Genomic DNA, 72,089 nt, shown 5'->3' on the forward strand with positions numbered 1-72,089 from the left:
AGTACTGATTCTTTCCTTTAGACTTATAAAAGTTGCATCAGAGGGGCGCCTGGGTGGCTCAGTGGGTTAAAGCCTCTGCCTTTAGCTCAGGTCATGATCCCAGGGTCCTGAGATCGAGTCCCACATCCGGCTCTCTGCTCGGCAGGGAGCCTGCTTCCTCCTTTCTCTTTCTGCCAGCCTCTCTGCCTACTTGTGATCTCTGTCAAATAAATAAATAAAATCTTAAAAAAAAAAAAGTTGCATCAGAGCTCAAATTACATACACGTACCTACAGGCCAACTAGGTTTCCTGGCCATTTGTTTGTAATTTCTGGATCCGATTTCTAATGTTAACCTCCTCTACCTAGCATGAATTGTGCCCTCGTGAATGCTGGACTTCCCAACTAGACAGGCAGGAAGTCCCTAGAGGAGACTGACTTCATCCTTGTCTAGCCCTCCCACGGTCCAATAAACCTGAAACAAAAGAGCGCGAAGGGCTGAATGGCATTAAATTAATAATGCCTTATAAATGGCAGACTTTCATGGAAGTGAGAGATTGGATTTAAGCAATTTAAAAGTAATCTTCTCCATATCAAGGAACCTGGGACACTAGGTTGTTCATCCCAAGACAAGGCTAAGAATTACCCGGACTGCAGTTTCAATTAACCTGCACCCCATCCCTTTCCCCATTCCGATGTCAGAGGGCAGATGAGTCTCCTGCCTTATAGTGAACACAAATTCAAAGGGACATTGGAGAGCTGGTGCAACGTTCTCAACTAGAAAAGCAGTTTTTCCTGAGGCATGTAAGAGAATCCTCAAGGAGGGCGTAAGACTCTGGAAGGTTTATAAGTGTGCCTTTTAAAACGTACATTACCTAAAATTACTTTCAGACACAATCATTATTTTAAAATATAAGGTAACATTAAAGAAGGATGTTGAATTTGAATGCAGGTGTTCTAATAATAATAGCGAAGAATACATGTTTCCATTTATTGCATCCTGCCATGCGCCAAGCACAATTCAAAGTGCTTGACCTGCATTATTTCACTTAACCCATAGTGCCTTCTGAGGTTGGCTATGATACTTTATCCATTTTAAGATGAGAAAACTGAGGCTCAGATAGGTTAAATAAATCTTGGTAAATCACTCAGCCGAAGTATTAGCTCAACCCACTTCTAAAGGCCATGATTTTTTTTTTTTTTTGACAGAGATCACAAGTAGATGGAGAGGCAGAGAGAGAGAGCGAGAGAAAAGCAGGCTCCCTGCTGAGCAGAGAGCCCCATGCGGGACTCGATCCCAAGACCCCGAGATCATGACCCGAGCCGAAGGCAGCGGCCTAACCCACTGAGCCACCCAGGGCCATGATTTAATCAAAACAGTATTTCCTTCTGCTAAACAGGGACCTATATCCTCACCTCTCACCTCCACAACAATCTTTCAGTAGGAGTCGAATGAGAGAAACTGATGAAAATCATTCTCTTTGCAATGAGACTTTACAGACAACTCTAAGTGATACATCCTCAGGTTGAAATAACATTTTCCCTCCTAAAGTTCTTGAATCCCTTGTAGCATTAATAATATTATAATTTTATATAATTACTCCATTTTTAGCTGCCAGATTCAAGTACAGGACAGTTAAGTATCTTATCTATGATCTAATTCATTTAAGTGTCAAAAAATTAAAATCTAGGACCATATTCCATGGAATATTCTATGGATGATTTTGGGCGTGTTACTCTATCTGTGACTGTTTCCTTAGAGTAAGCCCTCTGTGATAAGATTACTTAAATGATTAAATGAGATAAGAAAAACAAAAACAGATTGATAGATGCTATTGGCAATTGGTACACATTAGATAGCCAACAAATGCTCGTTTTTTTTTTTAATTATCGATATCATTATTTTCTAAGTATTTTTGTCTCTATTACCAAATGTTAGCAATTCTAAAATATTGATAGGTATCTAAGAAACATCAGAGATGATGATCAGTTATGGAGTTAGTTATGAAGAAGAAAAGGATATCACTGGCTCTTTAGAGTGTAGTGTTCTGCAACAAGAATACCATATTTTGAGTTTAAGAAAATAATGTGCAATATTTTGTAAGATTCTCATGCATCAGGGTAATCTCTGCCTTTTATTATCTTTGAGTGCTTTTATAACACTGCAAGTTGCAGTAAGACAAATAATCGTTATTTTCAGAAATGCAAAGCATATCCATGAAATGCAACAGATTATCACTCTATGGACATTGAACAGTTTTGCAGATCTGAAATTTCAGCATTCCTTATGTGACTACAATATATGAAACTTTTGAGTTTTCCTCTGAACCAGTTGTAACATCTTATTTTTTCCTTATTAATTAATTAGTTAAACAAAATTAATGTGTTCATGTTACATTTGTATGAGAGGCATAATTTTACCTTTCTGAAAAATAATCTTCTAACAAGAGTTATAAACTCTAAGTTCAAGGATAGGCTTCATCATTCATTCTAGTACAACCTTAAGCAATCACTTTACTGATCACCCTGTGGGGTTCTTCTTTAAAAAAACTACATCTATATCACATATAGGTTCATATCAATGCTCTCCTCATAGGTTGATTCTGAGATTCCAACAAAAAAGTGGATATGAAAATGATTTGAAGTTGTAGATTTCTATACAATTGCCAAGGATGGAAGTTACTAGAATTATTATATTTGGTGGGTGGTAAAGTAGAAGCAAAGACAGGTTAAGTGGCTCATAGTCAGGAATTCGTTGGCGGAGACAGAAATACAGGCAGGCTAGTTGCTATTTAGTCCAGTATCCCTACTTGATCGCTGTGTTTTCCCGTAAAGATCAGAGCATGTTGGCTTGAAACAAGAGGAAACTGGTAGCAAAGTGATTGTGTGTGTTATCAACAAGATAATAAGCTCAATAAAGAGTCCATTACGAAAGAGCCTGCAAGGCAAGTGGATTTCCTTTGTAAATAATTCCTCACAGTCTCCAATGCAACCGTTTCCTTCTACAGAGCTCTGGCCCACCGTGAGTCCTGATGGGAAGAGCCAATTCTGACAAAAGAATGATGATGCTGAATTCAGAGCTCATGTGTGCAATTTTCAAGTTTTCAAAAAGCTCACCTTATCTTCCATTTCTCGTCCACTTACCAACTTGGAGCTGCTAAATTGAGTGAGACAACTATCCCTTAGTTCAGCCCTAATCTATCTGCATGAGATGATGTTTATATCTGGTGTTTCTTACTTCTTTTCCTTTTTTTTTTTTTTTTTTTTAAGCCAGATACATCATATGGTAGATTCACATTGAGGCAATGTTGGTTAAGGATCTAGGTTCCTAAACTTGAGGAGGTGTTAGACTCCAGCATCTCAATCACTGAGAAAGCAAACTCATCTAACTGTATGCTTCCTATTCAACCCTGACTTAATTTGATTTTATGGTTTTATTTATCTAACATCAGTAATATTTCACCAACAATAAAGTCGTGAAGGAGAAACAGAAAAAAGAGCGGGAAAAGAGGGATGGGAGAAGGAAGGAGGAAAAGAAAGAATCACTTAACCTCAGGAACCCCCCCCCCCATAACTAGCTGGTAAGCATCTGGGGAAGTCATGATGCCTCCCAGGGCTATAGTTTCCCCCACGGAATGGAAAAGGGCTTCCGAAGTATACCTCTGAAGCTCTAATCTAGAACATGAAATGACTGTTGATCACAGGAATGCACTTCACAGAGTATCAAAATGCAGAGGCACTCTCTGCAAGTACCAACCGGAGAGGGATATTTACTACCTCTGGGTGTAGGAAGAGACCAAAGCTCTACAGAACTCGCCAAATGCTAAATGGCTTACTGAAGCTCCTTGTAGACCTTTTTCCTGGCTGCTAATTTATCAACTCCGAATTACCCTTTACATTACATGACTATGTGCATAAAGCAAAATGCTATGTGGTGTGAAAAATAGAGCTGCATTTAGGGAGCCTTTTTACAGTAGAGTTAAAGGGCTGCTCTGTGTCTATTTCAGGGGAAAAAAAAAATATTCAAACTCCCAAGGGACCTCTAACTCTATTCCACTGTATTCAGTCTTGTAAATTTTTTGGAGACATGAGATTGACAAATTAGAATAAGGCTCAAGGGTCAACACCCATAGGGTAAGACTAGAAGCGTTATCATTATCATCATCATCATCATCATCATCATCATCATCTTGTGTTCCTCTCCCTCTGCTTTTCAATGTTTGCTAATGGTATTAGCACTCCCTGGCAAGCACCTGGATAACAATGAACTCAGCTCCACCTCTCCATAGCTTCAGTTACAACAATGCTGTGGATCACTGTCTTCTGATGCTCTGCCTTCCCACACCCACTTTCTCATTCTCAATGCTCACCTAACTTCCACATACCCTAGGAGACAGGCACTAATGCTATAACTTTTTTATGAATAAATCATTTAAATAACTTGCTCAAATGCCTCTGGCTTAATCCAGTTCTGTCTGATCCAAGTGTCTTGATCAACACATCATTCTGCTGCCCTCAGCGGCAGGGTTTCCCTTAATCATACTGGTCAAAACCCATTCCTCCTTCCTCTACTCCTCTTTACTCTGTTTCAGATTTTTCAATGTTAATGTGAGTACAAACTTACTGAAAATCTTATTAAAGTAGAGATTGTGATTCAGAAGGTCTGGGGTGCCAATCTGCGTATCTGCATTTCTACTAACCTCTCCCGTCCTGCTGAGGCAGCTGCTCCAGGGGAACACACTTTGTAGACTTTGTATGACTTCCACTGTTGTAGGGAAACAATCAGGTTTCATTTCATCGGAATGTGAAACTATTAATTATCATATATACAGGACAATCACCACATAGTGATTTTTTATTATAGGTATTTGAATATTAATTATCACTCACCAAAAATATTTATTGAGCCCAGAAAGTAGTGTTCTATAATCTTGCATCCCCAAAAATATCTTGTATAGAATTTTCTACATTTAGTCACCCAGGAAACTTTGCTGAATGAATAAAATAGAAAGGTAGGTTAGACAGGGGTTGCTAGTGACAGGAAGGTGATGAGGTTTTAGAGATGGTCTCAGCACATATCCTGGTCTTCGTGATCTATCCTCTCAAGGAAATGGGCAGATTACTTCTAATACATAAGCAATTATTGGGGGGAAAAAAGTCCCAAGTCTTAGGGAAGCAGAAAGACATGGTGTTAAAATGGAAATGACATATGATTAAGATCTTAGTGACTTGACATGTGGTCTTAACAATGTTTTTAATTCCCTGTATGATTAGCAGAGCATCTCTTAACCTCCTGAGACCTCCTTTTCCTTATCTCGTAAAGGATGAGTTTGGGCTGCATTAGGTCTCATCCAGCTCAAACCATCATTGAGCCACCAATGTCCCTTGTTGTGGGAGCAAGAAGGATAGGAACATAGTCAGGGGCAGAGCGCGTTATGGTGGTTCATTCTGTCTCTTTCATTCTCAAAAAAGGTAAAAAGGGCATCCTGTGCTCTGGGCATGAAGGCAGCTGCAATTGCTGTGCTCTTTTTGGACTTAATCTGTCACAGCTGCCTGTAAACTGCAGCTGAGTGGTGGGTGATGGGGGCTGCTTGAATGAGCTCCATCAGTGATCAATTTACTACCCTACAGCTATTCAAGATTGCACCTCATTTACTCAAAGAATGAACTGTTGCAAGACAAAAATCCTTGCTGACGTGACTGAAGTAGGTCATGTTTCTTGTGTTACTCAAGCAGTGGGTATTGTTGGGTTCCCAGGAGCTACAAGGGCTGTGCTGGAGGAGTGGGTATTGATGTTTCATGGTACTGGGTGCCTACGGAAATTATTCCAGACTCCCAGAAGGGCCTGATTTGGATAAAGAGACTCTTTCTTGATCATGGCTAAATGAGGGTCAATGCTATACAGCCAAAGGATTCCTAAATGTTATAACTAAATGCTATTATCATCTTCAAATTGGGGAAACAATGTCCTTTCTTTTTCTCAAGACACATAGCAATGCTGTGATGTTTAGCAGTGCTAAGTACACAATGAAGGTACTCATGGGTATTCAACTCATGTTGAATGAGTGAATGTATTTACTTGGCAAATATTTATTGAGCCCTGAACTAGGAACTTTGTATACAAGTATTTTGGTTGTTTACTGCTACTTAACAAAACTACCCCAAAACCAGGTGGCTTAAAATAAATATTTTATTATTTCTTACAACTATGTGTTGAATGGATTCAGCTGGATGGTTCCTCTGTCAGTGTAGTCTGGTCATCGGGAGACTTAGCAGAGCTGTAATGTCTAACTTGGCTCACTCACATACATGGTGCTGGCTGTTGGCTGGCTGAGAGTTCACCAGTGGTGGTGAGCCAGTGTCTAAGTGCTATGTGGGCTGGGCTTCTAAAAGCATAGCACATGAATCCTTAGTTTCAGGGATTGGAAGCTGTCAGTCATCTTAAGTCTTGTTCTCATAAGTCTCAGAATATCATTTCTGCTACATTTCTTTGGCCAGTCATTTCTTTTGCCATCCTGGATTAAAGAGGAGGAGAAATAAAATGTATCTCTTGACAGAAAGAAAAAAACAGCATGTACAAGTAGGGAGAAGAAGGATGGTTGAAGACATCTCCAGAAACTTGATTATTATTATTTTTTTAATCACCTAAGCTAGTCTCTTAAATTTACATAAAGTGCTAGGATTAAAGGCACAAAGAAATATTCCAGCTAAAATGTAAAAAGACTGACACTAGAAAGTGTTAACTAATTTGTGGAGCAACTAGAACTCTTGTGCATGGTGGTAGGAATGTAAAATGATACAATCTCCTCAGAACATCATTTGGCAGATCCTTAGAAATATAAACAAAGAAGTCACATCACAGTTATAGAAACACAGAGCAGATCAGTGTTTGCTCGGAAATAGAGAGGAGGAAGGTGGGATAACAGACAAAGAAAGGGCACAGAAAACCTTTGGAATTAAGGAAAATATTTCACACTTTTGACTGGGTGGTGGTTACATGGATGTACCTATTTATTAAGAATCATCAACTTTACACTTAAACTGGGTGTATTTAATTGAATGTAAATTATTGTAATGTAATGTAAGTTTACCTCAGTAAACTTGATTTTCAAAAACAAGGTTCTAGATGTCGCCTGGTGTCTTTTCAATGTGACTGGTAGGATTGGGGAAAAGAGGCCTCCCAAATTAATCTGCGTATCACCTGGTTTTATCAAATTTACCTGACTCTGCTTTCTTTTACCTGCCAAAGCTCCTTCTGGTTTTCTGCTCTGGGCTGCTCTTGCTGTATGTGACATAATTTACTTTTCTTCAAGACAGTGATGCTACAGGGGTGCTGTGTTGGGAAGACATTTCTCTGAAAGACTTGTGTGGCAGAACACTGATATAGCAGTGGACACATCACAGCATAAGATATGACTAAAATCTAAATTTTGAAGACTGCTTTCTTGAAGTTTCTTTCCCAGTTACCACAGGAAATAGAGCACTGAATAATTCTCACCCAGGCCACCTCTGCTAGCATATTTCCATGGAACCTTCTATAATTTCTTTAATAAATGATATCCATAGTACTCCCTACAATCATTCATATACTTTTTGAAGTATGACATATTTAAACATACTTACTGCAGTGTCAACTTTTTTCCTCTTCAAAGCAGTAATGTCTATAAAGAGGGATCATGACTTCTACTTTTTAAAAAAGATTATTTATTTTAGAGATATAGGGGAGGCAAGAGCAAAGAGAGAGAGAGAATCCCAAGTAGACCCTCTGCCAAGCATGGAGCCCCCAGTGGGGCTTGATCCCATGACCCTGAGATCATGACCCAAGCTGGAAATCAATAGTTGGTGCTCGATTGACTTGAGCCATCCAGGTACTTATTGTTAAGTTCAAATTTAAGGCAGTTTGAGTTCCTCCTTCCCCCAATACATACATGAATATGCAGTATTCCCAGCACACAAGGGCCTCACAGTGTAAAGGGATAGACAGTAACAAAGCAGTATGGCTCTGTGCAATAGCATATATTTTTTATTATAATACAGGTTGCTAGAGAGCAAGGAAGAGATGCACATAACTAGTACAGGTGATGAGGAAGGTGACGAAGTGATGAAAGAAAGGTTTCTAGAAGAGAGGGAAGGAATGTCTCAAAGTCTGAAGGGATTATTCAGCACAAGATATATTAAAAAAAAAAGTAAAGAGGAATGGAAAGGGTATAAAACATTCTATGCAGAAAAAAATGCTGCACTAAGGAAATGGAATTACTGACCATGCATAAAAAACCAATATATTGACTTATGGGGGAAAACCCAGTGATTTATATAGAAGAATAGGTAGATGGAATTGACTTTACATGTAGATTACTCCAGTGAATCACCATTTTCTTCTTTACCCATTGGCTTCTTCTTCAAGCTGATCCTCCCATGGTAGCCACAGTGACTGCTGCAGTTCTACACCCATCTCCTCATTCTGAATGACCTAAAGCAGTACTTTACAATGCCAGCTATGCCAAAAGTGAATCACCTACAAATCTTTTACCTAAAAAGCTCGTATGTCAGAAGACATGCATGTGCATGTGTTCTCATACACCCACACACAAACACACACAGCAATTCTAACGCACATTCAGTTCAGAACCACTGAAATAGAGAAAAAATATGGAAAATTCTGTGTGAAGATATTCACTTTCCTCCATAATTAGAGGTGTGCAAACTGGAACCATTTCTTACCTATCAGATTGATATAATGTGTGAGAACACATTCTATTTATTGGCCAGGCTACAGACAAGCTGATACTCTCATGCATGAGGATCTGGATGCAGATTGGTTTGATGATTTTGGATCAGGATTTGGCAATATCTAATAAATATGCATTTACCTTTTGACCCAGGAACCCCACATCAGAAGTTTATCCTGATTTTCATCCTTCAGATATGCAAAAATGTATATACACAAGTTTATTTATTGAAGCCTTGTTTGTAATTTTTAAAATACTGTAAACAATAATGTTAAAGACCATATAATAAAGTGGTTAGGTGGTTTGGAATGGTATAAAACGAGCAGTGCTATACTGTACTGTTGAAAAAGAATGAAGAAATCTTCTGTGGACTGATAAGAAGAGATTGCTAGGAAATCTTGTTATTTAAAAAAAGAAAAATGCAAAAAAAAAAAGTATCTCTGGAAGCTACCTTTTGTGTAAGAAAGAAGAGGAAATAAGAAAATACACATTTCTACTTCATTTGTGTGCCAAGAATAGGAGGAAGGAGAACACAGAGACTAACAAGATTGGTCATTAATGGACTTGCGTGGGAGTTTGGTGAACAAAATGTGGAGCACTTCCTTAGGGATAGCTTGTATATAGTTCTACCCTTGGTACCAGATTGACATATGACATAATCAAAACATATTAACAAAGATGAGAAAGAAAGTTGAAATAGAATACAAACAGAAACAAATGTCCCTTGTTGAATCTCAAATGACTAGCATAGCCACATTGAGGGTGAAAAGGCAACTAACCCAATTAGTTGTGAATATGATGGTTTAAGATAATCAAAGAATTTCAATAGACAGATAGGATTTTGAGCCACTGACTTAGGAAAAAATAATGTATCTTCCAATAATTTCCACACACACACACACACAAAATATATATATATTCATATTTATATGTTTATTTATATATTTATAAATATATTTATTATTTATATATATATTTTTATATATTTACATATATATAAAGATTTTATTTATTTATTTGACATATAGAGAGATCACAAGTAGGCAGAGAGGCAGGCAGAGAGAGAGAGAGGGGAAGCAGGTACCCCGCTGAGCAGAGAGCCCGATGCAGGGCTCATCCCAAGACCCTGAGATCATGACCCAAACCAAAGGCAAAGGCTTAACCCACTGAGCCACCCAGGTGCCCCAAAAATTTATATATATATTTTTTCACATCACCTTATTTTTGTTATTGCAAACTTTCTACAACTTTGTTTTTCAGTGTTCCAAGATTCATTGTTTATGCACCACACCAAGTACTCCATGCAACACGAGCCCTCCTTAATACCCACCGCCGGACTCACTCATCCCCACAACACTTTTCCTTCCAAAACCCTCATTTTGTTTCTGAGTCCACAGATTCCCATGCTTTGTTTCCCCCTCCAATTTCCCCATTTCACTTTTCCTTTCCATCTCCTAATGTCCTTCACGCTATACCTTATGTTCCACAAATGAAGCCATATGGTAATTTACTTCCTCTGCTTGACTTATTTCACTCAGCATAATCTCCTCCAGTCCCATCCATATTGATTACAAAAGTTGGGTATTCATTCTTTCTGATGGAGGCGTAATATTCCTCCATGTATATGGAGGAATATATACATATACATATATGGACCACATCTTCTTTATCCATTTGTCTGTTGAAGGGCACCTTAGCTCTCTCCAAGACGGCAATTGTGGACATTGCTGCTCTGAGCACTGGGGTGCATATGGCCCTTCTTTCCAATACAATTGTATCTTTGGGGTAAATACCCAGTAGTGCAATTGCAGAGTCATAGGGAAGCTCTATTTTCAATTTCTTAAGTAATCTCCACACTGTTTTCCAAAGTGGCTGCACCAACTTGCATTTCCACCAACAGTGTAAGAGGGTTCCCCTTTCTCCACATCCTCTACAACACATGTTGTTTATTGTCTTGTTAATTTTGGTCATTCTAACTGGTGTAAGGTGGTATCTCAATGTGGTTTTGATTTGAATCTCCCTGAAGGCTAATGATGTTGAACATTTTTTCATGTGTCTGATAACCATTTGTATGTCTTCTTTGGATAAGTGTCTGTTCATGTCTTCTGCCCATTTTTTGATGTGATTATCTGTTTTTTGAGTGTTGAATTTGAGGAATTCTTTATAGATCTTGGATATCAGCCTTTTGTCTGTAGTGTCATTTGGAAATAACTTCTCCAATTCTATAGGCTGCCTCTTTGCTTTGTTGACTGTTTCCTTTGCTGTTCAGAAGATGTTGATCTTGATGAAGTCCCAAAAGTTCATTTTCACTTTTATTACTTTTGCCTTTAGAGACATGTCTTTTTTTTTTTTTAATTTCTTTGCGGCGTAACAGTATTCATTGTTTTTGCACCACACACAGCTCCATGCAATCCGTGCCCTCTCTAATATCCACCACCTGGTTCCCCCAACCTCCCACCCCCCACCCCTTCAAAACCCTCAGATTGTTTTTCAGAGTCCATAGTCTCTCATGGTTCACCTCCCCTTCCAATTTCCCTCAACTCCCTTCTCCTCTCCATCTCCCCTTGTCCTCCATGCTATTTGTTATGCTCCACAAATAAGTCAAACCATATGATAATTGACTCTCTCTGCTTGACTCATTTCACTCAGCATAATCTCTTCCAGTCCCGTCCATGTTGCTACAAAAGTTGGGTATTCATCTTTTCTGATGGAGGCATAATACTCCATAGTGTATATGGACCACATCTTCCTTATCCATTTGTCCGTTAAAAGGCATCTTGGTTCTTTCCACACTTTGGCGACCGTGGCCATTGCTGCTATAAACAGGATTCTCAGCTCATCATAAACATTGAAGACCGTGGCCCTTCTTTTCACTACATCTGTATCTTTGGGGTAAATACCCAGTAGTGCAATTGCAGGGTCATAGGGAAGCTCTATTTTTAATTTCTTGAGGAATCTCCACACTGTTTTCCAAAGTGGCTGCACCAACTTGCATTCCCACCAACAGTGTAAGAGGGTTCCCCTTTGTCCACATCCTCTACAACACATGTTGTTATTTTTTAAATTCAGCCTCTTTCCCACTCCCAGCATCTCCTTATTTCTCACTGACTGGATCAGATCAGTGGCCATCTGAGCCACTGGCTATGGCCAGGGAGATGGCACATATTCATCCATTTAAGCTATTCAGGTTTATGTCAGAGCCAGAGGTGCGGTCAAACCCAAAGAAAGGAGCGTTCGTAGAGTAAAGAGATTAACCCCAATATTATGGGGAAAAGACAAAGGAGAAATATATTCACAGATGAAAAGGGGAGCAGACTGACAAATCCAGCCAGAAGTTGTTCACTGAAAGGCAGGGATAGAATGGAGTCTGGTCTGGGGACAACACATGACATTTTACTAATTCATTCAATTCATTCATTCATTTTTAAGAGGGGGTGGGCGAGGGGCAGAAGTCAGCATGGAGTCCAACTCAGGGTTTGATCTCAGACCCCTGCAACCATGACCTGAGCCAAAATCAAGACTTGGACATGTAACCAACTGAGCCACCTGGGGAACCCCAACACATGGCATCAAAACAACAACAAAGGACAGAATTTAGGAGAATTGTAGCTCTAAAGGTTCCTACTTTGAGTAAGGGAGATGTTTGATAACTAGATTGAACACAAAATGAAAGCAAAGGAGATTTTTCAGAGATCCAGACAAATGAAAACAGTCCCACTAACCTCAGGGAAAGGATGTCCTATAAGTTCACGACAGACAGTAGTTCTGGAATAGGACAGGATTCTCAGATCACCATGTAGCCCTGGATAAACTGTGAGCTTGTGGCATTGAAGGTTTTGAGCTCTACTGCACAAATTCAGTAGGATAGGGGTGAGTCCCAGAGATCTAATTTTTAAAAAAAAATTTTTAAAGATTTTATCTATTTAGTTGACAAAGAGAGAGAGCACAAGTAGGCAGAGTAGCAGGCAGAGGGAGAGGAAGAAGCAGGATCCCCGCTGAGCAAAGAGCCTGACGTGGGGCTCGATCCCAGGATCCTGAAATCATGACCCAAGCCGAAGGCAGCGACTTAACCAACTAAGCCACCCAGGCACCCCAGAGATCTGATTTTAAACAGTCTCCTAAGGAGATTTAGGTATACATGGTCTGACCACCACACTTTGAGAAATCACTATACTGGAGAAGAATGATGACAGTTAACTAGTCAGTTTCAAGTGCTGAAAAGAAAATGAGAATCCAATGGACAGAATTCAGGTTCAGATATAAACTTGACCACTGGTCTAGCCAATATTACCTATCCTAATGTTAGTCAGATGTAGCATAAAAAAATGTACCCATTGCTGTACACTTTTCACTTTTTTATGCATTACAACATTTAAATTTCACATCAAGTGTAGAAGGCAGAGGCAGTGTAACTTGCTTAACATTATCTCAGTAAGCAGAACTGACAGAAGTTCTGCCTGCCTAAGAAAACTGAGTTTCACCACAGCACTACATGCTACCTCCTTGAGGAAGAAGGTCTAGGGTAGCAGAAATGAAAGTAACTCAAGTCTAAAAAATTGGGGACTCAGGAACTCTACAGAAATCTTAACTGGCATTAGTTTTAGACCTACAGGACAGTGGAAGTATGGATGCTGGCAAGGACTGATCTTACATGTAAAAATATAATAATAATAATAATAATAAAATAAATAATTACAAAAATAGAGGGAGTGTTGGGTAAGATATTAAAGCACCAGTAACAGAAACTAAAATAAACAAGTAGGACTACATCAAACTAAAGAGCTTTTGCACAGCAAAGAAAACAACAAATTAAAAAGGCGATGTACAGAATAAGAGAAAATACTTATAAAATATATATCTGACAAGGTATTAATACCCTAAATACAGAAAGAACTTATATAATTCAATAGCAAAAAAAGCAAATAAGCCAATTAAAAATGGGTAGAAGACCTGAATAGACATATTTCTGAACACAACATACAAATGGCCAGTAGACATAGGAAAAGATGTTCAACATCACAAATCATCATAGAAATGCAAATCAAAGCCAGAATGAATCAATACCTTTATAAGATGGGTACTATCAAAAAGACAAGAGGTAACAATGTTAGCAAGGATGTAAAGAAAAGGGAACTGATACACTTTTGGTGGGAATATAAAATAGTATAGCCATTATGAAAACCAGTGTAGAGGTTCCTCAAAAATTTAGAAGTTGAACTACCATGTGATCCAGCAAGCCTACTCCTGGATATATATCTGAAGGAACTGAAATCTGTTTCTTGAAGAGATATCTGCACACATGTGTTCATGCAGCATCATTCACAATAGCCAAGATACGGAAACAACCTAAAGGCCCTTAGACAGATGAACAGACAAAGAAAATATGGGATCTATGACATATAGACATGAATATGATATATACATATGACGTATCATATATATTATATAGCACATACAGTGAAATGTTAGCCACAAAAAAGAAGGAAATTTTGCCATGTGCAACAACATGGATGAATTATGGGCCTTATGCTAAGTGAAATAAGCCAGGCAAAGACAAATTCCTTACACCATCACTTATATGTGGATTCCAAAAAAACAAAGCAAAATAAAACAAAAAACCTGATTTTATAGTTACAATAGAGAATAGAACGGTGCCTGCCAGGACCAAAATGTACACACTTTCAGTTATAGGAATAATTAAAGAGGATCTATATATGACATGGTGGCTGTAGTTAATAACAGCATTATATACTTGCAAGTTGCTCAGAGTAGATCTTAAGCATTCTCACCACACACACACGCGCGCGCGTTAACAAATGTTAACTGTGTGAGGTAATGGATGTGTTAATTGTCATGATCTTGGTAATCATTCTACAAGGTATATGAATATCAAATCATTATGTCATATACTTTAAATATATATGAATATATGTCAATTATTCCTCAATAAAATTAAAACAAGAGAAAAGAGTAGCATAACTTGAAGGGATTTTTTGAGGGGTCGGGTGCCGGTAAGTCATTCTCAAGCAAAGAATGGCACTTGGATTCTGGTTTCATCACAGATATTTGATGACATTGAGTATGCTGATTGATATTTCTGTTTTTCAGTCTCTATCACTTGTGAAATAAGACTGCCAGCCTTTATACTTCATAGAGGGATATGGAGAAATAGAAGATGGGAAACCAACTCTACATTTTTCAAAGAAAATAGAATAAAAGCCACCCAAAACAGAATCCCATCAATATATCTCTGAACTGGTAATTTCAAGTAAATTATAAAATAGTCTTGTAATTTATAAATAAAAGTTATCTTTCAAAACAGGAAAAATGGTTAATGTGCAATATAAGCAAAGGGAGGGCATCTTTTTAGTATAAGACACCATACCAAAAACTTACCAATCACCTTTATAAAAATGTTTACATTCTGTCATTTCACTTCAAAATAAAACTGTGATCCAAAATCTGTTAATGAGAGATATTTTGAAAACATGTCAGCAATGCTGCCATTAACCCATACCTAGTCAACGGCTTCTAATTGTCTTTTTGGAAGCATCACCCAGAATAAGAAAGGACCTCTATAGTCTTTTCTTAGCACCAATAACCCTAAATCCTCTCTTGTGTGTCATAATACAGTCAAGTCCTTAAAGGAGAGGAGTAGAGCTGCAACCCAGATTCTTAAGTAAGCAAATGCACACCATCAGGGTACCCACTCCACCCTAAATCACTACCTCCTCCCACAGAAGCTTCTGAGGGTCTAGCTAAACTTCGAATTTGCACAATAACAGAAATCAGTATGTACAAATCTGCCCATGGATTTGACAGAGAAAACTTGCCAGCTCTACTGATACCACCACCTGGTAGCAGTCACTTTATATACACTACTCTCTCTAATCCAAAATGGACTCTGTCTCTTGCTCTTTTTTCTGGTTTCTTTGGCTACCTACTAGTAACTTCTATCCTTAGCTATGCTGCTGCTGATACATAGGCAATTTCTGGTCCCCTCATCCTATTGTTAGCCACATACAATTTAACCTATACCCTCAAAGAATTCAAAAGGGAAGAAAAAATATGTATGTTAATCAAATAATGAGAAGCACTCTGAAAAGGCATACAGAAGAAGATTCAGTGTATCATAGCAACATAGGGGAAGTTGCAACTCACTCTGCAAATCAGAAGGGGCTTCAGAGAAGAAAGGTTAGAAGGAATGACTTCTGTCCAAAAATGCTTTCTCCACTTATGCCTGAAATCCCAGCATCATTCACTAAGGTGTGCACAGCAGCATGGCAGAGGTTTTAAGCAGGAGATGTTTGGTGGAGACCTCCTATTACCCTCCCTCCTTTTCCACTTCCCCATCTCAACCACGTCTCAGACTTAACAGAAACCAGTACACACTCAACCACATTTTCAGCACCAGTAACAGTTCCATTTTACCTATAAGTATAACATAGTTTTCTGAGGATGATAAGACAATCACATATCATGCTGGTTGAGACAGGGACCCCCCACTTAAGCTACCTGTGAGAAAATTTCGGGCCATTCCATTATAGGCTCATTGCTTTGGAATTCAATTTCTCCTCTGGACATCTATTTTCACTAAGGAGAGGGAAGTTGTTTGAGAAATACAGAAGGGCTTTGGCCATTCTTTTCTCCTCTATCTCCTCTTCACCCCCCCCCTTTTTTTGGCTGTTGTGGTCCCCTCTCTCCAGGCAGAGGGTAATTTGTATAGTAGCTGAAATAAAAGCAGCTTAACAGATGAAACCCATGGTCAAAGCCTGTGGACATCATTGAGGAGTTAATGAAATTTCTGTGCCTGGAACAGATTATTAGGCAACAGCTGAGATTGGAAAAAGATTAAGCTACTGAATTGCTGGCAGAACCAAAGGAAAGAGTCTAAAGTCAGCATTCATCATGCCTCATAGAAGATGAACAATTCGGGAAATAGAATCGGGTGATTTGTTCTGAGCTCTGAAGGCAATGTGCTTTGTCCTTCCTCGACCTAAACGAGTGGACGTTTCTCTTGGCTGGTGCATTCCATCACTCCCTCTGCCCCAAAACTCTCAATAGCACCCTGGTGTTCATGCACTCATAACCTAGAATTCTAGAACCTTCCAGGCCCTCCCTGGTATCCTCTTCCAAAATATATCTCATGGCTTCCCTACCTAAATCATCATTTTGAGAGCATGAGGCCATTTTCACTCAGAATATTTTGCTTAGACTTTTGTTATGTTTCACTTCTACATGTCTGTTTATACAATTGCCCCATCTGGAAGAAATACCTCCACCCTTTATACTGAGCTGTAAGACAGATAGTAAAATTGGGATTTTGCCTTCATTATCATAGGTAGAATTCTATGAGTAGGTGCCTATGCACTGCATTGTCCCTGCTTGTGCTCAAACAGAGAAGAAATAATAATGTTTTCTGCTCACAAGGAAACTGAAGTCCTAGCAATGATATAATCCGTAAAAGACATTTGCCAATAAATTCCTATGATGTCTATTTATTGAGCATTTACTAGATACCAAGCATTATACTAAATGCTTTTCATGCACTCTCTTTTAGCTATCGCAAATATTGTGTGAGTGAGGGACTGTAATTATCCCTACTTTACAGATGAGTAGATGTTAAGAAAGGTGGAGTAACTTGCCCAAAGTCCGTAAATTGCTAAGCCGAGCTGTGAAATGGAGTCTCCCTGACACTTAAGAACATGGTGGTATTCTTTCCACCATACTGAAGACTGATTTAGCTTTTCTGTGTAGAATGAACTAGAGAAGAGTCAGGAATGTATAGTTAAACAATCCCCAGGAGTATTCTGAGTAAGAGTTAATGAGAATATGGATAGAGAAGTGGCAATCGGAATGGGGAAAAGTGACTAATCTGAAAAGATAGATCCTTTAAGGATTATTGCCTGCTTGGGTTCAGGGTGCCAAAAGAGAGAGCTGTCAGAGATAAGACTTAAAATCTAACCCCAGTTAATGAGGGTATATGCAAGGAGAAGAAAATCTCTTGGGAAACAATGGTTTCCCCGTAATATAAACCCACTGGCCCAAACTTGCTTCTGGATAAAATTTCCTCCAAGATACCAAAAGAGCCATAATATCCACAAGAGTGTTTAATTCTTCAGGTAATGGCCATCATTGCAATTCCTGTTTGTCACATGTCAGGACCTGCAGTCTCGTATTCCCAGAAGACTATCCCTCCTTCTCTAAGGCAGAAGTAGGAAAGGATTAGAAGACATTGAGGGAGAATGGTTTCTCTTCCTTCAATTCCAGTCACAGTGGAATAAAGTCAATTGGCCTGCACTTGATTTTTTATTTAACTTGTTTGTGCAGTAAAACGCTTTGGATGCAGATTAACTTTCCCGCCGTTCAATACTGCCTAATTGATTCACCTACCTTGAAGCAGATGCTTGCAAGGCCTTTGATAAATAGATTGAAAGCCTTTCTTTGCTTCATAACTGCCTCCGTAAGCAATAACTCAACTGGGAGAGAGAATCGTGAGTATCCTCCGGTGACAAAAAGCTCCAGGGTCTGGGTCAGGAGGAATAAGTGTCTTCCTCTTCCACTAGAGGCACACTCATTTTATTGAGTGGTCATAAAGGTTATGGGAAAGCTATTTCAGAGACATTGCAGGGGATCGCTGTGTGTTGAGCACCGTGTGGGCTGGAAAGTGTGTTTGCAAAAGCACACTTCGTTCTGTGTATCCATCAGGAAAAATCTTATGAGATAGGTATCGAAATTCAGACTCTGGGGATATGGAAGCTGATGCGCCAAGAGGTTAAATAACTGGCTCGAGAGAGCACAGCTAGGAAACAGCGGAGCTAAAGTCTAACCCAGATTATTTTAATACCTCATACCATGCTCTTACCACATTACCTCCCTCCTTGTCGATGCAGAGTCCCAGTACATTCCCTCTCTAAAAAATGAAACCCAACAGTTGTTAAATCAGGGATTTAAAATTGAGAATAATGTCACAACAAATTGACAGGATGGGTGTTCAACAAGCACACTCAAGTGCTCCTTCCAAGCCAAAAAATAGTATCCGCTTACTGTGGGGGCCTCTCTCCAGGGGCGTGGGACAAAAGTGACAGCAAAGTGGGAATGTGGGATGGAAGGGGCCTTTGATCACTGAACAAAGCAGTTGCTCTTACAAGGATGGACACAGAAACAATCAGCCCCTGCCCCGGCTCCAGGATCAGGCAGCAGCCTCAGGGCCTGTCTCTAGTACAAAGGCAGACACCAGGTTTCCTCCCCAAACCTGACCATGTAGTTCCTATTTGATCACCAAATGGACGCGCCTCCTGCAAAGAGAAAAGTCATCTTGTAGACTTTGCTCACAGTTGCTCTTACAGCTGCCAGTTCTCTGGACTATCTGCCATCTTTTCCTGCCGTGTTTCTTCCATAGTTGTGTGTGCACTCAAATGCATCTGTTATACTCCCCTGGCCCACGGGTCATTACATATGTAAGAGATAGTGCATATCAAACACATGCATTGACAATCTTCCCTTCGTTCCTTCTACTGTTTATCAATATTCCTTTCTCAGTACTACTAGATACTTCATGCACTATTATAGGCAATATAAAACATGACCTTCATTTTCACAGAGCTCAAAAACTAGTGAGAGACAAAGAGGTGATAACACCAGCTACGGTGCATTGTGGCATCATAGTATGTAATCTGGTATTTTGGGTGGTCTAAAGAAGGACAATCCATAACGAAAGACAGAATTAGAAGAAAAAAGTTTTAATAACAATATTTATAGTGCACATGATTCCTTCTAGGCTTACTGTTGAGCTTTTCAGGCACTGACAATAGAGTACTCAACACATCAGACTGGACTGCAGCTCTAACGGGGTGGGGAAGACACATGATAAATAAGTACTCAGATATATTAGATAATGTCAGATCGTAATTCAGGCCAGGAGGAAAATAAAACAGGGTAATGTGATATTGAGTTGCTCAGGAGCGAGAGCAACATTGAATGATGTGGTCAGAGAAGATTACCTGAAGAATTGATATTCGAGTTAAGATTTAAAAGAGAAAAAGGAGCCAGCATTAGACTGAATATCACATAGGAAACATCATGAGAAAAGACCTTAGGCCAAAAATATCTCCTGTAACTGCCTTAAATTCCACTATTGTTCATTAGCCTGGTGTGGCAGACAGAGAAATGAAATTTTTAGATCTCTTACTGTACGGGGCATATCTGACTGATGCCCCCAGCTACTGCCCCCATGGATACACCATGCCTGCTTCCCACAGGCTGATCCCAGCCAATGGCTGAGTGCGATGAGGTCCACTGTAGTGAGACAAACGGATTACTTGGATGGGTTACTTTAGCTCAAGATCTTCCGTTGGCCCAGCTGAATCTTTCTCGGAACTGTGCCCATAGTCTGAAGCTCCACCCTTCCATCTTTTTCTTTTTCCCCCTTCACAGATGTTAGACCCGCATCGCATTGTAAAGCCTGTCTTCTCCTGTCCCTTCCCTAATAAGTCTGCTGTAAATCTTATCCCTTCTAGATTTCTACTTCTGAGTGGACCCCAAAAAACATAGCTACAAGCAGGAGTTACTCCCTAGGGATTTTGCCTTAGGAGAAACAAATGGAAGAAAGAGAAGTTAAGTGTTAAAGACTGAGGGGTAATGTATAAAAATGAACAGTGATATGTATTTAGACAAAAATAATAAAAGTGCTATGGGAGAAGAGTGAATATGGGACCAAAGACCAAATATTAAAATCCAGAATCAGACAGCCCATAGTTAGGAACTATATAAAGGTCAGTGGCTCATAAGTTTCAAGTGCAGAAGACTCAGGTGCTGGAAATTGACTTTATCAAGGTCAACTTCTCTGAAGAATTGAAAGTGTTCCTCTGAATATGCTGCTTAAGCACATGAGAATTGGAATAAAATTCTGTCTAATATTTCTTGTACTCTCATTTCTAGTATTGAAGTTCTCCTAAGAACTCATTTAACCTATATTTTCTTATTTCACAAGTGAACTCAGTTAAGATATAAAAATCTCCTTTAGTCTCCCTCAACTGAGGTGTGGAATTTAGGCAACTCTAATAGTTGGCTCATAGATTGATGCTCAATATAGAAGGCATAAAGGATACCTTAGGTACTGACAGGTTGACCAATGCCAAAATCTAGAAAACTATTAGAATTTAAAGGTAGACACGTCAAAATCTAAAGTCTCCAAGGGAAACAGAAAGCCAAGTGTTGTGGCTGAATAGCCTTCTTCTATAATACCTTCTAATTAACTTCCTTAAGTTTTCTTCACATGTTGGTTGTTTGGGTAATGGTGGTAAAAGGTCAGCAAGAAGGTAAGGTAAAAGGTCAGCAAGAAGGAGCTGTATGGGAGTAGTGCTTTATGATATACATAAGGCTCAGTCAAAAGCTATTTTTGATTTATATTTCCCTGATGTTGAATGATGTCGAGCAGTTTTCCACGTGTCTGTTGGTTATTTGTATGTCTTCTTTGCATAAATATTTGTTCATATCTTCTGCCTATTTCTTGACTAGATTATGTTTTTTGGATATTGAGTTTGATAAGTTCTATATAGATCTTGGATACTAGCCCTTTATCTGATGTGTCATTTGCAAATATCTTCTCTCATTCCACAAGTGTGATACTAGGTATTTACCCCAGAGATACAAATGTAATGATCTGAAGAGGCGCACGCATCTCAATGTTTATAGCAATGTCCACAATAGCCAAACTATGGAAGGAGCCGAGAGGTCCACTGACGGATGAATGGATAAAGAAGATGTGGTTCATATATACGATGGAATATTACTCAGCCACTGGAAAGGATAAATACTTACCATTTTGCATCAATGTGGATGGAACTGGAGGGTATCATGCTGAGTGCAGTAAGTCAGAGAAAGATAGTTATTGTATGGTTTCACTCATGTAGAATATAAGAAATATCCTGATAGGGAAAGGGAGGGAAAGCTGAATGGAAAAGAATTAGAGAGGAAGGCAAACCATAAGAGACTCTTAATTCTAGGAAACAAACTGAGGGCTGCTGGAGGGGAGGTGGATGGGGGAATGGGATAACTGATGATGGGCCTTAAGGAGAGCAGGTGATATGATGAACACTGGGTGTTATACGTAACTGATGAATTATTGAACTCTACGTCTGAAACTAATGCTATGTTGGCCAATTGAATTTAAATTAAACAACAACAACAACAACAAAATGTATTTTTGGATCAAGCTGCAAGTTGTTCAGTCTTTTTCATGATGCGACCTCATACTGACATGAATAAAATAACCCAATATTCTGACAACCAGAATAGTTCTGTTTCTTCTGAATGATCTTCAAGGGACTATAAGCACAAGAGGGGTGGGGTGAGATTCTGGTATCAGCAATTTACATGTCAATGGGAAAGAGGAAAACAAAGAATACAACTGAGGAAACAGTGAAAACTCACCAGGCCAGCAGGTAAAAAATATTCTATGAAGAGTATGTTGAGAAGACACAGGCAGATAATAGAATTTAGGACCCAGTTAAGAAACAATATAACAGGGATCTGAATAGCCAGTCCACACCAGGCATGAGATATCTTTAGAAATTTATGTAATCACTAAGTGCAGAATCAAGAATGAGATTCTTAACTTCTGACATAAGTCCTTTGGATGTATTAGTATATGCTATGCTTCTTAGGTGTGATTATAAAGACAATCTTAAACCTATTAGAGGTTACATGATAATAGTTAAAGAAAAAAATTAAAACACATATAAATTAGTAAATAAAAACAAAAGATATAAGAGAGCAAGAAAGAAGTAAAGGGATTGAAATGTCATACACGCATGAAAATTACCAAATAGCAAGTAAATGAGAAACTACAGCTAAAGCACTTCTCAAAATTCCAAGTTAAGACAACAGAGCTTTAATAAGAAGAAATCACTTATGCAATATCTCTAAAGTGTATACAAGCTTCATAACAATGAAGGATGTCCAGTGACACAGAGTCTGGATGAATACAGGTGGAATAAATAAAGGTAGTGTAGTCTTTGCTAACTCTTGGGACATGAAAACAAGATGGAAGTTTGTGTCATACTAAGAGAGAAGTTGTTCTCCTATAAAAGAGGCAGTGTTTGGAATGTATGGAGTTAGTGAGAGAAAAGGGTCAATAGTAAGCAGAGGGCAAAATGAGAAGAGACTTCAACCCATGCTATCTTTTCCAGAGTGTTACTTAATTTTTACTTGCATGGTGCTCTTTCCCACTGAAAACCAGTACTTGGGAATATCCTTCTTGATGGGTATAATTATGAAACTCTATTCTGGAAGGTTTCCTTATTTCTTTTTTAGAATACAGAGAAGAGTGAGGATCTCCCCTCTGTGGCTACAGTATGGATGATTTTCTTGAGGATTTGTTCTTGTCTGTCAAGTCCCAAAGACTCTCCCTGAAGGACTGGCCTCTCTTAACCAGTCCAATCTCCCTTCGTGATTTATAGTGGCAGCTTTGTTTTTCTATAAAAATGGTCCCCAATAGCACACTGGTGTACTGCAAGCCCATCGCAAGTGAATCACCAGATGTTGATTTCTATTTCCCTTTAGCTATAACTTCAAAGACGTATCACGACGGTGATGCCTGACGGAGCACCGAGATGAGAAGTTTGTGTAATGCTGACCTCTTGCTACCAGTAAGAGGTGCAGTAAAACATCAGGCCAGCAAAAAGAATGATTGGGCATTTACTAAAATCTTTGAGTCCTGAGTCTCATGAAATGGTAAAAAAAAGTTCAATAAGGCCATAAACAGTTCTCCTCAAATGGCAAAACAGTGCCAAAGGATGACCAAGTGCATGGTTTAATAACCGTGGATGAGTTTATAGAATCTGTGAGGCATTGTTATACCATGGTAGTGATGATGTTCTAATTGTTACTGAGTTTTTAGTACTGTTTTGAGTATTTCTGTGCCTTCAAGTGGGACAACAGAAATTCTAGTACTTGAATGTGTGCTGCCTATAACTGTTTCTCCCCACTGCTGTATGGATTGGACCAGAGTTGTCTGTTTACCATGACTTTCGTTCATAGATCCTGGAAGGTACATGCATGGGTGAGTATCTGTGAATGACATTTTCTGATTGGGAAAACCTGTAAATTACAAAGCTCAGTTTGTTATTAGCACTTATTATGAACTAGAGGCTTTGTAGGCTAGAGGCTGTAATAAATCATTTACATAAACTAAGAACCGAACAGAATTCTGAGAATATGCTCTGAATCACTGGGAAAGAGCCCAAGGACCAAATGGCAGAGTCTACACTGGGGACAAGGTGGGGAGCTATCACATTTATGCTGTATGCTTACTAGGGATTAAATATTGCTAAGAGAACTTCCATTTATTCCAATACTTCTATGACCTTCCCACATATCTAATCAGGTGGCCGTTAAGTTAGATCATTAGAGCCACAGTACCACCAGGAGAAACTGCAAATTTTACTCTACTGCATTCTGTAGTTTATCTTCTCCTCTGTCTTGTTTCCAGACAACAGCCCAGCATGGGTTTTTGGTTCTAGCCAGACTGACCTCCTTCAGATCCGTAAGACCAGCTTCCATATACTCGAGACATCATGCTGAGATAATACATAAATACATTTCTGATCCTCAAAACAGCTACATAGTATGATGCTATTTTGTTATCACAACTTTATAAGTGAAGAAACTGACACAGAGAGAGGTTATATAATGTGTCAAAGTTTACATGGTTGGTAAGTAGTGAAACTCAGATTTGAATTCAAAACTGCCCAGTCTAAAAATCCCTTGCCTCTTCTTTTTTTCCTAGCTCTTAAATCTCTCCTCCCTAAGGTCTTATTTTCGATAATATGCTAGTTTTGCTTGTATATTTTGATTTAATTTTGGATTCCTAGTCATTTTCCTCAGGAATTAATGATAAATCATCATCTTCCAGGTCTGGGGGATATAGAGGGCTAGGGTGATTAGGCGGTTTATTTGGTTTACCTCTATAACGTAGAGACCTACTTACTGAAATTAGTGTGAGGTCGAGGGTTAGTCAGTTATATGAAAGAGTTATAGGTAGAATAATTGATGCACATATTTGGGGAAATAACGTCACAGCTGACACAGGGAGGGGCAACTAATTTTACCACTGCAGGGGTGCCCACTAATCCAAACATGTAATGTGTGAACAACCGTAGGGTGAACCAGTGTCTGGGTTTGATCCATCAGTCCTTTAAAAATATGCCAGACAAACATATTTGGCATTTTGTCAAAAAACTTTCTGCAAACCTCCAGACAGAGGAAGTAGTGATAAAGAGAACCATGCTGAGGGATGTTTCCTTGGAAGAAGAAAAAGATAGGAGATGATAATGTTGAGAAAGAGGGATTCAAATAGAAGCATCATGACAATTGAGTCACTGCAAACATAGGAAGGCCAGAATAGCCCTCTAGGGGAAGATTTTGGAGCTTTTCCAACTCCATTCTTTTCTCTAGCCATCAAGTGATAGAGATTTGTTGAACATGACACCTGGCTGCTCTGCATTATGGATTTGAATGGAGAGACAAAAGACAGAGCTAATTGTTTTCCCTGCATTCAAGTTTAATTTGGTGCACTTTTAATTAGGGCTCTGATGGGACTAGGAATCAGTTCCTTCTGCACAGGCAGCTTCTGACAGCAGGTGACTATGTAGAGGAAAGGGATTCTTACGGAAGCCACTCGGGTCACATTGGCATCAACATAGCCGTTACAGAGGATGTCCTGGGAACTGTCAGCCCTAATGTCAAGGGTGAGCCATTCAGGATCAAAAACATGCAGCAACATTTGATACATCAGGGCTTAGCCAACATGCAAAAGGCACCTAGGCTCAGAATCGGTAGAAGAGGGTCACATAAAATCATCCCTAAGAAAGTAAAACAAAACAAAACAAATTAACATGTAGGGACCAAATTTTGTGTGGTGTAGGAGCATGGACCCATAGAATAAAAGCTCTTTCTTTCAAGACTCATAATTATCCTTCCTGTTCTATACCCTTTACAACTGTAGAAATTAAGGTTGAGTAGTTATAAGTGACTTTCACCCAGTGTACACAGCTAGGAATTAGTAAGCCAGACATCAAACTCAATTCTCTCTTGCACCATGTTCTTGTTTCCTTCTGTCCTCCCAGTCCCTCTCCCAACCCCTAACATGGTCTATTCTTTCTGATTTCTGTGAAATTATAAAGATATATTCCCCTCATATGGAAATGTAAGTATGAGTTTGATATAGAAATTATCAATATCATTTATTTTTGTAGATATTAATTATTTTTATAATAAATTTATTTTTTGAATTTTATTTTGGATTCAGTGTATCAAGTCTGTAACAGCAGCACTGGCAAATAAGGTGAGGTCCTTCTCTAGTAACTGATGATATGTGTTACATAAATGACTTTGTGGAAGACCTGTAGGCAACACCTTTTTATACCCTTTTCCCCCAAATTGAAATGCTGTTCCCAAGTTGAACTAATGTTTACTAGAGTGAAATAAATCAAATAATGTAGAAAAAGTTTTAGATGCAATTTGGCCACTGTGACTATCAAATGTCCTACTGAAGCAGTGCCCATGGAGGAAATTGGGTAAATATTATAAGATTTTATCAGAGTGCGCTATTCATTTTTTAAAAAGTAGCTATCTCATGAACATGTGCAGAATCCCCAATGGTACCAAGTTTGAGGGGTCAATGAAGTTTCTTTGCGCATCTATCTCCACATCCCTTTCAATGTGAAGTGTTCTTCTACAAGGAAGAAGAACGTAACCCAAGCAATTTCTCTATTTCTCTGACATGCGACAGGGAATCCCATTAAATTTCTTCTCTATCATTAGACCTGGACTACTCCAAAACCTCCCTAATTGGATACCCTGTTTTTATTTTTACTTCCTTTTAAGTCATGTCCTTATAGAAGAACAAATATTTTACCTTAGTATTTTTCATTGTAAAACAAAACAGACATAAAAATCATAAAACATATATAGATAGAAATATAGGTATTATTGTAGTGTTACAATGCAAACCCACTTGAAACCACTACCCAGGAAAATAGAACTTTGCCATTTACATCTGTTGGCGTCTGGCTTGTTCTAACTCAAAATCTTGCTCAATCCAAAGGAACCACTCTCCTGACTTTCATAGTAATTATTTTTTAATTAAAAAATTTTGCCATCAGATTCCCTTGATTAGTCTTGCCTATATTTTAAACTTATGTTTACTATGTCTCTTTTAATCTATAACCACTAAAACCAATCTTTTCCTTTCTTTTTCTTAAAACTTATCTGTTGATTAGCCCAAGGGATTTGACTTGTAGATTTTCCCACAGTCTGGCTTTTGTTGATTACATGTCCACAGTACAGCTCAACACATTCCTTCACCCTTCACATTAGCAGCTGGATACAGAGCCTAATCACACTCATTATTTGCACACTCAATTGCTTTGGCAAGACTAGAAGTGGTGCTGTGGGCTTTCATCAGGGGCACATCAAGTCTGCTTGTCTCTCTCTTTAGAGAAGTTGGCAGGTCGTACAACTAAGTGTCTGGACCCATTACTTCACTAGGAGTTGTCAAACATTGATATTCAAATTGTTTCATTTCTCTCTCTTTTTAAGGTTGTCCTACTTTTGTAAATAAATGCTTCCCTCATCTGCTGTGTGGCTAGCAGTTAGTGGTACTATTCATACAGAAACTAGAGAGAACCATAAGCATTTTAATTTTTTCTCTTAATTACCAGTTTCCTAGAAAAACTGGGTTCCCTGCCATCTTCCAAATGTGACCAATTAATTTTTGTTGTTATTTTGTTTTGTTTTAAATTTGTTTCATCAGGAACTCACTTATTTAAACATATTTGACAGGTTTCAATCAATGGCAATTACTATTCATTTTGGAGAGCGATTGTCTTATCTTTGGCAATGAGAGCCTCCTTGGGATGACTTCCAAGCCTATGTGACATGACTTTAGTGGTCTTTGATTGCTTCCCCAATATCTGGATTGATTTAAACATTTCTTGTCCCCAGACCTGGTAGTAGCTATTTTTTCCAAGACAACTTGCTATGTTGTTTTATTTTTTCTGTAAGTGGAAACTGATATTTCAAGGCCACAATCAGTACCCTATCTGTGCTCATCAGTACTGGCCTGGTCATTGATAATGTTTCTTCATTGGAAGAACTAGAAGAAGAAAAAAAAAAACAGATAGGTATAGATACAGGTATCGACATAGACAAAGGTATTGATAATGTACATGTGGGGGAAATTTATTTTACTGATACTTCTTATTCAAAGTTAAAACTATAGGAGTATTTGTTTGCTTCTTTTTATTATCATTATTATTTATTTAAATCAGCTCTATACCCAGTGTGGGCTTGGGCTCACAACTCCAAGATCAAGAGTTGCACGCTCCATGAGCCAGCCAGGCACCCTTTTAAAACCTGGACTTCTGCTTAACTTCTGCAACGCTCCTCTTTCATAGTAAGAATCTTGGCCCTTGAGGGTACATGAAATAATAAAATTAAAATAGTCCATATACTTTTATATTCACTTTATCCCACATTATCTGTACAACATTCTTAGAAAAAAAATACTAATACTTTTACCACTAAAAGCAGTTAAAAAGAAAGTTATGTTTTGTTTCTCTCTCTCCCCTCTCAATTTTTATCATTGTACTCTCACTGAGCACACAGCTCAGACGCAGTGCTCATATACTACATACTATACTCCACTGTTTTAAAAATCCTCCACTTTTATGTCCACAAGTAACTATTCATTTCAAGCTCTACACAATTCTCATGTCAATGTGTTCCTAGTTATTTTGATTGTCAGATGTTCATTCTCTAGGAGTTTCCTTAGGAAGAGCTCATCAGAACACGATTTTTTTGGTTCTTGAATATTGATAAGAGTTTGCACTCTTTATATGTGAGAGTCAGTTTTGCTGGATAGCAACTCTGAATATTAAATATATGACTCCATTTTCTCTGGCATAAAATATGCCTGCTAAAAAGTTTGATGGTGAATTTTCTTTCTCTTACGTCACTTGATATCTTTGCCTCCATGTCCCAAAGACTTTTCCTGTTTTTTTTTTCTTTTTACTTTTTTACTTTTAATTTTACTTATTTGAGAGAGAGAGAGAGAGCATGCGTAAGAGAGAGCACAGCAGGGGGAGCAGAGGGAGAGGAAGAAGCAGGCTCCCTGATGAGCAGGGAGCCCCATGTGGAGCTGGATCCCAGGACTCTGAGATCATGTCCTGAGCCGAAGGCAGACACTTAACCAAATGAGTCACCCAGGATTTTTCTTATTTAAAGTCTCATAATCTTACAAGTATATATCTTGGTATGGTCTTCCTGGGTCAATAATGTCAAGTACGTAATACACTTTTGTAATATACCATTTTGAGTCTTTTTTATTTCAAGAAAGGCTTCTTGAATCACAACTTTCATTATTTATTCTGTTCCAATGATTTTTTTTCTCTTTAATGACTCTATTACTGTGTAATAAATAATATTTATTTATTTATTTATTTAAAAACAAAGATATCTTTGTTTACCCTCAATGCCTGTCAGCTTTTCTTATTTTTTTGAAAAAAAAAAATTCATTTTTTCCCTCCTTTTCTCTATTTCTCTTAAATCATTGTGTCATATTTATTTATTTTTTTGTGTGTGTTTCCTCTGGTTAAGATTTCATATATCAAATTATTTGTTTTTTCTTTTAATTTTTGCCCCCAGTTGCATGAACTCACGTTTTAGTTGTTTTCTAATTCTGACTTTCGCTTGTGTTTGAGTTCCTACATCACTAACATCTTTTATCTTGTGAGATAATTTACAGTCTTACCATGTTCTGAATGCATATGTTTCTGGGAGGTTTTGAAGGACCAAAGAGATGTTACTGCTCCTTACTCCATTTTGTCTTGTAATAATTTGGTAGGGGATTTAAAGTCAATACTTTTATGTTATTTATTTATATGTAAAATTAGTCTTCCTGAAATTTTAAATAGGGCTTTGATTGAGGATGTTTTTTATAAGTTTTTTTCTGAGCTCTCTCAACTGCTCCTATCATGTCATGTTCAAAAATATGGTGGCTTATTATCTGCTATTTCTTGGCTTGTTTATCTGAACAACTTTTATCTGCAAATGAGCTTTCCTTTGTCTCTGTTGTCACTGTCCTGCACCATTTTGGTGTCTTTCCAGAAATTTCTCCTAAGTGTGGGCACTGTTCTGCAAGGGAGTGCTGGTGAATAGTTCAGTGCAGATTACCCGCTCAATCTCTGTTACTCCTTGTCACGCCCCTGTCTTCCTCTGGCCCCGATCCCTTTCTCTCCTGTTACCAAAATGACATGCTGTGTTTCTAATGAATATTGGTTGATCGCTTTCAGTTTTGGTTCTCTGTTGCTTCTCTCTGTCATCTGCCACACAGATGATGATATCATGAAGGTCCTATGGATGCTAGTAATTTGCTTATAGTTTGGTACTGCTGCAAATACTTTGTTGGCTAGGTTTGTTACAAATATAATCCAGTGTTTTTTGTTTTGTTTTGCTACCTACTTTCTTTTGGGTGGTGGCTGAGAGAGAATAAAAGACTATGTCACAGCTGTCATCTTCCTAGAATCCCCTGAAGTAATCTTCTTTTAATGAAAAACAAATTATGTCACTTTCTTGTCTAACACCTACTTTTGATTTCTCAATTCATTTATAATAAAATTACAACTTCTTGCCCTAGTTTATAAATTTCTTGGCTATATATCAACTATTAATCCCTCCAACCTTATCTGTTTCATTCTCCTCTTCCCTTAGAAGGTTTTAGAAATTTCTCTTCTAGACTCTGCATTTTCCTCATATGTTCTTCCTTCTGATTTTTATGTCTATCTCTCATTTTATTAAAATTTCAGCTTAAATTTCCAAGAGATTCTCTCAATCCTTATACTCTAAAGAAGAGAGCACCAAGTCACTGTCTGCTACATTACCTACATTAAATACTTATTTGGCACTTACCACTAACTAATACTGTTGTGATTTATGTATTTATTTATGTGTTCATTCGGGAGTGAGCAAACTATACCCTAAAAGCCAAATCTGGCCAGGCACTTGTTTTTGTAAATAAAGTTTTATTTATAAATCCAGCCATTTCTTCAAGTATTATCTATGACTGATTTTTCATAGTAATGACAAAGTTGAGTAGTTGCATGAGAGATCATATGGCCCACAAAGCATAAAATATTTAATGCCCGGCCATTTACAGAAAAATATTTTTCTAACCTTCTCATTAGTTCATGGTTTCCTCCCACTAGAATGTAGGCTTCGTGGTAATTCAGTCCCTCTCTGTATTTTCACTACTTTATCCTCATAAAAATTGGTAGCTAACATACAGTAATCAATCTCTAAATATTTGTGAATCAATAAAACCAATTTTGAACTGTCAGCATCATTTTTAGTCTATTATATAGTCAAAATTTAAAAACAAAAAATATTAGAAACTTAGTGATGATTGTAGTCAATTCACCACCCAAATAGCCAGATGACAAAATTAAAACTAGACTCTTAAAGACAATGATTTTAAGAAAGAACATTGGGAATTTATATTTTTACAATGATCAGCAAATATATGAACATATAAATGTTTAAGAGCACACAAGCTCTGAATTAAAAAAAATGACTGAACTGAAAGCTCAGTTCTACTACTGGTTATGAAGCCTTGTGCTAATTAATTTACTTTCTGTACCTCCATTTATTAGTGTGTAAAATAATTTTAATGAGATATGTAAATTACAGGATTATAATGAATATTAAATAGGCAGAGTGTCCAGCCCACAATAAGGGTTCCACATACTTTATGTGGTGATGATGGTAGTGAGGATGATGTTGATAATTACAAACTGTGGTGAAAAAAGGAGGAAGAGGGGAAAGAAAACTGAAGAGAAGAGATGAGAAAATGATAATGTTGGTAAAAATAAACTTAATAATTTCAATTTATCAAGCTAGTACTCTGTTCCAGGCACCATGATCTGTGATTCCCACTGATTGTATTATTTAATCCCTACAAGAGCCTTGTGAGGAGGGCACATCAATATCCTGATATTACAGATGAGAAATCCATAGCTGTCTTAGGCTAAACTATGTAGAAAAGAACATATCTCAGATCTAAATTCAGACCTGCGTGTCTCCAAAGCCATAGTTCTTGATCTATATAGTTTTCTCCTTACCCATCTAAATGTATCTCTAAACATCTATCCACTTTCTCTTTAAAATGTGATGTGCATAGATTTTTGCTTGCAGGAGTCTTCCAACTTATCTTCTCTAACACATTTTAAATATGCCCAGTCATATTTTGCCATCCTCAAACATTGCTTTGGATTCCAAAAGCATTCTTTTCTCCCTCCCGGGAAATTCTCATTTAGTCTCTAGACCATAGTCAGCTGTCAAAAGAAATCAGTTGGAGAGAATGATTTCCACCGAGGTGTTCACAATGAAACCTGTTTAATTGCTGTTAATTCTCTGCTCGAATATAAGCTCTTGTAAGTTTGGATTTTGTAACTTCAAGCTTGTTGGCATAGGAAAGGTGCCAACCTAGTGGCAGAGAACATCAGTTTGGTTGCTTTGTAATAAAACGAATATTGACTGCTCAGATCCAGAAAGAGCCATAGCTTTCCAGCTCTCAGGTCTCCCAACTCCTGCCTTGCACCTAGTAAAGTAAGGAAATACCTTGGTAGGAATAGTAGTAGAATTAGTAGTAGAAATAGTAGTAGTAGTAACATGAACCAACTATTTTAAAATGCTAGGAAGTGTGCTAAGCATTTTACAACCTGATGTAATTATCCTTCACAAAAATGCTATCAAGAAGTAATGAACCAACCCTATTCATAGATAGGAACATAGGACCTAATGACTTGCTATTAAATCACATGGCCTCCCCCATATTAATTTTTTTTTCAAATTCTGAAGCTTTTTCTTCTTAACCACAAAGCAGTATCTTCTCAGAAGTGTATGCATATAAAAATCCAGGACTAATCTGAAGAGTAGATACTTCATCCCCTTTTATAAATGACAGAGTTCATATCCACCAAGAGTGAGAATTTAACCCATTATTCATCAGTACCATATCTTTGTTATGTTATATCCCAGTGTATGCATGATATATATCAGAATGTCTATCCTTTGATCAAAGATCCCACCATAAGCTGTTATTTATGCACATGCACTCCCAAGTAAGTGATCAAATATGTTAAACAATGTGCTGGTAAATGTTTAACAACTAGTTCCCTGGGATGCAGATGGGGTAAAATGGGCCCCGATTTCTCACATAAGCTAATTTCCATGTTGTAAATGCTCCCTATCGTTGATTTCAAGCTATTGATGTGACATCATCTGAACACAGAGTTATGAAAAGATGCTAATGATAGGCTTATGCAAATTGGCATAAACAACATGTGTTGTCCTCCACCTCTTCTCTCCTTTCTACCATACACCTATGTTCTCACAATACAAGAATCTTCTAATGTAGGTAAGACATAGAACATGCCTCAAACCCACACTGAAGTGAAGACACGAATGTGGAACATACTATATAAGGAGCATTTGTACTGCATGTTTCTCATTTCCTAGATCCTATGTATTGTCTTTTAAATATCAATGTGAAGACCAGTAATTACAATTATTATGAATTGAATGTTTGTGTCTCCCTAAAATCCGTATACTGAAGTCATAATCCCCAGTGGGGCTCCCTTTGGAGAGGAGGCCTCTAAGGAAGTAATTAAGGTTAAATGAGGCCACGAAGTTGAAGCCCTGAATTGATAGGATTAGTGTCTTTATAAGATGGGACACCAGAGAGAGCTCTTTCTCTCCATGTGTACGCACCAAGGAAAAGACAAGTGAGGATATAGCCAGGAAGAGAGCTCTTGCCAGGAATGGAATTTACTGGCATCTTGATCATGGACTTCCAGCCTCCACAACTGTGAGAAAATAAATGTCTGTGGCTTAAGCTTGCCAGTCTGTAGTATTTTGTTATGGCAGCGCTAACAGGCAAATACAACATCTGACAATATCACTATGTGATCTTGAAGAAGTCTCTTATTTCCTCTAAGACACATGTCAAAGAAAGGATTGAACTAAAATATTTATAAGATGCCATCTTGATTTAATTTCCAAGATCTTGTGTTTCTAGGGCCGCCACTCGCCTTTTCTACTTACAGTCTTTTTAGGAAATGCTGGGCGTCTAACAAACAGTCGAAGCTGTCTTGAGTCCTAATAATGATACAGTAGAGTGATCATATTTAAGTTACGGTATATAGTGAAATATTTGTAATAGAAAAAAAGAATAACTTTCTGAGGGGATCATCACACCTGGCATCCGATAAAGGAAACCAGAGTTGGGATTTCCATCATCGGTTGTGAACCTGTACCAAGGTAGGTGCATTAGAATCACGCGTGCTAATTTGTTAAAATACAGATTCTGTGATGAACCACAAGACTATAAACCTAGAGAGTGTGTACGGCCATTTTTCTTTATTAGTGTGAAACAGCTGCACAGTGGCAACATGAATAAAGTTGGGGAGTAGTAAGTAGACACAACAGAGTGTTGGTTCGGTGAGCTATGTTATAGTTCGATCTTACAAAAAATAGCTCATGATCTTGGGTAAGCCATTTCCTTTCTCTAGGTCTCAATTTCCCCCATTTGTAAAATGGGTTAGATGCGCTGGGTTAGATGGTCTTTAATCTACCATCTATCTAGAAACACTTAAACTACCTAGTGATTAATACCAGGATATTAGACATATTTTCAATGTTAAGGTGAAAAATAGTTTAGAAGGGCATGGATTGGTGGAGATGTTTCAAGCACAACAAATCATAGCATGTTGACAATCCTGTCTTCTAGCTAATCTTACAGCTGGCCCTGGCTTAATACTCACTAAACTTTCTGCTCAATGAGAGTATTTGGTCTCATGAATTGTCTCTGTCCTGAGTCCTATAACGAGGTACCCTCTTATTTGTATAAGCACAAAGTCAATTGAGAAGTCAAGAAGAGAGATGATTTTCAATGTGTGATCCAGCACCCCAAAGGACACCTCTTATTTCATAGTAAAAGTCATTTTAAAAGTTCTTTATATTTTTGGGGTGTTTTATATGTTTCTCAAGGGTTTGTAAAAGATTAAGAAAAGTCTATTACCGGAACCCAGTATAAAGACCGACACTTCCTAAGTAGTAAGTGGATTTTTGTATGTAATGAATGAACTTTTCTTGGTTGTTAATTTTACTCCTCCAAAGAATTATCTAATAGTTTGACTCATAAGGAAGGGTATGAATAGAATGAAAGTATCCACAGAATCTCCAGGTTTGTTGTAAAACTCAAATACGAAGATGATATTTTTGCAAACTCTAAAGTCCTGGATAAAGCAAACAAACAAACAAAAAACTCAGGTTATAAGGATATTACCTGTTTTCCTCTGAAAATGTTCTCAGTTTTTTTCTATATTCCCCTTGCTTGGTCAGAATTTAGTACCCACAAATAGTTTGAAATGTTGATTGTAATGCTGAACAACTGAATATTAGAAATTCAGCACCTTGAAAGAAGAAAATTAAACAAGTTTCCATCAAGGTGCAATGATTTAAACCAGCGGAGCTCTAAAGATGTAAATCCAACTATGAAAGAAGTCCAAGTCAGAGTCAGAGTTTAATCAAGGCACCATAAGCAGAGAGCATGAGGACTTTACCTCAAATGGTATTTTATCCAGGACTGAGAGACTTTATGTTGTGAGTGTATGTATGCACCTGTACATGCTTGCATATTTGTGGGTGTGTTTATGTTTACATTTTCCAACTGCATACATTGTTTTTATAGTTCTTTGAAATAAATATGCTGTTTACAGAGAAAGGAAAATAGATTTCCAAGAATTTAATTTAGAATTAGAATTTGTTTTTATAATTACTTTTCAGGCCTTGAAATTCATTGCTATTACAGAAGGCTATACCATTGATTATTTCTGTAAGTTAGTAGAAAATACTTTTTGGCAATGTTGAATAAGAAACATGTCTTATGTTTCGTGGTTAAATTTTTGATCACAGTTATGTTCTTAATCATTAATTTATATATGAAATTAATTTAAAAACTAAAGGTTTTCCTCAAAACCACTACCAAGGAGATAAGAACTCCACAAGCTCTACTAGGTCTTTGAGTCTCTTCCTTCCTACCGAGTATCATGATTGGTATTATTTCTAAGGAGTTTCATTTACTTCCTTGAAATCATCTGGAGCCTAGTCACAATCCAGTGTAGAATGTTGAGATAAACAGGAATCATAAGCCTTACCATTTTTGCCATATATTTGGATTAAATGAGGCAAGACTGGGTCTTTAATGAATGTGCTTTATTATCTGAAAGTTGATTAGTTTGGACTGGGTTATAAGTTACAAACACTGGTATGAGGACTGATTACACCAAAATCACCTTTGAAGTTGTCTTTAAGAATCCACTCAATGCAGTATAGTATCCTAGACTGAACCCTAGAACAGAAAAGGAACATCAAAGGCAAACTGGTGAAATCTGAATAAAGTCCATATACCTGTCTTATTTTTTTAAGTTTATCAAATGTACCATGGTTATGATGATGTAAAGATTAAGGAAAACTAAGATAAAGGGAATATAAGCACTCACTAAACTGTGCAACTTTTTTTGTAAATCTAAAATTATGAAAAAGTAAGAAGTTCTTGAAATACAGAATCTAGGGGCATGAAGGTTGTTCACTTGGTTAAGCGTCTGACTTTTGGCTTCAGCTCAGGTCATGATCTCAGGGTCTTGAGATCAGACCCCACTTGGGGTTCTGTCCTTAGTGTGGAGTCTGCTTGGGATGTTCACTCTCCCTCTCCTTCTGTCCCCCCAACTTGTGCTCTCTAAATAAATAAAAATAAATAAACAAACAAACAAATAAATAACTGAAATCTTAAGAAAAAATACAGAATCTATGTTCCTATATCCAAATGGACTAGAAGCCCAAGAACCTATTCCTCAAAAATTTAATGTGCACTCAGGGATAGGGTTCAAAGAGCTAGAGGAACCTTCTTAATCTAAAAATGTACTATTAATTTACGAGTCATATGGATCCAGGTATTTGGATTACCTATACCAGTGGAAGTCAATATTGGCTTTACATGAGGATCATCAGGGGAAAATTTTCAAACTCCAGAATCTATGACTCCCTTAATCTATTAAATCAGAATTCCAGGGGCTGGCACCCTCGTCTGTATAATTGTTGTTGTTGTTTAAATTTTCTATGAGTAATTGTGATCTATAACTGGAATTAAAAATTACTAAAATGAAAGTTTCAATTAAAGGGTAAACAGAAGGTTCAATCAACTACTATAATAACAGCAATGTCCGTGAGTTTTAGTACATCAACAGCTGCAACTGGTAATCACGTAAAGTACAATTCAGTTTTATATTCCCTGAATATCCTTAATACTCTAGGGTTTAGGGGAAATATTTTTATCTAACATCTGTATAAAACAGCTTAAACTGTTGGAATTTTAGCATTTTTTCATCACTCCCAATAATACTTTCCTGATTAATTTGGGGGACTAGCTGTGAGGAAATTCAGGGTACACTATGCTACAACCAGCTTCCTCAGTGACAAGTTCTGACCTTTATCCTTTGCTTCTGCTTGTTCAAGGTCAAGATCAGAAAACCTGATCTAGTAATAACAAAGTAATAACAAAGATAGTGCACAAAGAGCTTGATATTTTTATGTATAATCTAGATGAAGAAAAATCATCAAACTCTATTTCCCTTGCTCTGTTATAATGTCCTGACCCAGGTGTGCAAATGGGTTTTCCCCTAGTACTTATGACTGTTTCTGTTCCTTCTTGGGTGCTGATCACTTCATATGTGTTAAAAAATTCACCCTTCCCTTTTTAATCAGATGAAGAAATTCTACCCATCCTCCAAAACCCTACTTTATCTATAAATCCTTTTCTGGCATCACTCTTCTCCCTATTTTCTAAACTCGAATATTATATTTGGTACTATAGAATTAAGTAATTAATTCTATTTTGACATATCATTGTTTTCTGTTCTTTCACATGTGCTAGGAGGCAGCAAGATAGAGTGGAAAGAGGGAACTCATTGTAGTCATTTAGAACCAGGTCAAAAGCAATCTCCACCTAAGCCTTGTGTTTTCCTCTTGATAATGACGGATACTAACACCTATTTTGCAAGGCTGCTGCTTAAAATATTGAAGTATATGTAAAAGTGCTTAGTGTATTATTGGTAGCGAGTAATTGTCAGCTTTTTCCTTTATTTCTTTCCTCATATGTCTGCATTAAGTGATAAACTTATGATGATAGTATCTAATATCTGTAGAGAAATTTACAGTTCATAAATTCCTAAAACAATTGAGGGAAGTATGTTTCCAAGTCCTATTTTATAAATTAAAAAGGTGATGAGATCCTGAAAGGTTAAATACCTTCCACAAACCACCACCTTTAATGGAAAATCTGCTAATATCGCCTGGCCCTTGCTGCTCCAAACGCAGGACTCCCTTCAGGGTATTACATCAAATATTTTGTAAATTGATTAAAAATAATTCATTTATCCAAAAGTGAAGGATTACCTTCTATGTGCCAAGCCCTTAGCCAAGCCTATAGCATATAGTAATGAATGAGAAAGACTTCATCTGTGTCCTCATGGAGCTTGGAGGCTGGCAATTGGGACAATGATTAGGCAAGATTGAAGTAAATGGATGCATTTATCTTGATGCCAAATCCTTTTTTGCAACTTTGGAGCTAGGGAGCATTACTAGGGGAGTGATGGCTCAACCAGAGTCAGCAACACTTCTCATATCTGGGACCCTTATGATCAGTAGTACTCACTGACAGTATTGGTGACAGGACTGAAATGAATTTACCCCCATGTCCGTCAAGGCTGCAACCTTGTCCTCATTAGCACATGTCAGAAACTTCCAGAAGCTAAGAACTATAACAAGACAGACTGCTATAATTACTAGAAATAATAATCATTAGCACTATCGTCGTCTTCACAAGAGTGATTCTTTGGTGTACAGAAAGAAAGCCCTTCTCTCATACAGCTGTACTTTCCTCTGGGCTAAAGTTCATCCTGACCCAGAAATGTCTTCACTGGTGATTGGTATCTTGCCACAAAATGGCTCTTAGAAACCCACAGCAATGGGTGTCATCAACAGCCCATCTCTACTGCCATAGCATGAAGTTCCTGCTTGTGTGCTGTGTTAATAAGACTTTCAGATGGAGGTAGAGATCTATCTTTAGCCCTATGTGTGTCCCAAACTTGGGATATTTGTTCTATTGAGGGCCATGGCTGATGTGGAGCCAGAAAGTTGGGTTTTTACCACTCTGCTGGCCCAGGATTCAGTAACTCTAATACAGAAGTTCTATAGACACCTACCTTCAAGCACTTGTCACTTCTCCCATAGACCCATTTGTCCCAGCTTCCACCAACGTGTAGATATCTATGTTTGGGGGAGTAGAGTGTTTGGAAATATCCCCTACCTTTAAAGAAACTAATGTTGCATCCAAATTTTGTCCTATTTATAATCCAGCTCTTTTTTTTTCCCCCTCTTTCCCTAAAGCAGGAGGGTCCCTCAGAGCACCTACTTTACCATGTTGTTGAAAGACGAGAGGCAGGATGGGGACTTAGATGATCTACGTTCAATGACACTACTTAATACGCAAACTTGGGAAAATTACTAGCCCTTTTAGGGTCTCAGTGACCCCACATAGAAAATGATAGCATTTAACTAGTGTCTCTTATTTCTGAGATTATTTGACTAATGGTAAGAAGGTAACAATTAAGAAATGATGTTGAAAAAGTAGTTCAGTAGTTATGGTTAAGAAAATAAAATTGGACAATTTAGAAGTTGCTTCAGGGAATAAGAGATACCCTATAGCTCATTCTTGATTTTTGCGGTGTTGCTCTAATTAATTAAAAGACTTTAACATGTTTTGCTGCATGTGATTTGACTCCTCTACACTCTTCTCAATTTTAGTTTATGTGTAGCAGCTTGTGTGAATTAATCCTACAATTACCATATAAAAAGGAAAACAAATATACAAACAAGCAAAAATAGCTAGCAATGATTGTAATAGTGTATGAGGCTCAATTTTCATTTTTCAAGACTTGAATTCTTAAAATTTTTCATTCCCAGTATTGTTTAGACCTTAAACATATATTTCCATGTCTGAGCACATGTATATGACTGATTTTGTAGTTTGTTCCAGTCTGATCCAATAGTTTAAGAGGGAAGAGTTATTCAGATAGGCACATGGTCCAATTCTTGAGCATTATGGCATCCTGGGAAGTTTTGGTCAAATTTGCCATTAAGTGCATACTGACAGTGGGAGTTGTATACCCATCCGAGGCAGAAAGAAAACAATCTAGCTTGGGGTTGGAGTATATTCCTGCAACCAGTTATTACTGAGAGTGGATTAAGAATAATAGGGTGAGGCCATCACAAGACACTAAGCAGCAATAAAACCTATTTACCCAGCTGAGTCAGTGCCACAGCAGAACAGAGCCTTGGGGATCCATGAGCACAGAGTTTAATCAGCACCCTTGGAGCCAGGGCACACAAGTGGACCCTGCACAGCCAGTGTGCTCAGCACCATGCTGAGATGGAGAAGAGTAGTCATTCTGTATCCCACTTGGCTGTTGCCACCATCTTTTCTCTGTAATACTCATCCTGGCCAGTGAGGCTCCAAGACCCAGAGTCATGTGTGATCCGCACAGGGATGGAGCCTCTGTCAACTGCCTTTAGGAAATCACAGGGAGATCATCAGGTGCCATGTATAGCACAATTCTGGTGGCCCAACCTATACGAAAAATATGATTGGGACAGATGCTGAAGAACTAAGATGATTAGTATTTCTAGCCCATTTCTCACTTTGGACGTACAAACCTGCATCTACAAAAGCCTCCTAGGAGCTCATACTCAATATGAATAAAATTAAGCTAATAATATTCTCTTCTGTACCTCCTTTTTGCTCCTGTATTCTCTGGCACAGCAAGCGACCGGCCATTCCCCTTGTTTAAAGTCGACACCTCACCCTTCTCTTCATTATGTAAGATCCAGGGGTAAAGGGACTCCATCTATTTTATTCATTATCTTATCTCAGGAAATCTAAGGAAATATTTGTGGAATGAAAGAACAACCAGAATACAAAAACATTTTTAATGGACTGCAAGGGTCTGCTGCATGTAATATATGATTTCATTAAGAAAAAAAAAAGTGGAAAATTTTTTTTTTAAAAGTAGAATCAGAAAAGACAAAAGATGCCTGACTGCCTCAGTCAGTGGAGCATGTGATACTTGATCTTGGGTTGTGAGTTTGAGCCCCTCATTGGGTGTAGAGATTACTTAGAAATAAAATCTTAAAAAAAAAAAAAAAAGAAAGAAAAGGAAGAAGAAAGAAGGTCTTATCTGATAGAAAGTAATCAAACCAATGAGGAAATAAGCCTTCCCGATTGCTATGTTAGTTTTCTGTTGCTACTATAACAAATTACCATAAACTTCATGGCCTAAAACATATATATTTTTTAATCTCATAGTCCTAGAGATCACAAGTCTAAAATGAGTCTCACTGGGGGAAGTTTAAAGCACTGATAGGACTGTGTTCATTTCTGGAGGCTCTAAAGGAAAATAGGTTTTCTTATATTCCAGCTTCTAGAAGCTGTCCACTCTCTTGGGCGTGTGGCATTCTTCCATCTCCAAAGTCAGTAGGGGCCTGTCAAGTCTTTCTCATGCTGCCATTTCTTTGGTGGTGACTCTTCTGACTCCCAATTCCCCTATTTGAAGACCCTAGTGATTATGCTTGGATCATCTCAATAATCCAGGATAATCTTGGTCAGCTGACAACCTTAATTTCAACTATAGTCATAATTCCTCCTTGGCATAGGCACAATGTACAACGTGCAACATTCTGAGGATCAGGAATGGAACATCTTTCAGAGCCATCATTCTGACTCTTACTGTAGGCTAGGCTGATAACCACAGATTTCAGACTGTCCCGTGAGGAAAATTACCCTGATTATGAAAAGACTTGATGAAATCTGGGTCCTCTATAAGCCCTCTTCTCATCTTAGCTTGTTGAAGTAAAACTCATTCATCAACAGTTACCTTAAATACCACCTCCTCCATGATTCCTTCTGTGATTGTCCTTGTAGGCATCCATGTCTCCTTCATTGACTTTTCACAGAGCTTTCATTATATAACAAGTCACATTAAATCTTGTATTATGGACAGATACACTTGCATAATGTGTCTTTTCCCCTTTGTAAGCTTCTTGAGGATTCATTCCCAAACCAGTCTTAATATGCAATTTCTCCATAATACCTACATGACTTTGGGAAGGCATATTGCTTCCTGGGTTCTCAGTTTCCCTGTACATTTATCAAATTTCCTTACAACAAATATTAAGTGCAAGCACATTCCTGGCACATGGAGGTTGTTCAATGAATGTTATTTCTCTTCCCCACACATACCTGTGATAAACTTGTATGCTTTTGTGTGAGAGACGACTTTTGGACGAACACTTGGCATCTATACATTCTTCCCGAATGACTGAGCTCTGGGAAAGCAGGGACTCTGTCTTTCATGTTCATTGCCATGTTCCCTGTCCCAAAGTGCCTCTCAACAATAAATATTTACTGAACTAATGAATAATTCTTAGTGAAATAGATAGGAATGTTTCTCTGTCTTCCAGTGGTGTGTTCTCCTAACTATATATCCTGTCACAGATTTTCCTGATTCATCTGGCACAATCTGTATCTCTAAACCATTCACTCCCATATACAAAATAAACCCTGATAAAATTAAAAATCTTTGCATAGCTAACACTTCAGACTCTTTCAATCTGCTCTCCTCCTGCTTCTACCTTCCCTCCTTGGAGACATCCACATTTTTCCCCTTCTGGGAAAGTAGACAGAAGAGAAGCGTGATTCCTAAAATGAATAATTGATATTTCTTCAGAGCGACCTACCCTATTCTACTTGTTCTCTTAATTTACTCAGTTTATACCAACTGATGACAGAAGCCCATTGTTTTGCTGAAACATTAACTTCACAAAGTCATTCCGCTCCCATCTGCAGCACTTAAATTAATGATTCCCTCTGCAACATCTGTTTAATTAACTATCGGCACCATAGAAGAGGCGTCCAAATACCCCAGCGACTAAATCAGGCTCAAATTAGGGAAATACGATGTTAAATTGTATCAGGGAGAAGCCGAGTTTATCCTTCCGAGCACTGGCATTCATTAGCTAGCAGTCAACCCATGCATCTCCATAATGAAGTAGTGTCAGCAGTGCTTGGCTGTAAAGTTCTCATTTAGGGGCTGCATGGGTCCCTCTAGTCATGGTCACCACAGGGAGCTAGGAAGAAGGGCTTAGGGACCCCAGAGGTAGCACATCCTTCCTTCATCTTTGTTCCTGGAAAGAGCAATGGAGCTTCTATCGGGCATGTGCAGGCTGAGGGATTCTGGGAAACAGCAGTGGTGTGGGGAAAGTGACATTTGTGAGTCATTTCTATTACGAGTATTCCATCTTCCCTGAATCCTTTTAGTTATATTTGCATAATTATTTGCATTGATCTACATAAGCAGGAAACTGGTCTGGGCTCTTTGGATGCACTGGGAAATCTCTTTAGTTCATAAACTTGACAGCATTCATTTAACAAAGATCTACAAAGAATGTACTCCGTTCAAAGCATCATACTTGGCACAAGGGAAAGGCAAATTAGACACAAATCCTGCTCATTGATAATTTACACCAGATAGAGTACACTGTAAACATGATTCTAAACCTGTGTGTTCTCCTTTGTGCATGTACATATGGCACCAACTGCAAATAGGGTAGTTGTTAGGATGAGAGTGAACTGAACATAACCCCTGCTCTTATGGTTTATGATCTGGGTTGTATACACACACACACACACACACACACACACATACACACACAACTGGAGTACCAACTCCAATACAAATAAAAAGACAAGCAAAATATTCACAGAAATAGAGATCAGCTATCCTAGGTGCTCCGAAGGAGAAGGCATCCTATTAACTCGGGGAGTGGTGTAGAAGAACGAGTTCAGGGAGTACATGTCCCATTAGCTAGTTCTCAAGGATGGTAGAATCTGCAGCTATATGGAGAAAGGGCAATTTAGAGGTAGAGACAGCAAGACAGAAGAGTGTTGCAGAATCTGAGAGCAGTGCATCATCTATTTTATGTGGACATAAAGGGTGCTTTCAGAGGAAGCCTCTACTTTCTCTTGATATCTTAGTGTCTGGTACACAGTTGGTCTGAAATATTGAAGCTAGCTAGGCAATGCAGAAGGAGACCCTTACTCACCTATATGTGCCTTCTCACTATATCCTTTGAGTTTGCTACTCTGTACTGACACAAATGCCTGGCTTCCTCCCTAAGCCTGACATTTTGACTAGTTCATTTTTCTAGATGGCCTTTTGCTCAGACCATGGTCACCATGAATCTCTTATGTTCCATTCCAAACTTTGACAGCCAAGAACAGATTTCCTAGTTGGATCCTGATACCCGGTCTCAGGATCTGCCTGACTAAAATTCATGTGTAACCCTCTCTTAAGGTACAGCATTCAGATGTGGATGCAATTATCTCTGTGCTGTTTGACCAACACAGCCAGGCCATGACCAACACAGCCAGGCCTCCATAAACACTGTTTCTTAACATTGGTTAATTCATTCTGGGTTCATTTTCTGCACAAGGAAGACCTACTGAAAACAGGACTGATACCATGGGAGGGGGAAAGGTCTCCCTGGCCAGGCAGGGTCAGAAGAAAATAAGTTCAGTGAAGGAGGGATTAAGAAGGTCAGGAACTGAAGGTCAGGTTCAAAATCACTTAAGAAAAACAAAAACAGTCCATTGCACAGATTACCCGAGACACTGTCCTGTGTCTAATCAGACACCAGCAAGCCACAAACCTGGTGACTGATTCAACAAATTTTCCACTTTGTAGGGTTTTTTGTTGCTATGGTGACAAATGTGGTGTGAAATTGCAAGTTTGCAAACTGTACAGTCATGGAGCTCCTAAAAGCAAAGGCCTGGCAAAGCCAAAAGATGTGAGGAGCCGAGGAAACAGAACAGGTGCAGAATGGTCCAAGAAATCATCAAGCTTCTGCATAAGAGCATCCTTGTGCCCTTCCCCTCCACAAACGCTGCTAAGTCTCCAGATCTAAGCAGCCGCATGAGCCACAATACTAGATGCCAGATGTACACATCTGTTAAGTCACATGCGTGAAAGGAAGGACGCCATGGAAAGTTCTAAATTTATTTTCAAAAGAACTTCTGAAATCTGGCAACTTCTAGCAGGGAAGAAACGTCCTAATGTGCTAACATCATTATATCAGGGATGTCACCTACATGTTGCTTACAGGAGCTAAGAGATTGTTTTCCTTCCTCCTTTCTTTGCTCATTCTCTTGCCCTGAAAACCACTGTGACTCAAAGGATGTATTTAAAAACGATTTCCACTCAGTTGGTCAAGAGGTAGGATATGTTGGCGGGTAGGCATCAGGGCTCTAAAACCATCAGGTCTGGACTCCGGTTCTAGTTCTGTGGCTTATTCACAGTATGAACTTGAGCAGTTGATCTGATATCTCTATAAGCCTCAGATTTTATTTGTTGCTTTTGCTTTGTCTTAGTTGGAAAAATAGTTAGAAAGTACTTACCTCACAAGGTTACTGTATTAAAGGAGATAAGGGTCATAAAGCAGTGCATACAGTGTTTGACACAGGACAAACATTCAATAAACTCTAGTTATTAAGGTTAGTATTAGCTAACTACTAGTACAATTTCTCAGAGGTGTGGTATTTACTTTTTTTAAAGAGTGTGAAAATTCAGCCTCATTGTGATTAGTGAGAAAAGGAGTAAAAAGGAAAAAAATTCAAATAAAATATATATATATATATATAATTTCCCATATATAAATGACAATGACCAACTAGAACTGTCGGAGGACTGATCCTTAAAGTCGGAATGCCCCCAGAAGCAGTGATTTGACCTATTTCACCAATGATGAAAGGAAGTCCAGGTTGGCAAATTAAAATAATCCCCAGCTTGGACAGTGATAGGAGACAGGAGGGCAATGTGGAAAATATGTTATCATCAAGAAGTCCCAGGAGGATATCCAGACAAGGAAGCAGATGGAACACAACCTTAGAGAACCCAGAAGGCTTCCTTCGAAATCCAGATATAGGGGCAAATATTTGACCTCAAGGCAATCTGTCTGCAAGAAAATTTCAGAGCAAGTTCAGGGCAGGGGTCTGAGCACGTGTCTCGAACGCAGATGCAGAAGTTACAAAAGGAGGACGTGGCCCCTCCCTGAGAGGGACACACAGTAATTTAAGGTGGATGGCAGGCAAAGGAGAAAGGCACGTTGCATCAACTTCCAAAAGGCGACAAAAATATCTAACTGCTGGAAATATTCCAGAAATGTTGAAAATGCACTTGGCCAGTTGCTGAAATGATAAAAGTCATAGTTCTATCATAGTACGTCTGTGAAACTCAGAAAAAAAAAAAATCATCGAAGTAGAAAACCAAAATACAGAAAAACTATGAGTGTCATCATTGCACTATCTTAACATTTACTTAGCACATTCAAGTACTGGTGTTTGTTTTCATTCAAATTGGATGGTTCCTATTTTTCTCTTTGTGAGGATTATAAAGCAATGACTATAATTGAGCATATGAAAGATGGGTCGCAGAAGCCTACATTGGATCTTGTGAGTATGAGGTCTTTTGGTTTCATTTGTGATCTGGTCATTTGCATTGTTTTCCTCCTAGGACAAGAAACAGTGTCCCAGGGGCACTGGGGTGGCTCAGTGGGTTAAGCCTCTACCTTCAGCTCAGATCATGATCCCAGGGTCCTGGGATCGAGTTTCGCATCAGGCTCTCTGCTCAGCAGGGAGCCTGCTTCCCCCTTTCTCTTCCTGCCTCTCTGTCTACTTATGATCTCTCTCTCTGTCAAATAAATAAGTAAAATCTTAAAAATAAAAGAAAGAAAGAAAGAAACAGTGTCCCAGAGAGGACTTTAATTACTGGCTTGTCAGGATTTGTGCAGGGAGTCTAGGCAGACACGATGACAGAGAAATATCATTGAGAAGTAGGAAGAACCTTCCAGAACCCAAATACTCCTACTACAGAGATCTTAGCCAGCAGTTGAGGAACAACTGCGTCCTAATATCACATGAAACTAAAGCCCTGAATAGAAGTAATAAACTTTAAAAAAGAAGCTTGTTCTCTTTCCAAGGCCTGAAGTTGGTTTAGAAACAAGCGTTTGAGTCATGGACCATAATTATCTTGAGCTATTGCTACCAGGCAAGATTTCCTGAGAAAAACTAGTAGCTAGTACACCTACATTTTATTTAAAATATACTCATTCAATACTTGCTAATTCATCAGGAACGGAAAATAAATGAATTTTCCTGTCCACCTGCTCATTAGACTTACTGCTCATAAAGATACACTACAATCATGTCCTTCTCTGTTGTAAGGGCAGTTCTCAATCATTTCAGCAGGTGGAGCTCCACACAGAAAGACAGCTGTACCAATGAGATTTTGCATCTCTTCTGTGACTGGCAAGAATTTCAGGTACAGAAATGGTAAGGCATTTAGCGTGTGTCCAACACATTGGTCTCACACATGGTGTTCCTTTTAATCTTCACAATTACTTAATTTGGTAAACGTTATTCCCTCCCTTTTACAGATGGGAAAACAGAGGCACAGAGAATTAACCCAAAGCTACTCGGCTACTAAACAGAAGTATCCAATTTATATTAATCCCTATTGGTCTTAAGTAAGAAATCATTAAATAAGTGAGATTATTAAGTAACTGAACAGCCCTAGAATTTGATGCATTTGGTTAAAGAAGTTATTTAATAAAGATGTTAGAATTTCCCAGCTCTAGCGCTAGACTGGGAATCCAGGTATCTGCTCTGCTGATTCAAACTGAAAACAAACTGATGACTGCCAGAGGGGAGGTGAGTGGTAAGAGGGGAGGGTGAAATACATGAAGGGGATAAAGAGGACACTTATGAGCACTGAGACATGTACGGGATTATTAAATCATATTGTATACCTGAGACTAATATGCCACTGTATGTTAATTATACTTGAATAAAAAATAGTTTAAAAATATGAGCCACTTTTGGTAAATATAATAATCTCCACTGACCAAAATTTCCCTGTTTTTTTTTTTTTTTTAAGATTTTATTTATTTATTTAACAGAAAGAGAGATCAGGAGTGGTCAGAAAGGAAGGCGGGGTGGTGGGGGGAAGCAGCCTCCCTGCTGAGCAGAGAACCTGATTCGGGGCTCGATTCCAGGAACCTAGGATCAGGACCTGAGTTGAAGGCAGAGGCTTTAACCCACTGAGCCACCCAGGCGCCCCCTCCCTGTATGTGTTTTATGACTTTCCTGGTATGTGCTAGTTTTATAATTCCCACCAAGAAGAAAAATGTTCCCACTGACTTAAACTAGACCAGTAGCAATCTCTGAACAATCCCTGGTTCATAAGAAATAAGTACTGAGTGGAATTTGAGAAACATCTTTTCTACCTCAAGTGACTCTGAGTTGACTCTGAAGTCATTTTGTGTGAGTCATAGAATAAAGCCGCTTATGAGACCATACATTACTGTGATTCTGGTATCTGAATCCCATCTGACTGGTTATTGAACTATTCCACACATCTGCATTTAGTGTCTTGTCATGACGTGAATATTCTTGAAGGCTAGACATCTGGTCAGCACTTCTCTGATCTCTTATGGAATTTCAAAGTTACTGTACAAATGCCTGCTCAGTGAAATTGATTCAGTGAAATTGATGAATGGGCTATTTTTAATGGAGTTCCATTAATAATGTTCTGTGTTCTAAAAACTACATTTAACACAATGAAATGGGTGCTACTTGATAATCCAGACTCCAGGTATTCTAATCGTGTTAGTCTGTTTGGGCTGCTATAACAAAAATACCACAGACTGTGCTTTAAACTACAAACATTTATTTTTCATGGTTCTGGAACTGGGAAGTCCAAGATCCAGATGCTGGCAGATTGATTGTCCAGGGAGCGCCCATTTCCCATCACAGATGGTCTTCTTCTCTCTGTACCCTCACATGGCAGAAAGGTGGAGGGAGCTCTCTGAGGTCTCTTTGATAAGGACTAAATTTATTCCTGAAGGTGCCAACCTCATGACCTAATCACTTCCCAAAGGACCCACCTCCAAATACTATCACATTGAAGATTAGAATATGAATTTGGAATAGGAATATGAATTTGAAAGAGACACAAATATTCACTCTATAGCACCTTTCTATAGATAGCATGAATCAGCGAGAACCATAAACCTGATTGTACTCTTACTTACTCCAAAAATTATGGTTGTCAAACTGTCCTTGAGTTAGTCTATATTGAGGATGACAAATAGGAATCCCACTGGCCTCTACTCTCCCATGTGTGCCCATGGTGGTCATTCTTAGTGAACCATGTCACATACTCATTGTCACAGTTCTTGGACTTTCATAAAGAACCCCAAGATTCTCATTCCCTACCTATTAGATATGGCACAAAAATGGAAAGGTACTTACATTTCTTGATCTAGTAGAAAAAAAAAAAATGAATAACTCACATTGGACCAGGGCCACAATATTGGATCAGAAACTTTTCTTTTATGGAGTACTTTCAATAAACATTAAGAATCACAGGGCATCAGGCTCTCATCTTTTCCAAAGAATAGTATGAAATATGGGTGAAGTCACAGTGAAGAATGTACAGGAGCTATGTAGCTGTCCATAGCTTGATATTTGCTATTGGTCTTGTTTAAGCCATTGGGGACATTTTTCTTCCTGGTGGGAATTATAAACCTGGCACATACCAGGAGAGTCATAAAATCCCCTCTGGTATCTTTAATCAATCATGACTAGTATATCTACCATACATTCTCCAAGTTTAAAATAGAATAAAGTCACATAATAATCTTTCTCCCAGCAGCTAGACTGCCTTTCAGCACAATGACCCACACTCTATGGCTGTATTAACAGATACGATCTATTCTTTAATGGAGCTCAGCCATGGGGATTAGCTACCTGTAATGCAGTTTGGGCTGTCAAGTACTCTACCAAACTGCTAACACATTACAAGTTATAGGCATCAATTCTTTCTAAGTGAAAAGGCATTTCACATTCAAAACACTTCAAACCTAATAACAGGAAATTATCATGATGGATCCCCTTCAGCTGCCGAACGGTAAAGAGATGGAGAGAAAAAAGAGAGGCACCCAATCAAAAAATTCATATCAATTCTTTTTGATCTACCTGGGGCAGATTAAACCCCCATAGTGGATAAGCTGTCAAAAAGATTGCAGGAGCTCAACTGTGGATCAGAAGTGTTTCTGTTTGATGGCAGGAGGCAAATTCTAATAGAACAGGAATAAAGTCCAGTGGCTGGAGTAGTCCATTTTGCCTGGAGACAGAGTGGCCTGGGCAGTCCAGGAAGGCTAAGTAACCTACATCATTCTGAATCTCCTCATGTTTAGTGTAACACCAGGATGTTGACAACGCTCAGAGAATCAGAACTGGAACAAGATCCTGGAATAAAGCTCCCACTAAGCAAGGGAAAACTGGAATGTTCTGTCTTCTCTGTCCTATTTCATATGGCTTTCCAAGTGTGGTCAGACCTGCAACTGATTCTGGAATAAACCAGAGACAGAGATGCTGATACTACCTGGCATTTTGGACTTCATGTCAACATTAAGGGTAGAACAGTTGTTATTCCCATATGACTGAATTATATTCATTCATTCATTCACTCATTCACTGTTAATTTATTCAATGATTTATCCAGTTTGGGTTATATATTCATGGCTTTTCTAGAGAACATGGGTTTAAGAGATCTTCAGAAAAATGAGAGGAATTTTTTTTGAAAAAAAGCCATACCATCATTTTCTGATTCTACCGCCACACTGATAGTATAATATTCATCATCATTCAGCATTAAAGAAATCTTGTGGTTCAAATATATGCTGGGTTAGTCAACAGGTTTCAACTAGCTGGTGGAGAATTATATTGAGAAGGACCAATCTGTGCCTAGTGGAAAAGTATTAAGACTGAGTATAAACATTTTCAGAGGAAGGAGAGGAGGGTATAGAGTGCTCCTGTCAACGCCTTGCCTGCTCTAAGCATATTGCATTCCCATTCTCAGTTCTCCTCCTTTAAAACTTTTTTTGTTTTATTTTGTTGACACTGCTACCAATTTAACATCCCAGTATGTGATGATCTGATGGCTGGATGACCATAAGCAGATGATTTAATATATTTTAATATTAATTTTTCAGAACATTTTCGTGGAGTGATAGCCCAGTACCTTAACAAAATAATAAAGTGCCTCCCAAATAATTTCAGATCGAGGAAAGTAAGAGTATATTCAAAAAACAAGGTCCATGCCCTCATGAAGAGGGATTGAAGACTGTCAAAGTAATCACACCTACATATAATTCCTTAACTTAGGTTAAGTGCTGCAAAAAACAAAAACACACACAATTTAAAAAAAAATCATACAGAAAAGGGACTCATTATTATCTGGGATGGGACAGAGGGGATATCAGGAAAGATTTCCTGGAGCAATTGATGCCTAAGCAGATGTGAGAAACACAAAGACATCACCTAGAAAAAGTTTAGTAAAGAGCACATGCAAAGGCCCTAAGACAAAAAGAAGAGTGACTTCAAGAAGGAAAGACAGGCATGGGTCGAGGCCAAAGACGAAAGGCAAGCCAGGGGACATTAGGGGGAGAAGCTGGATTGTGTAGGACATTTTACGCCATGTCATGTATTTTGCCATTTTTTTCTAAAAACAGTAGAAAAGCACTGAAGGATTGTAATCAGGAAAGCCTTAGGATGAGAATCATATTTTTTTGAAAAATCACTCCCACATATTTTGGAGATAATTGTTGAGGAAAATCCAAAGAGGAAGCAGCAGAAAACTATGTCAAGTTTGTTTGTTTGTTTTTCTCCAGCAGTGCAAGAAAGGAAATGATGAGGTTGTATCACTGTTAGGATTAGACCAATGAGGGCTGAGGGCTAAAAATTGGTAGGAAGATTGATGCCCAGGATTAGTCACAAAAAGATAGGGTCTATGATTTAAAAATATTGAGAAAACCAATATTTATGTCCTGCTTATTCTTAGCACTGCATTATGCTATGCTACGAACCATCCAAATTGCTTAGCCTCACCTCATTCTTCTATGAGCCCTCTCATGTAGTTGTTACCATAATCTCAGTTATGAAGGAAAAAAAAATACAAAGGGAAACGAAAAACAAAAAAAACACCCCTCTGAAGAGTAGACAGCACAGACCATGGTGCAGGAGATAGAATGAGCTAAACCGGCAACTGCAGCTGAATCGCAACCTCGTTCCAGTCTCACACGGGCCATTCCTCTCCACCCAGACACCCTGCAATGGCTCTCCCATTCTCGACTGATGCCTGCATATCACCTGAGGCCACTGTGTCTGCGTGGTACTTGAATTCCCATCTTGCTACCCCGGTCCAGCTTTCTGAAAGGAAGCAACAATGTAGCTGAGGAGAGCAACAGAGGTGAATGAAGTTGATTTTTCTTAAAACACATGTTCTGAAAACCTCTGTGATTATAACTGTGATTCTATTTACTTTCCTGACTCTGCCAGAGCCCGAAGGGGTGGACACATTTTCATTCCTGTCATAAAGGGGCTGAGGACACCGTGCCTATTTAGTCTGGTTGGAGGATACAGTTTCGGGGACTCTGTTAAGACTGTCTCATTAGTCATACAGCATTTGCACATTGATGACTGAAGGCAGAATATGACCTTAATTACATTACCATGCTAAACTTGATGTTTTCCTGGAGGGCCAGGGGATGAAGGGAGGGGTTGGAGTCAGCAGCTATGGGCCAAGGATAGACAATACCACGATATTATGTCGCTGGTAATTAAGAAGTAGGGGTAAGAGGAGGACATGAAAAAGGAAAACAAATAACACGTCCTGAGTATCTTGTGTTTCTCAGGAACTAAGCTATGTATTTGTACATATTTTATGTAAAATAATTAGTAGGGATAGCAGTGAATTTATATTACAAATAACTCATAAAATACAACAAAAATATGCTTTTTCTAATGTTCTGGAGTTTGCAAAGCACTTCAAAATAGGAAGGCCCTATTATGTTATGGCTTAAGGGGACCAATCAAAAGCACATTTTTCCTTTCCTTAAGTTCAGAAGTAACTAAGGAAATTGTCCCAAAAGTAAAGACAGGTGGGATTGAAGTATGTATAGGTTCTTTATTGTTGAAGTAGTATTGCAGAACCTTCCCCTCAGATTTACTCTTACCCAACTCAGTATAGACACAGGGACAGGAGGACAGAAGAACTATCTCACAGGTACACCTGAAGGCATGAGGTCCCAAAGAGCACTATCCATAGACTTCATTCCATGACTCAAGTGTGACTCCTCCTCCTTTGGGGAGGAGCAAGGTGTGGGGAGGGATTTAAAGGGCTCCTCTAGAAAAGTTCCATCAGGAAAACATGAAGATATAAAAATAAGCTTTCCACAATTGTAGTGCAAAGTGAGAAAGCATGGGCTTTAGAGGAAAACAGACCAGATACTTAATATGTTACCTTCAGTAGTTTCCTAAACAAGTCCCTGAGCCAGATGTCATCACTCCTGTCTCTAATTGATGCTATCTATATGTTTTGTTTATCGTGGAAGCCTGGCATTCATTTTGACTTTTAATATTTTGTATTTTAGAACTCTACCAAAACATTACAATATTAAAATATTATATGTCTTGAATACTGAGAATTGTGTGCTCTAGCATACTAGCTTGCATAGAGCAGGTGTTCAGCAAAAAATACCAAATACACTGCATTATGTAAAACATGGTTCATATACCCTAGGACCAAACAGTGCAAATGGAGCAGTGTTTCACAAAAAAATTGGTATGAATTTAATACGTAGTATATGAACTACTGATGATATTCTAAATGATTTAAGGTGATACATGAAAATATTTTAAAATTTTGATAGTTACATATTTATTTCTTCCTTGATTTTTTAATTTCAATTCCTTTCAAATATATGGGTATATATATGTACATATATAATTACAGTACCATATTAATTTTATAGATGTTATTACTTAAGATGAGGTTAAAGAAGAAATTAAATGTTTTTAGAAGTTAGTAAATATAGGGGCAGCTGGGTGGCTCAGTCGGTTAAGCATTTGCCTTCAGCTCAGGATCAGGTCATGATGCCAGGGTCCTGCGATGGAGCCTGGCCCCACCCCCAGGCTCTCTGCTCAGCCGGGAGTCTGCTTCTCCCTCTGCCTCTCCCCCGATCATCCTCTGTCTCTCTCTCTCAAGTAAATAAATAAATAAAAATCTTTTAAAAAGTTAGTAAATATAAAGAGACTATTAAGTAAATGAAATATGGACAGCAGGCAGGTTTGGCTAAATGCCTCAAACAAGTGCACAGATAAACTAGTGTTTGAGAAGCTCCATAATAAACACTATCATTTTATAGTCAGACAGTGGGAAGAGTATCATAAATAGTCTAATAGATGCGGAAAACACGAACAATAGTTATTGAGAGAAAGGGGAAATTAATTCCGAGCAGTGGGAATTTGGGAAGGCTTTAAGGAGGAAACAGTGATTGAACTGACCCTTGAAGGCTGCAAAGGGACTTTGAAAATCCAAAGTCCACACTGCATATTGCATTCATTTTGGGGTCTAATACTGTTACATTTTAGCTGGCCACATTTCTAGGCCATTCCTGAGGAGCTGGTTCCATTTCTAATCCCCATGAAGAATCATTTTTATTACAATCTAAGGTCACCCAGTGGGTGACAATAATTTCCCACCTCTCCTTTAACACTGCCTGATTGTCTTCCAAATTTGTTTACGAGGCATTTATAGCCAAGAACCCAATTAAGGGTGTTTATCCCCTACACAAGTGTGATCAGCAGCACCTAGAAACAGTAACAGGGGCCCCCTCCACACACACACCCTCTTTCTTGTAAATTCTATATCACAAAATGAAAGTCAGTTACAGATCCATTAAGGGGGAGATGTAATGGGAGGGAGACGCAGGGAGCTCTATCTGGGTTGAAGAAGATAACCTGCATAAATCAGCACACCTTGCAGCTGAACATTTCTTTAAATAGCTGAACAGGAAAAGAACACGCTCCTTCTATTAATATCAGCAGCACTCCCTCCTGTCTTGAGTGGAAACCAGTCCTCAGTGTTGGGATGGGGGAAATGCTGTTGCCCTATGCTTAAGTGCTACAACCCAGCTAGGATTGTGCATCTGTCAACCCTACAGTATTGTCCCTGAGGCGGAACCTGTCCCAGACTATTCTTGAATCTGTCCTCTTCTGTATCCCTATCTCATCCAAATTTACCCATTCTTGTATAATCTAATAAGTTACCTTCCTCTAATGTGGAGACTGCGTCAACAAAATCTTAGGGTTGGCTGGTTACATGAGGCCAAGGACAAAGCCACACTTAGCTGAGGCAAGGGCTCTCTTAATTTTAAAACACTTTGTTCCATGCTTGTGAGGTACTACCTAAGGTTTTAATTGAATTTAAATTATATGTTATTTTATTATTACACAAGAAATCCTATTGCAGACTTATTGCACAAGAAATTACTTGTAGAAAGAAAAAAAAAAGTATAAGATTCAACTGAGCAAACACAGAAAAAAAAAATGTTAATCAAAATCATACCGACCCGAAATAGTAGTTTTGGTGTGAAGATACATAGAATACATCCAAAATGCCTTATGTAAAAAATCTTGAGGTTAGATGTGTTTCAAAATTTGTTTAGATTTTAGAAAGTTAGTTTGGAGCATATTTATTATATGACATACCATCCACAGCAGGTCTAGGGCAGAATTAGTAAAAATCATGAATATTCACACCATAATGGTGCTAATGTCTAAAAATAAATTCATGTCAGCTTAGGTTAGGTTTTGTGACCAAATGTGTTTTGGCAACAAATATGAAAAAAATACATTTAATTTGAAGGGTATTTGGATTTTCAAATTGAACATTAGCGCTTACATTATTACTGTTCTCTAAACTGCTCTTCGGCGTGATGAGTATATTATAAACAGCTTTCAGTGTGCAAAAAATATGTATCTACGCCATCACTGAATATCGAATTTCCACTGTTAAAATTTTAATACATACATATTTTTAAATGCAAATGATACAGAAATGCAAAACAAAGATGGTAAGTGCCATTTTATACCACCTCCAGAGACAACCACTGTTTACTGGCATATGCCCTTCTCGGCCTTCATTCTCTATATCTACAACGTCATAAAATTAGCTACGTGAAAAAACTGGAATAACATTATGCATGCCATTCTGAAATCTAGTTTCTCCCTGTAAGATATTTTGAAAATATTTCCTTATCATTAGTATACATCAGCCTCATTCTGACGAGTGACCCCATAATAATAAATATAATATAATGGGTGGAATTTCCTCCCTTCCTTCCTACACGTTTTCCTCCCTTTCTTTTTAATCTCCTTGTAATTATTTATTTTTTCCAGCTCTGTTTGAAATGCTAGAAATCAAAATCAAAATTCAATCCCCTGAATTTAAGAAGCATAGTTTCTAGGATACAGAAAGGAAATGAGGAAGATACAAAGCAAAACTGACCATATAGGACATGGTAAGATGAAAACTGAATCCTGCAAAGGGATAAGAAAACATCAAGAGCTGAAGAGTGCAAATTTAGATGGGCTGGCTGGGAATGCATGATGGTTGCCACCCCGCAGAAGGTAAAGAGGAGACAAAGAGTAGGTGGGGGTAGGTGGTCATGCAGATACTGGAGGAAGAACACAGCAGTCCAGGCAAAGGGCATGTCAAAGTACAAACAAGGTGCAAAAGTGAGTCTGGCACGTTTCAGTAATAGAAAGGAGGCCAGCATGGCTGGGGCCAACCAAACAAAGGGGGAGAACCCAGGGGTGTATCAGAGACGGAATCAATGGTCAGATTTGGGCCAGGAAGGTCATTAGAAGGTCTTTAGATTTTCCTGTAGATGACTGGGAAGTTTTGGAGAATTTGGAGTAGAGAAGGGAAAGATCTGGATTTTTATTTGTAAGGGATGTCTCAGTGGGTTGAGAACACATAGAAGAGAGCAGGAGCAAAATCTGGAAAAAGATTTTAAGAGGTTATTGAAGTTATCTAGGTAAGAACTATCTTGGGTGAATGGGATAGCCATGGACTGGGTGAGGAAGGATCAGGTTAGGTATGTATCTTGAAGGTATTGGTGAAAGATTTGCCAATGGGTTGGATAGGATGAGTAGGTGAATGAGAGGTCTCCAGGGTCCAAAGTGTGTGGCCTGAACCAGCAGGAGACAGGTACCATCAGCTGAGATGGGGGAGAACACGGGGGCAGAACTGGGTCGGGAGGGGATATCATGAATTCACTCTTGATCATGTTCAGTTTGAGATCTATGTAGCACATCTGAGGAGAGACCTCAAATAAGCAGTCGGACTGAGAGGAAAGATCCAAGCCGGAAGCTTATGTTTAGGAGTCACCGACATTTACATGGATTTAAAAGGTATGAAACTAGATAAGAATCTTAAAGATGAAGTTATGGTTAAAAATAAAGATTCTATTAAGCTACTGTCCAATTTTTGGACATAGTGTTGTTATATAAAGAATTGGAAAAAAAACTGTTATGCACACATTTTGAATATGTATCTGATTCTTTTCCCCCTCAAGTCAATCTTCTTCATGAATAATTTTTTGATAAGAGACACCTGTAAACTAAGTCAAGTAAATGGTGAATGATCATTCACCATCAAAACACAATAAGTAGTTTATGATGCCTAGGGAGTCAGCAAAGTTCTCCATAAGGATAGGAGATATCATTTCAACTGTAATCCTAAAGGCTGCAAAGAAATTTTGCACTTAAAAAGTGGAATACAGGGGTGGGGGCACCTGGGTGGTTCAGTGGGTTAAAGCCTCTGTCTTCGGCTCAGGTCATCATCCCAGGATCCTGGGATGGAGCCCCACATCCGTCTCTCCGCTCAGCAGGGAGCCTGCTTCCCTTCCTCTCTCTCTGCCTGCCTCTCTGCCTACTTGTGATCTCTGTCAAATAAATAAATAAAATCTTTAAGAAAAAAAAGTGGAATAAGGGCAGAGCACATCCACGGTAAGAGGAAACGTCATATAAACAAATATGGCATGAGGAAGAAACGTAAAATGGCTTAAGACAAACTAAATACCCACAGATTAAGAGGCACGTGGTATCTTCAGAGCAGCATAAGAAGGGAAGTTAATTTGGGACCAGATCCTGAAGGATTTTACATTCCAAGCTAAGGAAATTGAATTATGTTCTATAACCTAATACAAAGAGATAGTAGAGGTATTGAAGCAGGAACAGGTGATCTGATTAAATCTCTATAGAAAAAGGAAAACACACACACGAAACAAAAACAAACCTTCACTGGAAGTATGAGGGGTTAATTCCAGTGGATAACCCAGGGAGGGTCCAGCTGATGGGCCGTTGTAGCTGCTTCTTTCATAGATAAGAAGAGCTTGGATGACAGCATGTCTGGGCCAGTGGGGAGGAGGGAAATGAAAACAGAGATGTTTATGACAAGGTCCAGGTCTGACTTTTCACAGATTCCCATGCCCAAGCATCCTGACCCTGGGATTCCTGTCCCATCTCTGTGATTCAGTGCTACTCACACTCAAGGCTGGGGTGCTAATTTTCAGAGAAATTATTTGGAATAATGAGGCATCTGAATGAAAGGCACCATGTTGTTTTTTGGAAAGCAGATCTTTGTTTTCAAACACGTATGCTAATTATGGGATGTAACGAGTGGAGAGGTTTCCAGACTGTGGCCCTCACAAGGCTCTTGCCTACATCCGTCTATATGATGAGCTTAGACAAGTCATCAAGACATATGAGCCGCAGTTCCCTCACTTAAGAAAAGGGTTCTGTGAACTCTCTCCCACCTACTTCAGATGACTGCGTTCTGTGAATTGAGACAGACATGCAGGTGTTCTTTGTAATGAAATCTACAAATATATGGTGCTCAATTGAATTGGGCTAAAAAAGTTATGTTGGCCACTTCAAATTCCTTTTGGAACTAGACAGTGTATAAATAAATAACTAGATAAATAAGGTGCTGGCTTTTGAAGGTTTTTAGGGAATATGATTCAATAAAAATATATGAATGGATTGCTGGTGGCGTTATGATTATTGCTGATAACGTATAATTGGAAGCAACTTGTCAATTTTTAAAATATATATTCCTCTAATATTGCCACACTATTTCTCTTGCCAAATCATGTGTTCATAGGCATAGGAAAGTAAATTCCACTCAGCTTAGATTGAATTCTAACAGAATCTGAATTAATGACCTTTTACTATTTAATCAGCCCATTTTGTAGAGTGACATTTTTATGTCAGCTGACTTTCTTTTTGTAGTCCTGTTTCCCACATGTGAATTCCTTAGAAGGCACCGGTCTTCTGAAACAAAATCTGATTCTAGGAAACTAGGACCTTCCAAGTCAAAGGAAATGAACCGTCTGGATCTAGAGAGATGTAAAGTAGATTAATTTAGATAGGATTGAGAGGGAAATAAGGACAGCTTCAGACAGAAGATTGAACGGGATTTTTTGCTGAAAACTAAGAAAGTCAAGTTTATAAAAGGGTCTTTTAAAGATCTGGAATTGAGTTTCATTGTATGTGGTTTATGACTCATACTCTTTTTCTCCCTAGCTTTATTGAGATACGATTGACATATAATATTATGTAAATTTAAGTTTTTAAGTTCTACAAATGACAACTTGAAACACACACACACACATTTTTTAGTTCTATCATTACTATTCTTCAGCATCAGGTCTCCTTATTATTATTATTTTTTAATCTATATTCAAACACTGCTTCCAGTCTTCACTGGGTGGTTTCACCAAGTAAAGACCTTCTCTTGTCTGTCTCCAGGTTGGTGGGATTACAGCCAGAACTGCAGTTGTACTGGGTTAGAACTCGTTACAAGTCTACCACTGGGTCTATGGCTGTTGGGCTTGTTACCAGAGGCTCAGGTGAGTATGGATCCTGTGTTCTTTGTAATGGGACTCTGGTACTTTGTTTGGTAGGGTGACACTGAGACAAGTGTCTGCTTCAGGGTCCTCAGTTTAGTCCTAAAATGGCCTATGACCAGATGTGCAGAAAGGTATGGCTCTCACCGATTTCCTGGGAAGGCTGCTTCCTGATCCATCCTGGGGTGGGCAGGACTGGCTCTGCACTGTGAGCCAGGAGGGGCTGGGACAGAACTCCAGGGCTATTTCAGGTTCCACAACCAAGCCTGAAATCTGCAGATGTGGCTTGGGAGGCACAGGTGGGTGTGTCATGGGTCAGGTCCCTGAGTGGGCTGGCTGGCCCCTGTCCATGGCGGTAGGGCCTGGAGCTGAGTATAGAGCCATTTTCAGATCACCTGAGGTGTAGATGTGGGTGTCTTCTACTTCGTCTGTGTTGGTAGAGCTGCTCACAGGCTATAGCTGGGGGGGATTGGAAATAAGAATAATACATTTCTAGATCTCTTGGTATATAGATGGAGTATTTCTTGCTAGTTCCCTGGGCCAGCAACATTACTCATAGACTGTGGATGGGAGTGTTGGAGCTGAACATAGCACCTTTTAAGATCTCCTAGAATTCAGACATGCAGAAAGGGGTGTCTCCTGCTTGGTCCCTAAGCTGACAGGTCTGTCAGTGTGCCACAGCTTGAAGGGCTTGGATCCAAATATAGGACCCTAACAGAATTTTGGGGATTGCAGACATGAGTGTCTCCCTTGAGGAGGAGCCTCTGGGCTACTGGCAAAGTGTGATGGGGCCCTTTAGGATCTCCAAGGGTACAGAGAGGAGTTGGTCCTGGTCCCTGCACTGCAGGACTGTTCATAGACTGTGGCTGTAACCCAGTTACAGGGAGCTTTCTGGATCCTTAGTCTGACCGAATTTGGAGGGCTTATTTCCAGGGGCTCCCAGATGATGGCTGAAAGAGGCTGGGCACTTTGCAGGCCACACCAGGGTCCACAGCCACAGGCACACATCTGTGTGCCTAGTATCTGATGCCTGAGTGGGCATGACTCCTTCTGGGCCCTTAGCATATGGTACTAGTATAACAAGAGCCCAGTGGGTTGTAGTTGAGTCTTCAGGAGTACAGAGCTTTTTCTAGGTCTGTAGCTGTCATCAGGGTCAGCAAGTTGGCCACTTGGGTAGGATTCTGCCTTCTCAAAAGCCTCTCCCTCTGGACTGCAAAATCCCCTACTTGAATCCCAAAACTCCCACAAGGGCACTTTTGTCTGTCAATGCTTGCTAAATTTTGGTTGTGGAAGGTGAGTTTGCATTATAAAAAGCAAATATGCTTTGCATTATAAAAAAGAGAGAAGGAGGGACATCTTATTTGGTTGTCTTGCTGACATCACTGTCCTCTGCTTTTAAATGTCAGTCAACAAACTTGAACTGAGCATTTGTCTGGGACAAACCTTTTGATAGGCCCAGAAAATACACATGCACACATTCCTATTCCTCAGAAAGTATGGTTTTCTGCTTTTTTCCAAGACTATAGATTTTTTTAGGAGAGGAATTATATGTTCCCATAGTGTATGACAAAATAATAAGAGCATAGTAGATGTGTGTTCTTTATTTATAACAGTGATTGGCAAGGTTTACCTGCTTATTAATTAGGACAAAAGGTTTCCTTATGGATGAATTGGGACACATCTCTGATTGATGATCTTAGCAAAACTCATGGAACAGGTAACCTATGACATCTTCTTGTTAGGTTATATACTACTTAACCTTCATCAAGAATATAAATGACCTTCAATTCAGCCCATGCTCACTAAAGATTGTCTTACATAAGGTCTTATGCAATCATGATGGAATGAACAGTTCTAAAGATTGTCTTTGCCTTCAAGAAGAAGAGAATCTAGTGCAGAAATACATATTTTGACACTTAAAATAACACTAAATGTTTAATGCTCTAATAGAGTCAAAAGAGTTACTTTAGAAGATACAGGAAAAGCGGACAATTGTGTTAGGCCAGAGCTGGGAAGGAAGTTATTATGGCAAATGCAGTCCACAAGCCCTTACCAGAAAGGGGCACTGTGGGGATTGGTTAAGTCCCTGGACTTTTAAGAACTTTCCATGATTGCATTTCAGTTCTTGCTCAGAGGTTACCAGCTTTGGGTAAATCACTATTCCTTTCTGGACTTCAGTGTCTTCACCTACACCATGTAGACTATGACAGCCCACCTACCCACAGTTGACTTAATGTTTAAATAAGACACTATATTAAGTGCTCATCATAATATCTAGTATATATTAAGACCAAGTAAGTGGAACCTATTGATGTTGTTTTAAATTGAAACATCTTACCAGTCAATCTGTCTTATATTTTCCCTTTATATGTTGCAAGACCTTTGCCCCTCCAGCATTGTGCTGGGATCAGAGAAGAAAATATCAGACAAAGGCCATTTCTCTTACATCGACAAACCAATGCAGAAGAGAAGAGTTAAGAAAATAACCCAAGGAAACCTCTCCACAGGAGATTCCCAACTCAGTTTGGGGGTCTTATGGATGTTCAGAACACATCTCAAAGTTGAAGTTGTGAGGATTTGGCTTTCTTGAATCAAAGAGAAACTCAAAACTGTTTAGCATTCAGAAACCAGCTCCAGCTGTTTCCTCTTGGAGCAAGTTATTCACCTTCTCCTTCTGTTATCTTGATGGCCTTTGTCCCACTTTGATGGTGTGTCTGTTAGTCTGGGTCATGTCTCCTCTGTATCCTGCACAATGCCAGAACACTGCTGGAATTCATTAAAAGTTGCAACAACTGGGGCCCTGGTCATTTGAAATTTCTAAAAATTTGAACATACTTATTCAACTTTGCTTTTCCTTTATTTATAGAAAGAAGCAATACTAAAGATAGTGCAGAGTCATTCATTCATTCACACATTCATTATGTCATTACACAAAATGAGTCTCAGAGGAAACAAAGCTTCCTAACATTTATATAGATAGCATAATGGAGGCTACAAAATGTCTCATGTTTAAATTTCACAGTGCTAATCTTTAAGTCTCACTAATTGCTTTAAGACAGACAATAAGGATAGGCTGTTTATTACACCACACTCCTCCCATGCCTGACACATGACAGATGTGTAATATATACACATATATGTATGTGCGTGTATACATACTTGTTTCAGCTAACAATGGAAAAATCAGCTAAATTTTCTAAGTCTCAGTTTTCACGTCTGTAAAAGGAAAATATAGTAATGATGACCCCCTCTCAGGACCATTCTGAAGATTCAATAAGATTTTACAGGACGGGGTGCGTCAGTGGCTCAGTGGGTTAAGCCTCTGCCTTCAGCTCAGGTCATGGTCTCAGGATCCTGGGGTTAAGCCCTGCATCGGGCTCTCTGCTCAGTGGGGAGCCTGCTTACCCCTTTCTCTCTGCCTGCCTCTCTGCCTACTTATGGTCTCTCTCAGTCAAATAAATAAATAGAATCTTAAAAAAAAACGAAAAAAAATGAATTTACAGGATATTCCAAGAACTGCACCTTGCTTTCAACTGGACACAAATCAAAACACTCCAAAGAGAGTAAGAACTTTGAAAGAAGGTAGATCAAATTATTTACTAATGTGTAGGCTATGAAATCAATCCATGATGGGTATGAGCAAGAAAATGCCAAGTAACTAAAAATACAGAATTGTTCTGAATCAGTTTAGTAATCTAATGGAAGATAAAACCCTAACCACAGAAAAGAACCATAAAAATAGGCTGGAAGTGTCCTTCAGTGGAATTACAAAGAAGTGCTCTGTGCAGGAAAGAACATTCTCCAGCCTAAAAATATCATCTGTCTGGTTGTAGTTGCTGGAGTATGCCAGTTATGGAGATGGATACTCAGGGTATATTAAACTAAAGCAATTAAGTATTTGCATCATATAGATGCTTCTGCCTTGTTTCAATCCTGTGCTGTTCAGGCATACTTTCTGCTAATTTATCTTTCTACGTATCTGGCCTTTTGAGAGAGAATGTACTGCCCATGCTGACATAAAACTCAATTTATGTTAGATTTATATTTCTCAGTATAAATTAGTACATTGTTATTTTGGTTTCAGTCATGGGTCTCTTCAGAACTTTCTTCGTGTGAACCAGCATTCCTAAATCTGATAGACTCTGAAACATTTTTAACAATGAGTATCTGAGACAGGCAAACCCAAAGACAGTCCTCGAATGGATCTGGACCTACAAAGGTTATGGCACCCCATGGGGTTTTGTATGACCAGGCAGCTGACCTTCGCCCACTGAGCTCCTCTGATGTCTTTAAACTCTATACTACCTAATGGGTGGTTGTTATATTTTCCATGTTTGTAGTTCACTTTTTCTTGCTTTCCTATCAGGGAGAAATCTCATTCAATGGAAAATAAAGCTGTTTATCCAAGATTATATAGCCAGAAATTCTGCTCTGGAAGGGGGAGTCTAGGAACATGACTGGCTTTCAGGAATTCAGAAATGAAAGAGAAAAGGGAGCTTTGAAAGGTGCTGTTTCTCCCTTTACTAAGTTATAAGATGTGAATAAGAAGTCTGTTTTATTCTTTAGATGAGGAGTGAGTAAATACTTGAATTTCTTCATCTAATTCTGGATTTTTTTCTATTGTTATCCAATTCAGATTTAAAGAGAAAAAGAACTTGAATATCTATCCAATGATTATAAACTCCATTTTTTACCACGTTCTTTCTTTTCTTTCCAACAGTGCATTTCTATTGAGGGCAGAAAAAGATGGTGTTTCATTGTATCAAATGAGCCAGATGACATGGTTATTTATATAAAAAATCCCAAGTAATTGAAAAATAGCTATTAGAATTAGTAAATGAATTATGCAAGATTTTAGGATAAAAAAGTAACCCAAAACTCAATTGAACTTTTATACACTACAACAAAAATGGAATTTAAAATAAAATAATTTTATTTACAATAACGTCATTTAAACAAAAATTGAGAATACTTTCAATAAGAGTTACGTAGGAGCTATGTACAGGACCTGCACAACTTTGCTGCGGGTAATTAAAGAACACTTATAATCGATATAAACAAGATATAACAGGTTCATATACTGGAAAACTCAACATTGTTAAGAAATGTCAATTATCCCCAAATAATTCCAACAGAAGTGGACAAGCTGATTCTAAAATTTATAAAGGATCAGGAATATATAATACAATCTATTGTATTATATATTGAATAGAGTTGCAATACTTACACTACTTAATTTCAAAACTTACTTTCAAAAAACTTAATTTCAAAACTACTTAATTTCAAAACTTACTATAATGTTGTAGTAATCAGGATGGTACAGTGGTAAAATTAGGATTAACATATGAGTCAGTGGAACAGAATAAAGAACCTAAACCATTCCAACAAAGGCAACAGAGGAAATCATTGTAGAAGACAGAGATAGATATTTTCCCCCAAGAAATGGTGCTGGTATAACAAAGAATTCATTAAAAAAAAAAAAAGACTATCAATTCTTACTTCACACTATACACAGAACTTAGCTTATGAAGAATCACAGACCTAAACATAAGAGCAAAAGTACAACAAAGGTTTTATAAGGAAACATAAGAGATTAACTTCAAGACTTGCAGGTGAACAAAGTTCTTTCAGACAACAAGAAGAAAGAAATAACCATAAAAGATGAAAATGATCAATTAGATATCACCATTGAATACTTTCATACAGGGGTACCAGGGTGGCAAAGTGGGTTAAGCATCTAACTCTCAGACTCTTGGTTTCAGCCCAGGTCGTGATTTCAGTGTTGTAAAATTAAGCCCTGGGTCAGGCCCCAGGTTCAGCAGGAAGCCTGCATGAGAGTCTCTCTCCCTCTCCTTCTCTTCCTCCCTGCTGCCCCCTGCCCCATGTGTGCACACTCTCTAAAATAAATAATCTTTTAAAAAATACAATAAAATAAAATGTCTGCACATCACCAGACTTCACTATAAGTGAATAGGCAATCTAATAAAAATGGACAAAAATGGGCAAAAATTATAAACATACATTTTATGAAAGAAAATATACAATTGGCCAGTAAGCACAGGAAAAATTTCCCAACATTAGTAATTAAGGACTGAAAATTAATAACACGAAGATACTATTATACATCCACTGAAGTCAGAAAGAGTGACAACATCAAAGGCTGAGGAGGTTGTAGAGCAAGTGGAATTATCATACGTAACTTTTATGGGAATATAAATGGTACAATTATTTTAAAAAGAGTCTAGCAGTTTCTTTTGAAAGTAAACATAACCCCATACCTACCCTCTGACTCAGCAATTCCATTTCTAAGTATATACCCAAGAGAAATGAAAACCTATGCTCACAGGATGACTTATACAAGAATTTTCCTGAAAGCTTTAGTCCTAAAACTCCCAAGCTCCTGAAATCCCCTAAACTAAGCTTTAGTCCTAAAATCCTTAAACATGAAAGCAGTTCATATGCCTATCAAGTAGGAGAATGGATAAACAAACTGGTACTGACCCACTGGTAAAATGGAATGAATTATCATGCAACAATACGGATGACTCTCAAAAACATCTGTCTGCATGAAAAAGCTTTACACAAAAGAGCATATACTGTGCAATTTCACTCATATGAAATTGTAATCAAGGCAAACAAATTTAGAGAGAAAAATAGTGAAGACATTGGTTGTTTATACAGGGTGGGGAAAGGGATTGCCTGGTAAGTGGCATGAGAGAACTTTCTGAGGGACAATGCACTACTTTAATCTGAATAATGATTTGATTATAGAGGTATATAAAATTGTGCACTTTGTTGTATGTACATTTTACATCAAAACTATAAATAAATGTCAAACTCTAGATAATGGTGTGCATGCTGAAGAATTTAGGTGGAAGCATATGTATATCTGTAATTTATTCTGAAATGAACCAAAAATAAGATAGATTAATGGATGGGAAAAGGAATGGACAGATATTTGATAAAGCAAGTATGATAGTATGTTAATGGTGCAATCTAGGTGTTAGGTGTGAGGTATTTACTGAATATCCTTCCCTGTTGACTGCATGCTTAAAATTTTTCATAACAAAATGTTGGGCAAAAGTAAGTACTAGTCTAGACGCCTGCTTGCCAAATCCCTTACCATGATGTGTAACCGTAAATGAGCTACTAAACTGAATTCAGTCCAGGTTTACACAGGTGGCAGTACTGTGGTTGTTCAAAGAAAGATCCATTCATTCAAAGTAACACAAGCAACTGGTGTGTGTGTGTGGGTGGGGGTGTGTGGGTGTGTGTGTGCACGCGCGCGCACGGTAATGTGGATGGAGGCATGGAGGCACGGTAGGGGAGCTTTAAGCATAGTTACAGTTTCCAAAGCAGGATATAATGCACAGTAAGGACAAAGTTTTGAAACTGAGGATCCTGTCTCTTCTCTTTTTCTTCCTATTTTCTTCTCTTTCTTTTCTGAGTCATTCTTGCTCTTCCCAAGAATGGTTGGGAAGGTTGGTTGGTTGGTTGGTTGGTTGGTTGGTTTCTTTGTCTGTTTAGTTTTAGACCCTCTCCAACCTACTCCTCTGCTTACTCATCATTCTCTATAGATTCCTGTGACTACCAGGAATGAGATCAACCATGACCCTGAAGTTCTGTGACCTTCTAGCTTGAGAACAAACCAACAGTGATTCCCTTCTACTGCCCTCACACCCCTTGAATTATTCCCCATTGAAGCCATCTTTCTGTTTTGCATCAACTAATATCTCTTCCGGGGACACAAGGACCGTCATCCCAGCCTGCTCCAAAGCCTTACCTGGAAGACAAAATCCTCTCATCTCCAAGGTCCACATTCACACCTTCTACCCAGTGACACCAAGTCTAATTGTGTTAGCTAAGACTTTGGGTATCATTAATTTCACCTCAAGGAATAATATCTTGTGTGGAGAATATTTATGAAAATGAGGAAATAATCTTTAAGTGCAGCTTCTTAGGAACAAGAAAACATAGTTTAGGCACTGGAAGATATGCAGATGCTGTAGCAGTACCACTGACTCTCCTAGGCATTGACTCACTTGCAGCTTTTGCTTTTTTAAGGCAGTACTGACTCATGATATCTCTGTTCTGCCTTCTTCCAGAATGCTCAGCTCTTCTTGGGTCACATATTTTAAAATATCAGGGAGGAAATGTAATTGGTTCACTTATCTCTGTCTCCCTACTGTCTCTGAACAAGTCTAAGAAAGATATACTTGTGATTTAAATACAAAAAATGGCATTGAGTTATTGCTTGTATCTAGGTGGAGAGATTAATTGTAAGCAATGGAAAGTGAATCACTGAGAAAATGACTATATATTGGTTGGTATGGATATGACAAATGCTGAAGAATGTTACTAGATGACAAATGGCGTCCTAGTTCAATGCCTACTAAATATCTTCACCTTGGGGCACCTGGGTGGCTCAGTTGGTTAAGTGTCTGCCTTTGGCTCAGGTCATTATCTCAGAGTCCTGGATTTGAGCCCCCGTGTCTGATTCGCTGCTCAGTGAGGAGTCTGCTTTTCCCTCTCCCTCTGTCCCTCCCCCCAACTCATGCGTGCATGTTCTCTCTCTCCCTTATATAATACAAATCTTAAAAAAAAATAAAATAAAATAAACATCTTCACCTCAACACAATGAAACAATGCCTTGAAGGTTAATCAAGACATTTCTAATTACTGTAACTTCAACTCTCCTGAATCATACACCAGGGAAATACAGATTGTTAGTTAGCACTGCAAAGTAAATGTGTCTTATAAACTACATCTTTTTCAAAGTATTTGCATTATGATATTTTAAAAAATGATAGTCACCAACTGGCCAAACAGACATCTATATACAGAATTACCAAGGCAAGAGACTGAAGACTTGACTCAGGAGTAAGATAGGAGAATAACCTGCTTTTTGCCGCTTGATCAACAGGATCCTAAGTCCCCTATAGCATCAGGCTACTGTATGGACATCTCAACATGGCACTAAAAATATTCTCCCCACTTACTTCTTAAACATTACGTTCTAACCAGACTGAATTATCTAAGCATGTTGTGTTTGCTCGGCCCAAACATTTAACCAAGCCTCTTTGTTCTGCAGTAAAATCGCCCTCCATCACCTCCTCACTCCCTGATAAAACACTTCTCACCTCCCTTTCTCTCTCCACCAGTCTCCGACCTTGACCTTGTGTACAGACTAGCTTCTCACCTTCCATTTCTGGCAGGAAATGCACAGGGTCAGCTTCATTTGTACTCTCTACAGTTATTAGCACAATGACGGCCACACAGTAGACAATCAATGAGCATATTAGCTAAGTAATAAAGCGTTTTTATGGTCTCATATTTATCTGCTATTTTGAAGATTCTCTTCGGTAGAATTACCCAACTTGGGTTTGGCAATGTGGGCTTCATTCTTTTCTGTCTTTATTGGCAGTAATTATTGAGTTTAAAAAAAAAAATCCCTTTTTATCTGCCTGTATTTAGGTTGAGGAAATAAATTCCAATAACCTAACAACTAATGGCCAAATAGCTCCCAGGAGGTTGAGTTATACCATTTTGTGGGAAGTATCATCTCCTCTCATTTACCTTAACCGGATGTCATCGCTCAGGTTGCTTACCTGCTGCCCACAGACATTGTTGTTTTTCTTGTGAATGAGTTCATGATTATGGTAGGATGGTAATCTGGAGAGGGGACACTGTAAAGACTGGGTAGGGCTCAGTAATTTTGGATGTCTCTGCTCTAATAATGTCCATGAAAGTGCTTTAAGCTGTTTAAAATACTAACTGTATCATTATATTTCTGTCTCAGCTTTCAGTGTAGGCCTATAGTTAAAGCATTCAAAAGGTACCTCTTTTCTTTTTAAAGGTCTCCAGGATCTATTTAATTCTAACTCCAATAATAGCACGATTTCATTATTGAATATCCTTTGCCATGCAGCACTTCCTCATTTTTACTTTAACCTATTTTTGCTGCAACCTAGACATTTGCATGCCCCTTTTCAAATCTGAATCTCAGTTCTGTAAGGCTTGAAGTCCGTTGTGTATGTATAAAATGCCTTCCCTTGCTTCATACCATCTTCGTCCCATCATTTTTTTCTGGCTAGGTCACACTTAAGTTTAAAATTCAACGGAAGTGTCTAAGCCTCCAAAAAGCCCATCCTAATCTTTCAGAGTTGTATTAAGGTGCTATGCCCACCATTGCACACTTTCTCACCATATCTATCTAAAGCATACACTCTAATATCATTCTCATTTCCCTTAGTCCATCAGTCCCTTAAAAACAGGCCTCATGTCTTAAACATCTCTGCATCCTGAGGGTATGGAAGACAACAAAATGATTGCTTTTTGAAAGGATGATGAATACTAGAAGCACAGCCCGGGCCCTAGTCCAGGAAAATGGGCAAGCTGGGATAAAGGGTAGAGAATTATGTCCCTGAAATTCAGCAAAAGGTTCTAGTTCCAGCAAGAAACCTAGAATAGAACCAGGTTAAAAAAATAATCCAGGGGGTGCCTGGGTGGCTCAGTCAGTTAAATATACAACTCTTGATTTTTGCTCAGGTCATGACCTCAGGAGTTGTGAGATCAAGCCCAGGATCCAGCACTGCATTGGGTGTGGAACCTGCTTAAGATTTTCTCTCTCCCTCTGCCCTACTTCCTGCCTTCTCTCTCTCAAAAAAGAAAAAAAAAAAAATCTGCTTATGCTAATACCCATTCATGATTAAAATAAAAATAAATTCCTTAGAAAATTAGAAATACAAGGGAACTGCATCAATTTGACAAAGAGCATCTACAAACATCCTACAGCTATTATCATATACAATGATGAAATATTGTGTGTTTTCCCTCTCAGATTGCCATCAAGATGAGGATGTCCACTCTCACTGTTCTTATTCAACATAATACTGGTAATTCTAGCCACTGCAATCAGGCAAGAAAAAATAAATAAATAAATGGCCTGCATATTTATTTAAAAGGAAGAAATAAAACTGACCTTATTTGCAGATGATGGTCTATTTTGAAAAGCCCAAGGAATCTACAAAAACTTCTAGAACAAGTAAATGCAACACTCAAAAACAATAAATCACATTGTTATATACTAACAATGAACATATAGAAAGGAAAATTTAAAACATAATACCATTTGCAATCATTTTAAAGAAGATGAAATACTTAGGTTTAAACATGCTTTATTGGGAAAAATGTTGGGGAATGATTCTGATTGTCCATTTAGGGTCATGTGTCCATCTCTGAATCAAACCTACAACTAGAAAATTGAGTTATATGATTGGTTCTGTTTTGGTCACAAGCCTGCAGTGTGAATAGGATTGAGAGATACTAGGATTGACAACTTTTAATAGAACTATACTATTGGGATAGCAGATGTTTCTTCAAATAACAGGAATACTCTTCTCAGATTCTACTTAATGAACAAAATTATAAATATTGACTAATTCACTATCCCTAAATGTCCAACATTACCACTATACCTGACTTTCATTTCTCCAAGACTTGGAGCATCAAATATTATCCCCAGAAAATAGTGGTTAGAACTAAGCAGATGGGGTTGGCCCTAACAGATTGGTACTGGCACTTTGAGGTCATGAAATGTTCCATTAAGCAAATGAGGCTGGAAAGAAATTAGTTTGGTTGCTGAATGTGACTGAAAGATTTGGAAAATAATTGGTTTATATTTTGTTCAGCATTTCTATCAGTTGGCTTATTTCTTATAGGCAACAGGAAAAGAATTCTTGGTAATCCAAGCAAAATGGAATTACTGGGGATGTATATCCAAAAATTTACCATTCCCGTTGGTATCTGGAACTTCATGTTTAGAATTCAAGGATGAAGCCTGCTGGAATGGCTGGCCATCAGGAGTACAGCAGTTGTCCAGATTTAGGAATAGTCTCATGAGAATTTTGCATCTGTAATTCCTGGCTTCTGACTCTTCTTACCATCCTGGAGTCAAATGCTCAAATACAAAATCCTAAGAGCAAATGACTAGTTGGTTGAGTTTCAATCTTATGTTTATTCTGTGTATTAGGGAAGAGGGGAGAGTGTCTAGCCTCCTGAGCTTGTCCAGAGAAAGATGGTCATTCTGAATTATCCTCTGTATTAATGTTCTATTGCTGTGTGAAATGTTCCTACAACTCAGCAGCTTAAAACAACATCCAGTTCTGTAGGTTTCAAGTCTCTGCTGGCTCACTGGGTTTTCAATTCAGGGTCCTTCAAGGTCAAAATCAAGCTATTGCCAGGCAGTGCTCTTATCTGGAGTCTCTGGGGAAGAA

Source organism: Mustela erminea, chromosome 12 (assembly GCF_009829155.1).
Source record: "Mustela erminea isolate mMusErm1 chromosome 12, mMusErm1.Pri, whole genome shotgun sequence".
NCBI classification, from domain to species: domain Eukaryota; kingdom Metazoa; phylum Chordata; class Mammalia; order Carnivora; family Mustelidae; genus Mustela; species Mustela erminea.